Source organism: Helianthus annuus, chromosome 1 (assembly GCF_002127325.2).
Source record: "Helianthus annuus cultivar XRQ/B chromosome 1, HanXRQr2.0-SUNRISE, whole genome shotgun sequence".
Taxonomy (NCBI): Eukaryota; Viridiplantae; Streptophyta; class Magnoliopsida; order Asterales; family Asteraceae; genus Helianthus; species Helianthus annuus.
The window spans coordinates 125049040-125121128 of NC_035433.2; the positions used below are offsets into that span (position 1 = coordinate 125049040).

The 72089-nt window shown below is 38.1% G+C and overlaps 4 protein-coding genes across 5 annotated transcripts; 1 reads left to right on the forward strand and 3 right to left on the reverse strand.

Annotated features, from left to right (window-relative positions):
- Positions 1-9872: 9872 nt before the first annotated feature.
- Positions 9873-13041, reverse strand: LOC110876849. 2 transcript variants are annotated; one of them, XM_035974497.1, is made up of 4 exons: positions 12909-13041; positions 12668-12814; positions 11010-11599; positions 9873-10952 (listed from the first exon to the last, which is right to left on the reverse strand). In XM_035974497.1, the coding sequence occupies exons 3-4, from the start codon at positions 11592-11594 to the stop codon at positions 10689-10691; spliced, it is 849 nt and encodes a 282-aa protein (XP_035830390.1). In that variant the 5' UTR covers positions 11595-11599; positions 12668-12814; positions 12909-13041; the 3' UTR covers positions 9873-10688. The 2 variants fall into 2 exon arrangements, with proteins under 2 accessions (XP_035830390.1, XP_021980703.1); XM_022125011.2 differs by having other exon boundaries at positions 9873-11599.
- A 1178-nt stretch (positions 13042-14219) lies between these two features.
- On the reverse strand, positions 14220-18464 carry LOC110876862 (glucan endo-1,3-beta-glucosidase 4). The gene is made up of 5 exons (XM_022125023.2): positions 18225-18464; positions 17553-17679; positions 15376-16599; positions 14556-14583; positions 14220-14468 (listed from the first exon to the last, which is right to left on the reverse strand). The coding sequence occupies exons 2-5, from the start codon at positions 17635-17637 to the stop codon at positions 14324-14326; spliced, it is 1482 nt and encodes a 493-aa protein (XP_021980715.1). The 5' UTR covers positions 17638-17679; positions 18225-18464; the 3' UTR covers positions 14220-14323.
- Positions 18465-19424: 960 nt separating this feature from the next.
- Positions 19425-24539, reverse strand: LOC110876868 (serine/arginine-rich SC35-like splicing factor SCL30A). The gene is made up of 6 exons (XM_022125030.2): positions 24404-24539; positions 23383-23563; positions 22956-23033; positions 22042-22203; positions 19987-20142; positions 19425-19897 (listed from the first exon to the last, which is right to left on the reverse strand). Exons 2-6 carry the CDS (start codon positions 23544-23546, stop codon positions 19603-19605), a joined length of 855 nt encoding a protein of 284 aa, XP_021980722.1. The 5' UTR covers positions 23547-23563; positions 24404-24539; the 3' UTR covers positions 19425-19602.
- Positions 24540-30751: 6212 nt separating this feature from the next.
- Positions 30752-34856, forward strand: LOC110876874 (transcription initiation factor TFIID subunit 7). The gene is made up of 6 exons (XM_022125036.2): positions 30752-30850; positions 32557-32687; positions 32761-32894; positions 32964-33083; positions 33914-33983; positions 34533-34856. The coding sequence occupies exons 2-6, from the start codon at positions 32579-32581 to the stop codon at positions 34694-34696; spliced, it is 597 nt and encodes a 198-aa protein (XP_021980728.1). The 5' UTR covers positions 30752-30850; positions 32557-32578; the 3' UTR covers positions 34697-34856.
- Positions 34857-72089: the final 37233 nt, after the last annotated feature.

The following is a 72089-nucleotide window of genomic DNA, read 5'->3' on the forward strand; positions in this document are numbered from 1 at the left end:
TTGGATGAAGAAGATGAAGGTGGGTTAGTGATGGTGATGGTGATTTCGGTTGGGGGAGCCGAATGGGGAGGGGAGAGGGTGAGTTTGAGTGTGGTTTTGTAGATATGATGAGGTTCCTTGGAAATCATGAGCACCCTACTCCCTAATGCCATCATTAGTTAGATTTTTGGCCAATCAAGTAAAGATTACAATAACCAAAATCTAAACAAAATATTTTACAATCATGGGCTGCAAATTCGGTTGGGTGGGGGGGGGTGGGGTAAAATGAAAATTTTTGGTAACTAATAGGTATTTAATTAGAAGGTTAAGGGTATTTTCAAGAATAGTGGGTGTATGCCATGTTTCTATAGTGTGTGGGGATTTTTGTGACCGTAAATAATTAAAAATGAGAAAATAATATTTCTGGCAATATTTTGGTGTCCCGGGTAACGTCTGGTTGTTCGGTTACATATCGTTTCGTTAAAGCGTTTAATTGTACCACGTAGTGTCTTTTGTGCATCTTTTTGTAACGAAATTAATTCCAACACTTAGGAAAGCGTTCATGACCATTTAGTCAATACTCTGTATAATATGAGTGTGTTAAAAGCTGAATTGTTACAGAAATTGCGGAATTCTGTATTTAAAATGAGTTTTAGGCACTTTCCGGCACTCAAACTATCACCTAGTGACATAGTCTTATGGTCCTCACTTCCCTACACCCATATTGGTGTAGTACCCTATCCCTAGCTCATACTGGCCTCAATATAATGTCTGTCTATGTGCTGGCATCGTCAGCATGTGTCTGAGTTATCCGCTCACTGTGCTAATTGTGTTTTGTGCATCAGGTTTGTCACTAAGAGTCTGTATGAAATAATGGAGTGATTGTATGTAAAGGATGCACATGTGTGTATGTAAAGTGTCAGATGTAATCAAGCACAGTCGTTAAGCACATAATTAAGGTTAATTAATTTGTACAGTACCTGTAATTATGCAGGTTGTCACATTCTCCCCCTGTTAAGAAAATTTCGTCCCGAAATTTTAAGTTCTACTTCTAGTTGCAGGGGTCTTGGGGAATAAATGTGGGTACTTAGCCTTCATACGGTCCTCACGTTCCCACGTGAACTCTGGGCCGTGTCGTGCATTCCACCGAACTATGACGAGTTTGACACTACTCCGGCGTGTCTTATTAACCTTCCAATCCGTAACCTCAACCGGTTCCTCAACAAAGTGGAGTGTGTCGTCGATATGAACCTCGTCAGCAAGAATGATAACTGTCTCCTGAGTTGGACTCTTTTTCAGGTTCGATACATGGAATGTATCATGAACGCCATTAAGTTCAGCAGGTAAGTCCAATTTGTATGCCACAAGCCCAATCCTTTGCAGGATTCTGAAAGGGCCGGTGTAACGCGGATTCAACTTCCCACGCTTCCAAAGCATGCCACACCCTTCCAGGGTGAAACCTTTAACAAAACCATATCCCCAACTTGAAACTCTAAAGGTTTCCTCCTTTGGTTTGCATAGCCTTTCTGTCTGTCGCGAGCCGCCTCGATGTGTTTTCGAATCTGCGCAATCTTGTCTGTCGTCTCTTGGACGATTTCGGGTCCAACAAGCTGCCTATCACCCGCATCAGCCCAGCATAGGGGTGATCGATACTTGCGTCCGTAAAGAGCTTCAAATGGTGCTGCTCCAATGCTTGTGTGGTAGCTGTTGTTGTACGAGAATTCGACCAATGGCAAGTGATTGTCCCAGCTACCACCCAGGTCCATTACACATGCTCTCAGCATATCTTCTAATGCTTGAATCGTTCTTTCACTCTGGCCATCCGTTTGTGGATGAAACGCTGTACTCAGGTTTAACTGAGAACCAAATGCTTCTTGGAAGGACTGCCAAATCCTCGATACGAAGCGTCCATCTCTATCAGAGATAATCGAGAGAGGCACTCCATGACGTGCAACAATCTCCCTCATGTATATTTCAGCAAGTTTACTCGTGTTGTCCTTTTCCTTGATTGGCAGGAAGTGCGCAGATTTTGTTAGACGGTCTACTATTACCCAAATTGTATCATGACCCTTGGGCGTCTTTGGCAATTTTGTGATGAAGTCTATGGAAATCTGTTCCCATTTCCATTTGGGTATTTCAGGTTGCTGTAGAAGACCTGAGGGTTTTTGGTATTCAACCTTTACCTTGGCGCAAGTTAAACATTTGCTAACGTATACTGCGACATCGCCTTTCATCCTGGGCCACCAATAGAAATCCTTAAGATCTTGGTACATTTTATCCGCTCCTGGATGAATCGAGTACCGTGACTTGTGAGCCTCATCGAATATAACCTTTCTCAATCCTCCAAACAGAGGAACCCAAATTCGTCTCATGAAACACAAGGTTCCCTCCTCATTTGGTACCAACTGCTTCTCCATCCCACGGAGGTATTCATTCTCGATATTGCTTTCCTTTAAAGCTTCTCTCTGCGCGGCACGAATGCGCAAAGAGAGGTCCGTCTGGACAATCATTTCCAAAGCGCTAACCCTTATGGGCTTTATCCTTTACTTTCGACTTAGGGCGTCAGCAACTAAATTCGCCTTTCCTGGGTGATACTTAATTTCACAGTCGTAATCGTTCAACAGCTCAACCCAGCGTCTCTGCCTCATATTGAGCTCCTTTTGATCAAAAATGTGCTGTAAACTCTTGTGATCAGTGAAGATTGTACATCTTGTCCCATACAAATTGTAACACCCCAAATTTCGTATGATATAAAATAATATTATATTTGTTTTTGTGATGATAAATAACAGAAAAACGGTAACTATTAAACGGTACCGTAAGAAAATGATAGTAAGTTTAAAATATATGTATCTAACTAAGTTAACCAAAGGAAAGGTAACCTAGTTAATGTGAAAAGAAAGAATGTGACATGTATTAAAAGATAAGGGACTAAAAGTGTAAAGGTGTAATGAAAAATTAATAAAAAAAGAGAGGCCAGTGTGTTCCTGGCTGTGTGCGTACGAACGAGAGAGGGAGAGAGACCCAGAAGAAAACTAAACCCTAACCTTCTAAATCCATCAAATTGAAAGGGAAAATAGAGGTTAATCGAATGCATGAGCCAGGAACTTCGATTATCTAAGTGTTCTTGATCTCAAGTAAGTGAAATTTCTTGATTTGATGATGTTTGGTTATGTGGGTATAGTGTAATTCGTGAATGTAATACAAAATCTAGTATGATTTATGGTTGCTATGAATGTTTAGACATCAATAGATGCTAAATTTCGAATGTGAGTATGATTAGGGCAAAAACCCACTTGCATGTCAAGTGATGGTTAGAAATTGTGAAGTTCTACATGTTAATTTGATTGTTGATTGATGAAATTGTTATGAATAATTGATTAAGAACTAGGTATTCATGTTTAGGATGATAAATTTCCAAGTTAGAGATGTTTATGTTAATCAATGAGTAAAACTATGGAAATTGTGTTTAGAATGCTTGTACATTGTGCTAGATTAGTAATACGCACACAATGTGTTCGATGAAATGCCTAAGTGAGCTTAGTTATGGTTTTTACATGAATACTTGTTAGGGAGATGCAATTTCTTTATGATAATGATGTATGTGATTAGTAGACGCTATAACGTACTAAAAAGGATTGTGTAAGTAATGTTTATGAAAGCTAAAGTATGAGATTATGACTTATAGGCGCGAAGAAGGAAGAAGGCGCAAGTCACTCGAAGGCACAAGCATCTCAAGAATCGCGGTAAGTTCATATGAACTTAATTCTCCTTTCGTGTAGATTTACGAATGATGGTTTGCTAATTAAATTTTAGTGTTGAGTTGTATGATCATTCGCATACAAAAACTTACTTAATCTTTGTTAATATTCATGTAAACAATCCTTGTTAAAATGTTTATGGTGATTAGTAAGTAGTTAGTAAATCCCTTGCGGATTTGGTTATGATAATGAAAGTTATGGTAAGCTATGCAAGTCGACAGGTTCTAGTTGAACAAGTCGAGTAAGAATAAGCTACTACCCGTTTTGAATGGGTGGTCATGAATGCTATGACAAATGCTTGAAGTTTAATCCGTTATAGGGATGGAAAGAAAGATTTATGTTGAAAGCAATTAACCCGATGTTACTGGGTCGTAAGTGATAAGCTTGAACCTCATTATGAGGGTATATGCCATTACCCATGTAATTGGGTAAATCGAATGCGTAAGAATAATGAAAGCATATAAACGAATGAAGCTAACATGTTGTTACATTGAGTTAAATGAGAATTACGACTAACTTTTGAAGTCTTGCCATTGAATGTAGGTAAATCCTCAACTTAGGCGACTCGGCAAAATGGAGCGAGCACATGATCAAAATATGTCTTACCAAGCGCTTCCGCTAGCTTATGTTAATGTTTTGGGTCAAAATACTTTTTGTACAAATTGTTGGTAAAACGCCTTTAAGTACTTGATTGTTTTAGTTTTTAGTAGTATCTTGTAGAATGATATTGTTTTGATTGTGGTTAAAACAGGGGCATACTCGTTTTACGGACGGGTCATGCCCAAATTTTATTAAAATCATGTGTTATTGTTACTAGCGTTTTTACCTTTTAGGTTGTGAAAGATTCGTACATTTTAAAAGTTTATGTTTTCTAGTGTCTTTTGGATGTCATTTCTTCTAGACGCAAATACGGACGTACAAGTTGGTATCAGAGCCAAGGTTTGAGGGATTCGAGCATATGAGGTGATGCTTGAACTCAAACCGACGGCTCGTTCAAAAGTGTGTTCGCTCCAAGGTCGCCAATGAGGTAAAATTTTAAGTTTTTGTTTAGTACAAGTATGTGTAGTGTGTTTATGTTAAATATTTAAGTTAAAGTATGTGGAGTAGTAATAATGGAAGTTAAACATTAGGTTATATCAGATCTGGCGCAGCACACAGTTGTGTCGTTAAGTGACACAGTTGTGTGGACCATTGATGCCTATTGCTGATATCAGGGTGTGTGGCCAGGCTGACACAGCTGTGTAACAATGTACTCAGATAATCAACACAGCTGTGTCTGGGCGAAATTTCCACAAACTTCTTATTTTTCTTGAAGGGCCGTCGCCGACGCCCTCATGCTTGCCGACGGCCTATCTTTCTGTTTACGGACATTGTGGGCAACGCCCATTTACGAAGCCCGTCGCCGACGGGGTATGATGCCGTCGCCGACGGCTAGTGGAAACCGAGTCCGCTGGGGGTTTTTGTTTTGTTTTGCTTTTCGTATTTTGAGTTTCCAAACCGCCCGAAGGTCTATTAAATGTTCGTTTAGAGGCTATATAAGGCCTAAAAGATGTATGTAACCACGACTAGTGATTACGATAGAAGGAAATGTATAAAAGTCGAAAGTAATATGTCGAAAGGCACGAATGAATGATGAAAGTTTAAGAGATGAGTAAAGTTTAAAATGTAAGAATGCGAATGAAGTAAATACGGATTAATGAATTATGAAGTATTGAAAGCTTGTGAAATATAATTTAAGTTTCCATACTTCTCAGAAATGCCCGTCTTATGTTCCTGCCAAGTTATTAGAAGATATAATAAGTTATGTAGATCGTTGGCGATAAAGTAAAATTTATAAAAGTCGAATGTAACGTATGGGATGGCATGAAATGAATGACGAACGTATAAAGTGGAGTTGGAAACGTATGATAATGAATAATAAAGGAAGTAAATATAGACTGAAGTACTTAGATATGCGAAGGAACCGGAATTGTAAATAAATGAATATAAAAAAATGATGATGAGAATAGTGGTGAAAATAATTTGAAGAATGTGAGTTAGATGGAATTCGTATGAAAATTCGGATGAATGTATGCTTTGATAGAATTATGCATTAGAGGCTTGTACCTTGTACATGAATGGTGTGATGCTTATGTGTATTTAATGATTTGCCTTGTTATCATTAAGAGGAGAATATGAGCCAAATGCAAATCATACGAGCTTATTAGTAAAGAATGTGTTAGAATTATGTTATATAGTTAACTTGAATGATATTTATTATTTGTAGAATCGTGAAGCATTAGCATGAGAAGGTACGCGAAGGTGAATTTATACATGTGTATTGTTTGGAGGATTACGTAAATTGTATGTATGAGATACGTAGAGCATTAATATCACGGTCTATCATATTTAAATGACCACATGTTCAAAAGTTTGAAGTGTGTAAGCAAAACAGTGACTAACTAAAAGTCAACAATATAGGAATATCATGGAATGACCCTTTAGACGCAAATGTTAAAGTAAAAAGTTAATGTGTTATGTATTAAGTAATATATGTATTATGCTTGACGATAAGTTTAGTGGTATGGATTGGAAATGAGATAACTGATAATCAATGTCTCGTTTATACAAGTCAAATTTCGTATAACCAAAAAGAAAATGAATAATAGTATGTATGCTCACATAAACTAACAATATTATGAATGTAATAATAATATGAAAGGTATGGAAAGAATATTAGTTGGGATGTTAGCTAAAGACATTATGTAATGTGTTCGAATTGAAAGTAAGTACAACGCGTACAACAATAAGTACTAAGTGTGATTAACTTTAAAAGGTCAAATCGTAGAAGTCAGTAAATAATAATTATTTACAAATTTTTGGAAACATTACGTAAGAATGCAACGTGTAATGTAGGATACTCATTAGTAAGAGACATGTTAGAGAACGTAGGTGAATTAACACCAAATACGGTGAACGAACAAATGGAAATGGTATGCAAGGGATGGTCATATATTGACCGAAGCTCGAGAAAAACACGAGAATCATCTCACTTATGTCCAGTCAAGCTAGTAATAAGGGGTCTAACGATTCTTAAAGGATCGGATCAATAAAAGAAAGAAAGATAAGAATGAAAAGTATAAGCATGCGATTGAATGTAAAACAAACTTAAGAAAGAAGGGTGAGAACACCACTAGAAATAGGATGTAGAGTGTCGCGTTGAAACGCGCTACATGAATTAGGACATGGAATTAAGTGTTAAGACCCAACACATGAAGTTGAATGTAGAAGATTAATACGGAAACGATTCATAAGAAATTACATGGTAAATGATATGGCAGAAGAAAGAAAGGTTCGGAGGAAAATGTTTGAATCTGAGAAATTGATTCAACCATGTTTGAATCTGAGAAATTGATTCAACCATCTGAGAAATTACATGGTAAATGATATGGCAGAAGAAAGAAAGGTTCGTGGGATCCACATGGATTCCATTTCCATTAACCACATGTCCAAGAAACTGGACTGCGCGTAACCAAAACTCACATTTCGAAAACTTAGCGTACAACTTCTCCTTTTTAAGTAGCTCTAGAATATCTCTCAAGTGTTGCTCGTGTTCTTCCTTCGTCTTCGAGTAGATCAAAATATCATCAATGAATACGATTACGAACTTGTCGAGGTACGGCTTGCAGACTTTGTTCATCAAGTCCATGAAAACTGCCGGAGCGTTTGTCAACCCAAACGGCATCATCAGAAACTCGTAATGTCCATATCGAGTTCTAAAAGCAGTTTTGGGAATACTTTCCTCTTGTATTCTCAACTGGTGATAACCTGATCGTAGATCGATCTTCGAGTAGAAACTTGAACCTTGTAGTTGATCGAACAGGTCATCGATCCTTGGCAAAGGATATCTATTCTTGACGGTCAACTTGTTAAGCTCGCGGTAGTCTATACACATGCGAAAACTACCATCCTTCTTCTTAACGAACAAAACTGGAGCTCCCCAAGGTGAGAAGCTTGGTCTGATGAATTCCTTGTCTAACAATTCTTGGAGTTGTGTTGACAGCTCTTGCATCTCTGAAGGTGCCTTAGCCACAGGCGCGGCGCCTGGAACTAAGTCAATGTGGAATTCGACTTGTCTTGGAAGTGGCAATCCTGGCAAGTCTTCTGGAAAGACTTCAGGATATTCCTTCACGACTGGAATGTCTTCGATCTTTGGCTCAGCGGCTTCCTTATCAACGATATGTGCCAAGAAGGCAACACATCCTTTCTTCAAACACTTCCTAGCTTTCAAACAGCTAATGATTCTCAATGGCGTATCGCGCTTTTCTCCATGAACTACAATCGTCTCTTCATTGGCCATTGGGATGCGGATGGTCTTCTCGTGACAAACCACCTCGGCTTTGTTGCTAGACAGCCAATCCATCCCTATTACTACGTCGAAGCTTCCCAACTCGACTGGCAAAAGGTCTAGCGTAAATAAGTGTCCTCCCAGTTCTATCATGCATCCCCTGATGACTTCACCCGTTTCAACTAGTTTCCCATTCGCCAATTCAATAGAGTACGGAACGTCTAACTTACTAGCAGTTAACCCAAGCACATTCTTAAATTCTAATGATACAAAGCTATAATCGGCACCAGTATCAAAAAGAACAGACGGATAGCGTTGATTTATAGGGAACGTACCAGTGACAACATTCAGATCTTGGCGCGCTTCCCTCGCACCAATGTTGAAAACTCTGCCTTGCGCTTGATTTATCTTTGGGCATTCCCTTTTGAAGTGCCCAACGTCCCCGCAGTTGAAGCATCCTGGCCCTCGGCCATTCCCATTTCCATTTCCATTTCGATTTCCGTTTGTTCCCCGGTTACCAGCTTGATTCGGGTCATTTCCATGATTTCCGTTTCCCCCATTATTTTCTTGCGGCCTGTTTCCATTACCACGGTTGTTGTTATTGTACCCCCTTTGGCCACCCTGGCCTGATCCAACCCAACACGTCTCCTTTGAATGGCCCGTCTTCCCGCAAGATTCGCATTTTCTGAGTCGGCATGGGCCGGGATGATGGAACTGACATGTACCACACTTGGGCAAAGTGCCCATGTAACCCTTTCCTCTGTTTTCATCACCAGTCTTGGCCCTAGTCGGTGTGTTTGATTCACTTCTCTTGCTACCGCTGCTGGTTCCTTGCTTGAAGTTGAAAAACTTGCGTTTGTTTTCTCCTGACGACTCCACATGAGTCTCTTTCTTTTTCTGATCATCCTTTGAAAATTTGTTTAGCCTGGTGGCTTCTTAAGTCAGCGAGATGCTCAAGTCGATGGCTTCAGTAATGGTTGCCGGTTTAGACGTTGTGACCATGCTCATAATCTGAGGTGCTAACCCCCAGATGAAACGTTCCACGCGCTTGAATTCAGGCGTGACCATGTACGGCACTACATGGGACAGATCATGAAACCTTTGAACATACTCAGCGATTTTTGGACCTTCCATCCTTAAGTTCCAAAATTCGGCTTCCAATCTCTGGATCTCAGCCCTGGAGCAATACTTCTTGCGCATCAGCTCTTTCAATTCAGCTCAAGTCATGGCGTATGCTGCAGCCTCTCCTAGTGTTTGAACTTGGAGATTCCACCATGATAGGGCACCATCAGTAAAAAGCCCAGTGATGTACGTAACTTGTTGTCCCGGCGCACATTTGCTCATTCTTATTGTCGTCTCCGTCTTTTCAGTCCAACGGGTAAACGCTACGGCACCTCCAGTGCCATCAAAGTTTTACGGCTTGCAATTTAAGAATTGCTTGAAAGTACACCCTGTACAAGCAATGTCATTTAGGAGTTATTAGCAGTCGCACAAGAATCATCCAAATATAGTGTAATGTGTCTCCTATGACTGATCATTACCATTCGGAGGGTTGTTGTTGTTCGAAATGTTTCCGCTTGTTTCTCCTTGAGAAACAGCATATTGCGCAATAGCGGCAGCGATGATTCCTTGCAGTTCTGCCTGGTTAGTCGGCATGCGTGCGTCGCGTCGTGGAGGCATTTTCTAGAGGATGTTCCATATTAGTCAGGTCATACTAAGTATAATAATCATACGTATACATTGTAACATTCATCATCCACATAACATCTCATGTCATAATCATAACAAATAATCAACAATGCATGGAATTTAAAGTCTTGTGATTTAAGTTTCATAAACAAACCACCAATACAGTTTCACAATTTTATCATATGTCAATATATACTAAGGGCTACATCACCCTTGTCTGAGTACAATAACAAATAAATCAAAAACCAAAATCGTGGTCTCAAAAAAAGGGTCTTCATAATCATGGCTTGAGCGATGTCTTCTCACTAAGAGTAGCCTGTCTGTAGAAGATCTGGAATCCCTATTGCCCCGAATATCCCTAGGCTGATGGTGAAGGGGGGGTGGAAAGCGAGAGAAAAGCAATCGGCGCAAATGCACCAAGTTCTCCTCAAGAGCATAAGCGAAACGCAATACGTGTGCAACCTGTTGGTCGAGAAGGAGGAAGCGAACATCTGAATCCTGGGATGATAGAAAAGAAGTGTGAGATGCTGTAGACAGGGTCTGGCAGGGGCATGGAGGATGTGGAGCTCTCCCCAACTCCTGGACATATCGTCTAAAGGCGTCCTGCTGTAACTGCAATGACGTGAGCGTGTCCTCTATAGAGTATCCAACATGGAATGGATGATAAGGGTCGGATACTGGCATAACATGGGGTGATGACCATAGAAATGGGTCACCCATCGGGGCTGAAACAGAATGTGTAGTGTGTGGGGTAAATACAACCTGTGAAGTGGTATGGGGAAACTGAGACATGAAAGGTGCAGTAGATGACACGGGTGGACAAAACTATGGTTAGGAGTCGATGGTATAAACTGGTTATCTCCTGTCATAAATGAAGTGTGGCCGAAGGGCTGTCTCGATGATCCCTCCCCAGGTTGGGGCGGAGGAATGTCCTAAAGGAAAGTGATCGGAAGGTCGGTACGATGGGTACCAGATGTGGGTGGAGGAAACAACGAGATGTCGAGTGGTACAGCAATAGATGCGGTGGGGGGAGTGACTGGGACTACATACGGAGGGTAGTCATCCTCCTCAATCCACCCATTGCTGGTGTTAGCGTATCTCGGGTCAATGTAGGTAGCAAACGGTGCAAGGTCATCAAAAATCATCATGGGATCGGGTATGGGTGCTACATCTGGGATCTCAACGACTGTTGGTGCAACGACGGGTGCATCAATGACAGGAACAGGGTCAATGGCGAGAACGGGCTCGGAAACGACTGGAGCGGGCTGATGATCAGCAAGCCTAACAGGAATCAGATCATCTGGAAGAACAGGAGCCTCAGCAGGCTGCTCCAACTCCATCTCCTCATCATCGTCAATACGAGGAATGTAACCGAATCCCAACAGTGGGATAAAGGATGATATCGACTCAAAAGAACCTGAAGCGGACGAATCAGAATGAACCTCCATATCAGGAAGCTCGACCATGGGAACAATGGGATCAACAAGCTGGACACCGTCCTCCATCGGGGCCCCACCATCCTGGTCTCCCTCCGGGGGACCCTCGATGAGTAGGTCGATGTCACCATCGGGTAACGCGTCGAGAGGTTGTTCCTCAAAGGGAACTGCAGCGAAGGGGAGAGGGGCAGGGATTGGAACAAGGGGTAGGTCCTCTCCTTGTGGGCCATCAGCTAGGAGTACGTCGTCTCCGAAGATCGGTAGGGCAAACGGCTGGAAATCGTCTTCATCGGTGCTCGTGGTGTCTGAGGTGTACACTCCCGAGTCGGTGGTCATCTCGTCATCAGAGGTAAAGGCCATTGGGTCGCTCGCATTGGATACTCCACTACCAGATGATGCCATGGTGTCTGTAACACAATCACAACATATGCACACAAATAAGGTAAGTATGTAAACAAATAACAATGAAATCATGTATGTATCCTAGTCTTCCCAGACTATCCCTTCCAATCTCTAAGACCGAACTTCCTGGTCTCTCAGACTACATCCCTGGTCTCTAAGACCAAACCTTTCCCAGTCTTTAAGACTCAAACTTTCCCCAGCCTCTAAGGCTAAACTTCCCCAATCTCTAAGATTGAACCCCTCAGTCTCTAAAACTGAAACCTCACTCAGTCTCTAAGACTGATACAAAAATTTTAAAAAGTGTATTTATGCCCTTTTTGTTTATAGAAAATGTTTGTGGCATGGATCTGGACGTTTAGTGTATGCAAATGTAAAGAAATTTGTAAAACACCTCAACCACATGGACGCAAATTGTAATTATTATTTATTATTTATAAATAACACTATAAATATAAGGGTAAATTACTTTTTGAGTCCCTGTGTTTTAGTAGTTTTAACTAGCTGAGTCCAAAAGCAAAAAGTTTAACGACCTGAGTCCGTATAAGCATTTTCTCTAACCATTTGAGTCCTTTTGAGTCCAGATTTTAACATTTTGAGTCCAATTTTTTGGACTCAAATCGTTATAAAATGAACAAAATTGGACTCAATACGTTATAAAATAAATGGCTAGGGACTCAAGGCGTTAAACTTTTTAATTTTGGACTCAAGTGGTTAAAACCACTAAAACACAGGAACTCAAAAAGTAATTTACTCTAAATATAAAACACACGGTAAACCAATTAGGGTTTTTATATGTAACAACACGATAATCTTGTGTATTATGCTAGATAATAATATATGTAATAACACCATAATCTTGTGTATTATACTAAATAATAATATTTCAAGCATATTGGAAAATACTGGATATAAGAAAATAATCGGATTATCACTGATCTTTGTTTCAGAAAGTGGTAATACATCTTTATGCATTTTAATATGTTATGCTAGACTTTAGGTAACTTAATTAATATTAATTAAGTCTAATACATGTAATTAAAATAAAGCATTTCATTTAGTTATACGGATTTAACCTTGAAATTTGCCGGGGTGTCCAATTTTTTAAACAGAGAAATCACGACCGAAGCATCTGGTAATTCATCAACTAGATCCATTTCAAAGCACGAATTCATATGATATTCCACCACAAAATCAACATGAACAAAGATCGATGACATAGACTGAAAATGAAAAGAAAAGAAAAGGTGAGAAAGATTATAAAAAATGAGAAAAAAGAATTTGAATCATTAGATAAAATCAAATCAGACAAGATACCTTTTGATTGAACAACCGACTCACGCTCAAGTGTGAGAAGTGATGACGGCTACATCTACATCGGTATATAAAGCGAACGATTAGGGTTTACAGCGAAATTACTAGATTACCCTTGTCATGTGATTCGTGATGGCAACAATTGTGCTAATAAATACACTTTAATAATTAATAATAATAAATATACACTCTAATCGTACAGGATTCATTAATAGTAAATATTGACGTGTAAACATATACACTACGATATAAAATCTAAGGCTCCTTGTCAATGAGCTAATGGTGGAGTGGTAAGGGAGAGACCTTGTGTTCCAAGTGACCCAAGTTCAATTCCTGCCCCTAGCATTTAGTTTCTGCGGCACCTGGTGATGATGGGAGACTAGGCGAGTAGGCGGCGATCGCTAGTTCGATCCTTGAACTGAGCGGGTTTTACCTCACCGCACTGTCGTGCCTTCAGGCGAGTGTTCACGGGCTTCGGCCCTAGGTGAGGGTTTTCCCCGTTTCGGAAGGCGAGTGTATCCCGATGTGGTGAATTTCGCCAGTAGCCCATTTGGAGGATTCGTTGGCCGTTCAAAAAAAAAATCTAAGGCTCCTCACAGCGGTGCCCCTCTGTTTTTTTTTTCGCTTCACAATGTAAATTTATTTCATCGGAAAATTTTTTCATCGGAAAATTTTATACGTATTGAGTCCAGCCCCCTATTTTTTAAAACTTTCGGCCCCCTATTTAATACGTCAAGTTCCGCCACTGAACACGGGAGCTCCGCTAAGTGTTCCGGTCGGTGGAGCGACTCTCGGACAAATTTTCAACGTGCTTGGGGAGCCTATTGATAATTTAGGTCCTGTAGATAATAGCACAACATTTCCTATTCATAGATCCGCGCCTGCCTTTATACAGTTAGATACAAAATTATGACACAAAAATAAGCAAGCTTCAGGTCGGCGTATCTAACTCGTTTTGTAAACGGGTCCCATTCCTGACTTAGTTTCATCTTGTTTAATTAAACCTTTTGTATTCGAGTTTACATACATGTTTAAATAAAAAGATCGACCCGGCGGCCCGCTAACATGTTGACTCAAATTTAACCCATTTATCACATGCCAACCAAATTAACACGTTTACAACATTATTACTTCCAGTTAACCCATATGGCACGTTTAGATATGGGTTAAATGATTTGGTTTGGTTTACACTATTTTAAGCGCGTTCATGTTAGATTTATTTGCTTTGACACAAATCAGTATGAGTCATGTTTGGATTGAATAATTCAACCCGCCAACCTGAAACTCGTCAATCCAATATGCTTTAACACCCTTAAAAAATTTCCATATTCATATCCAAAACAAAATAAGCTTAACAAATGTCTTGCATTGGAAATTTTGAGACCAAAAAGAATCAACTATACAAGTTTACACAAAATCTACACATCTAACAACCAGCAAGTCAAAACCGTTGCTAAGATCAGGTACCCGGTTTTAGGAACCCGATGTGGCGGTGATAAACTCCCCGAGGGGCCCGCTGGTACAAATGCTGGCGGACTGACCCCACCGGCACTCGAATTTGAACTGTTCAAAAGCAATTTGTACGCATTAAGATCAAAGTAAGACGGTTGTAAGGATCAAATAACGGTTTATAGGTTCGTGTTTGCTCACCTTCCTGTATATATGCAAGATCCATAACCTGCATGAGAAAGAATAATGAATTAGTCGATTTGGGTTATGTTTTGTCTTAAACGGGTCAACCAAAGAAATTTAAACCAAAGGAAGAACGGGTCAAACACGTTCAAAGGGGCTCAACGTCTACTTCTAATGCATGCAACCTCTTAAATTGTTCTTATTCATAATCAATATGAAAATAGGGGTCAAGTTATTCTACAAAGTCTTCTAATTGTAAGAAGTGTAAGAAGGATTTATAGAGTGACAAGTGTCTAATAACCTAAAACTAAACCCACTACATCACCACCAAAAACCTAAACACCCACCCCCACCCCCCCCCCCCCCACCACCACCCAAAAACCTAACCCCCCCCCCCCCCGGGCAAAAAAAAAACTATACCTCACAAAAAAACCCCCAAAAAACCTAAACCCCCCCCCCCACCCCCACCCTCCAAAAACCTAAAAAAAACCTAACCCCCCCCCCCCCCCAAAAAAAAAAAAATCTAAAAAAAAACTAAACACCCACACCCACCCCCCACCCCCACCCAAAAACCTAAACCCCCACCCCCCCCCCTCGGCAAAATTTTTTTTTTTTTTTTTTTAGGGTGGGTGATGTGAGGGGGGGGGTAGGTTTTTGGTGGTGGTGGATGTTTAAGGTTTTTTTTTTTTTTTTTGTAGTGGGTTTTTTTGTGTAGTGGGTTTTTTTAGGTTATTGGACACTTGTCACTCTATAAATCCTTCTTACACTTCTTACAATTAGGATCCTTTGTATTTGATCCTAATCCATGAAAATAGTATGAAGAGTTGAGGGAACATACTCGGATTAACGTTAGTTATTACAGCCGTCCCACCAAAATCGCAGGTTCCACCTACCGTACGCTTTCGTTGGTAATAATCATTATACGCATAAGAAGCATGGTTTTGTACCGTATTGGGCAGGTAACATGGCTGCCCGGACTGAATGGCGGTGCAGTTCGCCTGCCCGGGCCCACACGCCCAATTCAACCCACCTTGTAAACTTGTGGGGTCCACCCCTTTTCTCGCTACACAAAATCCACCCGAAAGATTACCAGTGGGCCCACCAAGATCAAGATCATAAACCGAACTCCCATTTCTAAAGAACACACCATAGCTCGGCTTCTTGTCATCATTAAACATCTCGTAAATATATGATTTTAATAACAATGTGGGTTGGCTCGGCGGGCCCGACCCAGTCAAAACCCGTTGAATCAAGTTATTGTTGAAAGTGTCTGCGCTTTCCACCGTGGCATCACTTTCATTGGCCTCACCAGACCACGGCCAGCCCGTTTCAGTCACAATAATCGGGATGACCGAAGAATTATAAGCGAATATCGAATAATAGGTGGCATCCACCATAGCATCAAACATGCTTTCATAATGGAAAAGTGTGTTCGGATCAACGATTTGTTTGACCACCGGAAGTGGCTGAAAAAGAGCATATTGTATCGGAAAAACCCCGTTGCTTTGTACGTAAGTATCATAAGGAAATGCGTTTAACATGTAAAAAGAATTACTATTCTTCAAAAAATCAAGAATCCGATGAATAGTTGAATTCAAAGACGCGTTAAAAGTGGCAGTAGATGGCGGGAAAGGCTTCGGAATCATATCCATTGATAAAGGGGTCGAAACTTTAATCTGATCGTTCAAATTCGACGCAACTAAAGCGTTATAAAGATTTTCCATCGCCGGGACAAGAACAGTGGCGGCGGCAATCGGGTTTGAAGAAACGAACTCGCTACCGACAGCAATGGCGGTGATATTGGTGGCGGGTTTGAAGGCCGCCACGTGCGTGTTAACCCATGTGGCGGCAAATGATGGCGATTCTCCGATCTCTGAGACTTCATCGTTCGTAACGCTAATCATAACTTCGATTCCAGTGTCCGATAGTGCGGTAAGCAAGCGAGCATTGGTGTCGAAAAGGCGAACATGTGTTATGTGATGGGTTCTAAGGGTCCCGACTATTTGCTCCGGCGAAGGTAGGTTTGACTGATTAGTGCCAATGTTTATTCCTACAAAGGGATCTGCAAATTCAAGAATATTATAAATTAGAGGAACCTTTTGCATCGCGTTTTCGAAGTGATCGTGTGATATAGAATAGATAAAACCAGATAAAGTGCTGTAAGTGTAACAAAACAGGCTGCAATAGTTGGTGTTTGGAAGTGCTTATGTTGTTTCAAGATGTCATAATCAAACAATTAGACGGGGTGTAAACGAGCCGAGCCGAGCCCGAGCTTGACCAGGCTTGAGCTCGAGCTCGAGCTCGATTAACTTATGAGAGCTCGGGCTCGAGCTCGGCTCGATTCGACCTTTGTTTTCAAGGCTCGAGCTCGGCTCGTTTGTATTTTCTCAAGCTCGAGCTCGGCTCGGGCTCGGTTCGTTTATTATCTATTAATTAATATATTAAATAAAAATAATATAAATAATAGACATTTTAGGCTCACGAGCTCGATAAGTGAAGCTCCGGCTCGGGCTCGTTTACTAAATTAACTTATTTTTAGGTTCGATGTCGGCTTGTAAACAAATTTGAATAAGCTCGGCTCGACTCGGCTCATTTACACTAAGGCTCGACGAGCCTAACGAGCTTCACATGCGAGGCTCGAGCTCGGGCTCGATAAACAAACGAGCTTTGTTTTAGGCTCAAGCTCGGCTCGGGCTCGATAAGGCTTGGCTCGTTTCGAGCTTTTTCTCGAGCCGATCTCGAGTAGCTCGCGAGCCGCTCGGCTCGTTTGCACCCCTGAATTAGTTGTGTGAGTGTTTGCCAAATTCTAATTAAAACCGTTTTTATAAGACTTAAGAACGCGATGATCAGCTGAACAGGTTCAATACTCAATGCCAAACACACCTTTAATCAACATTGAACTACAAAGTTTATAAATTTGTGATCACCAAGGTATCAAAGTCAAACAGAAAGTAACAAGTTTGACCAAAAAGTCAACTTGCCATTATTTTTGTCAGTGAGAGAAATGACTATTACCTATAGCATTGGACAAACTGGCAAATATAACTAACATAGATCCAAGCCACAATTCAAGCCTCATTGTTTCAAACATCCAATGCATATTTGGAAATCAACTTTCTTTACACATAAACTTCATTGTTACCTGTCAAGTATGAACAATCAACCGAAAAACACGAAATAATCAGTTAATCACACACAAAGACAGCCAAATAAACACACTTTTAGGTTCTTGAATGGTAAGAAATGAATGAAGAACATCACACCATATATAAAGAAAAGAATTTTACTCAACAAAAATCTAAAAGTAAATAACTTTTTGAGTTCTAAGCCCATTAAACAACTTTAGGTAAATCTTTAACACAAAACAATAGAAACCCAAATCAAAAAAAGGGTTCTTTTCATCATATAGGTTTTTTTATTTTCTTAACAAAATTCAAGAAACCAAAATAAAAACCTGTTTTTTTTTACTTAAAGCCATCACATTTCAGAACTCCCACATAAGTTTCTTGATTTTCTTAACAAAATTCAAGAAACCCAAATTAAAAAAGGTTATTTTTTTTATAAAACCATCACAATTTACAACACCCAGATAAGATTTCTTGATTTTCTCAACAAAATTCAAGAAACCCACATGTAGAAATAAGAAACTCTTGCAAGAACAGAGGAAATACAGAAAGAATCAAATACCAGGAGTTTAACTAGATATGGTGTTGCATAAGAGAGTTGTACTGTACAAGTTCTTCAGTGGAAAAAGCTTCTGGCTGTTGAAGTTCAACAGAGAATCTAAAGCATCATGTAACTGATTCACAAATTTAAAGAGAAAGCTGGAAGCTTTAAAGTTTAAAAAGAGAGAAAAGAATGTCCTTTTGGAACCCTATATCCATCCAATTTTCAAAAATCCATATCACTTATTACATAATTATTGTGCACACAGTCATACCCCACAACCCAAAAAATATAACTCATTTAATCATTTATATAATATAATACACATATAAAAAATATATAATAGATTAGCACTTAGCAGAATATAAGCACCAACTACAGGAATCTTGAATGGCAAAGACCAAAATGTAGTCATATATTGACCTGTGAAGTCAACTATATTATTGGTTTTTGTTCATAAAAAAAATAATGCTATTTAAAACAAAATTTAATCTCTCTGTGTTTGGTAATTTTTCCTAAATTCAATAATGTGTTTGTATGAGGTTATGGACTCTAAAGTAGATGGGACAGATGGAGTTGGTAAAGCTTCACTGATTTATTACGCAATTATTCTTTGTATGATGGTCTTTAAGATTTATATTAACTTAACAAGCTAACAAGATTTAGGTGTCTTATATCTAAATCTCATTAAATTATCTGCAGTCGGGAGTCGCCCGTTTATTCAGGACCATAAATAGTAAAGAGAAGTCGTAGAAAAAAGTAGTGCGCTCTATTGGAAGAGAGAAGTTGTTGGTTCACGAGGACAAAAGAGCGAACATGGTGAGGTTAAGGCGTCCTTGACCTCTCTTTCTGATGACCAAAGTAGAACTAAAAAGATAATGTTTTTTCCTGAAAATTAGAATTTTTATCAATAAAAGTTGCATATTTCAAATCATCACAGTACATTGCTTAAAAAGTTTAGATTCCAAAATTAATTATTGCATACTAATATATAAAAAAAAAAAAAACAAATTCACTTGACAATACACAACATGCATGACATGATAATGTGAGGTGCACCTTTTATGATTTTATTATTCTCTGCTTTACTTTTTCTATAATAAGTAAAAGGTTGGCAGCAATTATGTGTATGTAAAAGATATTCCCGCCAAGCTGGGATTTTTTTTGTATCAAAGTAGGACCAGGGCTTTGTTTTCTACTTTTTCAATTGAAACATGAATCAAAACTCCAAACAAACATGCTGATTCATAGTCAAAAACATTAGCAGTTGCACAACCATAATATTCAAGTTAATAGTCTCAAAACAACCGTCCACTACCAACACCAAAACAAGAGTCAAAACATGCAAATTCTAAAAACACAAGAGCCCTTTTGGCAACTAAATCACTCGGATACCGACTCAAGGGCTAACTGAACCATCCCTGTCTGGTTTGCCTCTCGGGTAATCGCGTGGATCAGGGCTTCGGCTACGGCTTCGACTTCTGCTTGGGCTTCGGCTTGTTGGCGGCAGTCTCGCTCTTTCAGGACCCGGGCTTGGACTCCTTGAGCCATTATAGGGTGGAGGAGACCTGTCCTTAACAGGACTTTGACTACGACTCCTGGACCCACCGTTGTAAGGTGGAGAACCCTGTCTCGCTGGCGAGGGTGAATATGACCTTTCTCGACTGTACCTTTTTCCGCGAGGTGAAACAGACCTAAACAATTCATAAATATGGATAATAAATAAATCGTATGTTTTTTCAGAGCCACAAGAAAGACTGATAGAAGAGAATTGAACGCCTACCTCGAGTGATGCTTTCTCTTGGGAGCAGGCGAGTAATCATGGCTGCGGGACCGTGATCTGCCATGACGAGGAGGTGGAGAGCGCGAATAGCGACGAGGTGAGCGAGAGTAGCGACGTGGAGGTGATCGTCTGCGGTCATTATATCTGCCACCGCCTCTGCAACAACATTAAGCATGTCAATTTTTAGTGAATTAGCATATATTAATGGCTTTCTACCAATATATACAAGAAAGTCATGAATACATAAACCTACGCAGTTAATATCAGTAATATATCGGTTATCGATCTCCATGTAAAATATCGGTCAGAATATCGGTACCGATATTATCAGCGATATTGACCAATATAAAATATGTAACTGGTATAACCGATATATCACCGATATTTGACCGATACCAGTACCTATCTTCTTAGTTCTACAATTCCTCTTTCTTTTTAGTTCTACAATTCGTCTTTCTTCTTATTGCTGCTATTAGTGTTTTAGGTCTTGATAGTTGATTATTAGTGTTAAATGCTAGTGTTTTAAGTCTTAATCAATTCATACTTGCTACAATTGTTAATGTTGAATTGCTACATATATATAAATTCTGCATGATATTAAAACTAGTGTTATGCCCCGCCCGCGTTGCGGGTCGCTAAGCCGAATATTTCTTAGTTTCATAACATATACACATGTATTTTGGTTACTTGTACATGCTACTTATAACACGATCTCAATAAAAATTAAAATAAATAAATAAATCGAGTCAACCAATAAACCAAAACACTATCATAGTTTTGCTAAAAAAACCAAAACGATGGCAAGCCTGTACTTTTGAGCTGAGGGGCAAAATAGTAATTTGTCAGGACCAATGAGCGAGTGCTAGACAACTGCTTGACACAAAAGGTACATTGAGTCAACCAAGTAAAATAAAGCACTACTATAGTTTTGAAATTAAAAAACTAAAAAGATGACAAGGCTACAATTTTTAGCTTGGGCCAAAATCATAATTTCTGAAATGTGGCAAAATCATAATAATTTTAAGCTGAGGGCAAATTCGTAATTTTTAGCTAGGGGCAAAACCATAATTTTGTTTTGAACTGGTAGCAAAATCATAATTTTGAGTTGGGGGCAAAAGCATAATTTTATTTTGAACTTGGGGCAAAAACGTACTTTTGAACTCGGGGCGAAATCATAATTTTTAAAAAATGGGGGCAAAATCATATTTTTGAACTGAGGGTAAATTCGTAATTTTAAGCCGGGGGGCAAAAACATGATTTTATTTTGAACTGAGGGGAAAATGTAATTTTAAATTGGAGGGGCGAAATCGTAATTTTAAAATGGAGATAAAATCGTAAATTAAAAGGACGAATGGAGAAGTGCCAGGCAGCTGCACTATTCCCCCAACTACCTTTTGTATGTATAGTAAATTACCGATATCTCACCGTGATAACCTATATCGCAAATATCGGTCCTTGACCGATATCCGATATTTTACCGCATTAACGACAGACTTAAACCAGTGTTGTAAGAATCGCTAGGCGCTAGTCGGTCAATGGGCACCGACTAGCGATTGATCGAAATTAAACGGAATTAATCGGATTTGACTCTTTATATGTATTTTTTAGTTATATATGTACACAAACATTTTTATATGTAGTTTTTTAAAGTAGACATGTTTTAACCCCTCATTGACCCATCTTGTAAGTAATTAGCGGGAATTTATAAGGTTTAGTCGAGATTTGGCCAGGATCTAGCCAAAATTTGGCCACAGAATAGGACCGCCATTGACCGCCTAGCGTTTAATCGGCCATTAATCGGTGAACCTCCGATTATAGTGATTAATCGGCGACTAGTCGGGATTTTTACAACAATGAATAAACAAAAATAAAAGGCTACTTCGACCAACTTATGAATAGGTCAGTCCGGTCAAAAGGTTGAAAATTGTACCCAAGTTCAACTTACGCATGAACTATTTATAAAAATAAAATGAAAAATATGTTAACATGTCAAGCCAACCTGACCCGTTACATAAATAAATAAATAAAACTTGTTTTGCCAAGTCAATAACTTACCTCCGCTCTCTCATTCTCATATCAGTTGGTTTCTTTCGATTTTCCTCAGCAAAAACAACTGTCAATTCTCTCCCTTGAAAAACCTGACCATCCATCTGGTATTTTGCTTCTGCAGCATCAGCGGGATCTACAAACTGCACAAATCCAAACCCCCTTGGCTCCCTGCACAAACATTCAAGATAAAAACTATTCAACATAAAATCAAAAACAAGTTATGTTAACCTGTTTTTACCAGAACTGCTTGTAAAACTGATTTGGGTACAGAGAAACTTTTGCTTCAATGTGAGTTATCACAATGCAAATGAAAAATGAAGACTTTCCAATATTATGGAAGGTCATGGTCATAAGCAGAACTGCTGACCTTGCAGGTATCAGTATTAATATGACTTGAAATTCTTCAAGACTTGAAATCTTGATATCTTGATATCTTCAAGACTACCAAACACACCACCTTCAACAGATATTTTACTACTTGATTGGTACTTAGTTCATTATATCAGAGAAACCTTAATACTCTTTTCACGTCTTCAAACTTTTACACTTCACTTCACTGTTAAACGTCAACAACTTTAATTGATAACCCAATGGTTAAAACTAAAAATCTAAGAAACATAGATGGAGGATGAAGCCTGACACTCAGATGATTTAAAAACGTTTAAAACAAGCGAAAATATCTGGAAAGCATAACATCAGTCGCAACTGTATAGCATGATCAAAAAACAACACGGCTACACATGTTCAAAAGCACTAACAAAGTTGAGAAAGAAAATTGAATATGGTGTGACGTGCATGGTTTGTATGATTAATGAAGTGGATTTTCATTACAAATTATGACTTTACTACAAAGTAGAACCTTGTGCGAAAATGACGATACAACTAATATTATAGAAATTAAGGTTACACCACCAGCTTACCCGCTATAATAATCCCTTGGCAAGTAAATGTCCTTTAAAGGACCAAAGTGTCCAAATGGCCTCCGAAGATCCTCAGGCCTGCATTAAAAAGCACATCAGATGTCATTAACACTTGTAGCTACGCTAAGAAAAGCAAACCCAAATTCAATGTAAAAAAATTATTAACATATCCATGCAGAGATCAGCACAGTACTAATATCCACATGTATAAAAAGACACCAAATAAAGTAAAAAAAAAAAACTGTCTAATACTTCAAAGTTGTTGGAAAATTAAAGAAAACTGAGAAATGAATCAAATTCAAAGCCTCACCCGATACCCATCAAGAGATATAATGTCGAAATTGTCACAATATATTACTAAATCAATACAATGCACAAAATGAACTAAGTAGATATTTTCAGCAAAAAGATGCTAACTAGAACATACCGACAATCAAGACGAAGATTCCGAACCAAAAGACTTGTTGGGAGATCTCTTCCACGACTACCACCACCATAGCGTCCCCTGGGACTTGGACTCCTTCCCCTTCTCCCATAACCACCACCACCACCCCTAGGAGGCGGTGAAGGAGAATAGCTTCTTCCACCCATGTTTTATCTCTGTCCGCCTAATTTATCAAAACAAAAAGAAAAACACGTATCAATAATAGAGAAATCCTCAACAAAAACAATATGAAAGACATAGTGTAAACTATAACCATTCCTATCTTATAATATCGCATAACCTGTGCAGAATCTCACAAACTTAGATGTAAATGCACATCAATATATTATTTTTTGAAATATCTATACACCAACATTTCTGTTAAACATCCAAATCAGGTCTAAATCACACAAATTAACTCACAGATATAATATTAACAATATGTGAATCAAACTTCAAGCAAAATTTTTCACAATTTAGCATAAACAAGTAAACCTCAAATGTTAATAGAACTATTTATAACTTATAACAATTGAAATAGTGTGATTAACCATTAACCAAGTTACATTAACGATTAACCACAAAACCCTAACATTATGTATCCATAAACTTTGGTTACAATCACTCAAAACTAGATGTAATGTTTCTATCAAACTGCAATCAGTGAGCAAACTCAGAATAAATAACAAGAACAAGTGAACAAGCATCATAACTATAGTTAAAAAACCCTAATTCAAGATCCAGCGAGAAGAATACTTTAACTATACGTCTATACGCATAGGAAAGCACAAGTACATGCGTAAATCCATCAAAAATACGAATAAACAACATAGCTAGCTACAGTGTTGAAATCAGGGTAAATATATAGTGTAAAACAAGCACACACAATACGAGAAACGTAATTAACGGTTACGAGTGTAGTGTGCATGAAAATACAGATGAAATTGAGTACATAATGATTCGAAATCTATGATCAGTGTGGAATTATTTGAATGAATGAATGAATGAATGAATGAAAGAGTACCTGAAGTTTCGAAACGAAATTAGGGCTAAACAGGGGATGAGCAGATTATATGAGAAAGAGACGCCGCAGTTGTGTTACTTTATATCCAACATCTTTCAGTGGTCACGTGCGATGCGTGTTCCACTTTTTCTTTTTCTTTTTTTTTTTTTTTGGGTCTTAACATATGAGTTTTACTTTTACATGAAGAAATGGACTTTACAGCAAGTATAAATTATTATTATTATTATTATATATATCAAACTAGTAAGATTACCCGCGCTTCGCAGCGGGGTTTAAGTCGATATCTATTTTGGTTCTATATAAAAACCAAAAGAAACATGCTTAAAAGAATATAAAACATGTCTTACATCGACAAAAAAAAAAAACATAAAAATAAATTTAAATTGAATAGCGAGACAAATTGATTTAAATTCATTAATATAAACTCTATCTTAAATATAACTTTAATGAAAAAGGAACCTTAAATTAAAACACTAAATATAAAGAAAAGTAAAAAAAAATAAAGTCGAAAAAATCAAGAAAGCACAAAAAAAAAACAAATAGGATGAAAACTATTCACACAACTTGCTAATTGTAATGTACGTCAATACGTAGACCAACTTGACTTTATACTAACACGTGCATAAAAATAAGCACATAAGAAAACATTTACGACGTGGTGCCGGACGTAAAGTGACTCGAATTTATACCGTCTAGTGAAAACGTATTATATTTGACCCAACTCGTTTCCGAATAAAATTCACGTCAAAACGTAGAATAACGGAAAACATACATAAAAATAAGCAAGAAAATATATTATATTTGACCCGACTCATTTTCAGAAGAAAAAAAAATTGCATCAAAACATAGAACAATTGAAAAACGTATATAATAATAAGTATAAAAACATATTATATTTGATATAACTCATTTCTGAGAAAAATTTATGTCTAAACGTAAAATAATTTGAATTTATGCCAACACATACATAAAATAAGCACGTAAAACTCGATTACAAAGTTCTTAAAAATTTAACGGGTTGTAAGTGTTAACGCTGAAAATTGAAAGGTATAAGTATATAAAAATACAAAAATACAAAAATAAAAAAGGCAAAAAAATCAAAAGGTAAAACAAAAAGACAAAAAAAAAAAAACTAAAAAGCAAGTTACTGTACAACACATTTGTAAATGTAAGGATATAAAATACTAACGTTAGGTTGCGCCAGCATAGTATATCGTTATTGGGTGTTATTGGGTTTTGACACCAAAGTTTAGTTTGGTATACATTGGCCCCTGCTTGGTTTATGTGATTAAATTATTGCCGTTGCTTTTCAAATGGTTGACTGTGATTCAAGTTGGTGGACAACTCATAGTTCTCTCTATCAGCTCACAGTTCTCTACTTCTCTTCCTTCTTGCGTTGTGGTTTTGATTTATCGGAAGTTACGAGAACTTAGAAGGTGCTGATTTCTTCATCTTTTGTGTACTTTAGCCGGTCAACTTTGGAGCCATGACGATAACGAGTGTTCACCTGAGTTTTCCCTTGGATCTTGAACTGGGATATATGTTTTGCTTGGATAGCCGATATGTTTCTTAAAATCGATTTTAAGACTACCGGTGTTCTTTACTGGTGAAATTTATTTGTTTCTTGATTAAAAATTTGTACCCTTTTTATTTCATTTGAGACAATTGAAACTTGATTTTAAAGCAACCGAGGGTCTTTACCGGTATGTTTCCTGATTTTAAATCTGTCCACCAAATAGTTGAAGCTATTATGCGTATCTGAGCTTCAAATCTATTGACCTACACACCAGGTGTATGATGAAATGCTTTGATCATTAGAATTTGTTCTTTAACCTGGATTGTTGGTTTTATTTGTCATTCCGATTATAACGGTTATTATACGACATGTGTTTGGTGAAAAGCTTTGTTGCTTTGATGGCTATGATGTTCGTACTTTGATATTCTTGAAGCTTCAAAGGCTATGATGGTTAACAGAGCCTTGGTTGTTGACGTCTGTTAACCTAGAAAATGTACACATCAGGTGTTATATGAAATGGTTTCAGCGATGTCATTGAGGACATGGGCTTATCAATGAAAATCTATATTCTTTGTTAATCAGCTGCATAAAACCTTATCTTTAGTGATTATGATGTTTGTCTAAGTGCTCCTTAACAATAAGAATAAAGAACAGTTCAACAGTAGGTGTTTTACTCATTTATGTTTTTTGATAACCCAAACCGATAACAAACAAACTCATGTCACGTTGTGTGGGGAAGAAACAACCAACTCCCGCAGCGAAGCGCGGGGAACAAACTAGTTATTAATCAAACCGTAACACTTTTCATATATAGAATAGAATCATTGAGAGGCTAGATTGAGCAATTGGAAATGTTGGTAAGAGACTCACGCTTAAAAAAAGGGTCATTGACGCCTTACCCCATACTTTCTTTCGAAGTTCAAGGCGTCTAAGTTCATTATCGACGCCTTGGAAAGAATTAGGACCAGGTTTCGTTATGGATGTGTAGGGGATGAGAACAAGATAAATTGGGTGGTTTGGCCAAATGTCGTTAAGCCGATGAAGTTTAGGGGTTAAGAGTGAGTTGCCTTCGTTTAAAAAACCTTGCCCTTTTATGGAAATGGTGGTAGTGTTGGAAAGTGGAGGGATGGGGAATTGTGGAACAAATGTATTTGGACCATTCACATTCTGGTATGATAGTTGGATGGGTAGAAAAATCAAAAACCTTTATGTCGTGGACCTGGAGGATATCTCATTTTTTTTCCTTTCACTTTGGGTCGAGGCAAGACGATTGGAACTGAGTTGTGGATGTAAAGGGGAGGTTTTTGATCCAGTCGGCGAAAACTTGCTTTCTAGAGGGATTGCCAACATCTTTGGGGGATGTAAAGATTGCCCGGAAAGCCTGAATCAGTGGCACACGTCTTTCTTGAATACCCGTTGGCCAAGACTATCTGAAGAAAGATTTTTGTTTGGTGCAATAGGGATATTACGGTGTTGTGTTCTATGTAACAACTTATTTTAGAGTCTTCAGACAGATTCGAGGACTCATAATAGTGTTCAGATAGGGATTATATATACAGTCATTTGGTGCATTTGGAAGGAAAGGAACAACATATTGTTTCGTATGGTCTACAGCAACCCGTGAAGTGTTGTTGAGTAGTTGGGCCTTTTTTTATATGTGGTTGTGCCCAACCTTTATTTTTTTCTTTGTTTTCGTTTCGTATGTTTTGTTTTTCCAACCTCTCGCTGTAGGCTTAGGCCCTTTTTCTAATGATTTGCTCGCTCATCTCTCTTTGTCTGCAATTCTACAATTGACGTATCACATGTACTTTTTATCATTGAATGAGTTTATTCTTGTTTGATTTTACGTGTCTCATACAAGACCCATGAATTATGGCCGAGGCATTTCAGTGATGACATGACCAGTAAAAGCCATCCAACATACAACTTGTTGGATGGCGGTGGCACATTGTAGATCGAGTAAATACATAGTTGAGTTTGACAAGTAGCTGAAAAGCAACGGGAAAATCTGAGCAACGGGCTTACCCTATCAGTTTTAGTTTATAAGAGTTGTTGGTGCTTGCACCATAGTTATTAGTGCAAATGTGGTACACGTAGGTGGTTTCCCGGCTTGGGTGTGTGATGTCCTAAAAAGGTTGAGGTTTAAGACACTCCTTATGTGGCCATGGTATCTTTAAAACCTAAAGTTTTTTTTTTATTTAAATTTAAGTGTTTTGATGTCAACTTTAGTGTTTAAATTAAACTGTTAGAACTCATTCAATATAATTGACTTTTGTATGTAGATTAAATTGTCTTGGAAGTATGTGATTCAGGCCGATAATACCTTTGACCATCAGATATGATTACTCGTGATTGTAGCGAAGGCATTCATTTTTGTTTAAGTTAGACATAAATAACTTTGACTTTTTGAATTATGAACAATCGGTAGTATTTCTATTTGATTTTCTGCTACATGTTTTTAAGAAAAGGAAAATTATTTTTAAATAGTACACTGTGATGTGACCCGCTCGTAAGATTAGATGCTCGGTGTAGGGACAAGGGGTGAACAATAACCGAATCGTTAACCGAAACGAAAATCGACGAAACTGAACCGAAATTAACCGAAACCAAATTAACCTAATTGAACCGAACCGAATCATTAATATTTTTATATATTTATATCTTTTATACCCCCATTTCATGTATGCCATGTTTTATACCTTCATTTCATTTATTTATACCTCCATTTCATGTATTTATACATATATATCATGTATTTATACCTCTATTACTTGTATTTTTTTAAGCAAAAAATTGAACACTTGTTTAATTTGGGTATTAACCAAACTGAAAACCAACAAATTAATCGAACCGATTAACCAATGACTTCAATTACGATTAACGCTAATGACTGAACTGAACTGATTCAACTGAATTGTGCACACAGCATGTAGAGGAAGAAATAAAGAAAACAATAAAAACCACTACATTGGAATCTTTGTAAAAGAGAAAGTTTTATAGATATTAAAGTAAACTTATATATTTAGAGGCTCCTATCCTTGCCTTTATATTTTTTATTGTGAGTGTGTAAAAATAATAATAAATTAAGTGACTATAAGTATGATAAAGAAACAGAGAGTTAGATAGGAATGTCCAAAAAGCTCGTGGCTCGGAGTTCGCTCGAAACTCACCCGATATGGCTAGGTTTGAAAGTGAGCCGAGCCGACTCGAATCGGTTAGAAAGTGAGTCTAGCTAGGCTCGGCTCGTGACGAGCCAAATTGGCTCGGTTAGACTCGCTTGGTAGCTCGGCTCGGCTTAGCTCGAATTATTTTACTTATAATATCTTTTATTTTTTTATACATATAATATATTACAAAAAAAGTGATTATTGTTTACATGTATTTAGGCTTGTAGTTTGATATCTATGACATATTTAAAGGTTGATTGTCGTGTAATCTAATCTAATCTAAATATTAATAAAAGACTACAAATAATGGCACATGGCATTATCTCCTTCAACCTCATAAATTTTATTTATATTTATTTTAATATTAATAACCAATATATAATATTACTTATCTTTATCTTTATCCTTATCTTTATTTTAATATTAATAAATTCAATTAATATTTAATAATAATTATAGATATCTAAATCTAATATCTAATAAATTATTAACATCTCTTAAACTAATATGAAAATAATTAATTCATAAATATTAAACTAATTAAAGAATAATAAATAATTTGAAATCATATCGTGTATTATGCAGATAATAAATAAGTATTTAACCGTTAACTAAAGTTTACTCTATTAATATAATAGTTTATTCAAGTTGTACAAAAATAAAATTTTTATTTTTTATTTTTGTAATTTATGGTGTTTTACCTCATGTATAGGGTTTTTTCTTTTCTTTTTTCATTTCTAACCCAAAACTTTTACTTTTTTTGCAATTTAGAATCTTTGTTTTTTACTTTTAACCTAAAGTTTTTCATCTTTTGCAATTTAACCCCAACTCTTTTTATTTTTCAATTTTGGTCCACTTTTCATCATTCCCAAGTTTTCGTTTCGTTCTAAATTTTGTGAGTTAACGCACCGCAACGTGCATGTAGGGTTCAACATTTTTTCGTATATTTTTTCCTCTTTGGCCCGTCGCAACACATCAATATTTCTCCATTTGACAAGTTTCTCGCAACACACGAGTCCTGGATTGACTTAGCTATTTTTTCTATGTTTTACGTTTCGGTTTAACTTCTCCGCAACGAGCGTGCGTGATTCAAATATTTTATGTCTGCTTTTTGCTCGCCTTTATTTTTTTCCGTTTTTATTTATTGTGTATTTACGAGCTTTTCCGATATTGGTGATCGCTGATAGTGGTATAACATTGGTATTATTTGACACAGTTTTACGACAACCACTGTAACGCGGGAGCATAATACTAGTGAACAAATATTGTATTTACTTGAAATATAAAACTTATTTTGCGTTGTTGAACGTGATTTTGACTTGTAATGTATTAGGTTGAACTTATTTTGAATATGTTCTTTTGAAGTATTGAATAATATTTTAGAATACTGAATTTTGAAAACTATGTATTAATTTTTATTTTTAAACTCGAGTCAAACCAAGTCGAGCTGAGCCAACTCGGTTTAAACCAAGCCAAGCCCGAGCTTAGATTTTAAGCTTGGTTTAAAATCCGAGCCGAGCCAGTTCGATTTATAATCAAGCCAAGCCCAAGCTTGCCGTAGCTCGGCTCAGCTAATGAATAGCCCTAGAGTTAGCTTTTTTAAAAACTAAATTAATTTAGAGAAAAACATGTTTTTTGATTAAAGAGAAAATATATATAGACCGAGATAATATATAAAATTGAACAAATCCTATCCTCTTCAAATTACCCCAAAATCGTCATTGATTTCATCCGAAGTTCGTACCCCCTCCAATTACGAAACAGGTAGGTTTTTGTGTTCTTAATTTCGAGTAGAACTATACAGATTTGTAATCAAATCGAATTTAAAGTGTAGAAATACAAGATTTGTTCTTCACCTTTAACCAATTTTATTTTGTCGGTTATCACCTGATCAGGGCTTCTTGTCTACCAGCACACCTTTTGTAATTGTTTACTGATTTTGTGTTATTTAGTAATCGTATCACTTATCTACAGTCTCATCTCTATCATATTATTTATTCATAATTATTTCTCGTTTTTTTTTTATCATATTATATGTTACCATTCTTTATATTTCTGTTTCTGAGCTTTAACCCTCATATTATGCTTAGTTGCTTACATAAGTTAGGGTTATCATTGTAACTTTTGGGTTTAACTGTGGAGGCTAGATTGGTTTGGGCAGGTTTCGCCCGTTTTAATTAATTTTAGCGCGTAGAGGAATAAGTTTGAAATCCTAAATCTTTATTATAAATATATGTGCTTGTACTTGTAAATGCTCAGCTGAAGACACCAAACCACATGTAACATTCGACGATCGTACCAATCAATATTGTTTGCTTTGCCCACTGGTTTGCTTGTGTTTATCTGAGTGGACATTCCCAAGAATCCACGCGTCCGGCATTGCTCCCATCTAAGCATGTTTAACTGTGGAGTTCTTTTATCCACCACCAATGAGCCACACACCCGTTAGTGGTATTTGAGGTCGGACATTTGTTATCACCCGCTATATCTCATTTGGACGAGACGATGTGGGATTTTTGCCTACGGTGTCATACCAAATGATATGATATGTTATGATTACTGCTTCATAAGTTTTAACTCTTTGATGGCTTAAGATTGCCATGGATGATATTAAAGCTTTAAATCAAATATACCCGTGAAAAGAAACTATATTAAAAGTACACATGTTTGTATATGGCACTTAGTTCCGAGCACTATCAAAATTTGTAGTCGTTAGTCGTTACTTAATCTGTTACCTTTAAAGTGTTTATCTTATTCTGTATCTGAGTTGTGAGCTGCATTATACTTAACGATCACTACAAATAAACTGCAACGGTTTAAAAAGATCACTTTTTGCACCCAATAGTTACAAGGTTTAGCACGGAAAATTAAATGATAAAAATTCTTTCAACAAGGGGGTGATTAATAAACGGGCCATATGATTTTATAGAGTATGTTTTTTCATATTCTTAAACGACTGAATTTAATGGATATTGTCATATCTTGGTGATAATTAATTTTAGGGCTGGCAAATCGTGTCTTATCGGGTTTAACAGGTCTCTGACGACGCGTATAACACAAGTATTAAACATGAATACAAGTCATTTAACTACTTTATATCTCATGTCCATAACACAGTTTTATGTTTTATGTACCAAGAAGAAGAAATGATGGATCCTAACCTCCTAATTTTGTTTATTTTTAAAAAGTAAAAAATCATGTTGTGTACTTTTTAAGCAAACAAGTCTAATCGTGTCTTATACAGATATCTATTACCAGCCCTAATTAATTTAGTGTATGCTTCCTCTTTGCATCAACGAAAAAATAAAATTCAAAGAAGCCAGATCGCATGTTATTGACATTCCTAATTAATAATTTGATATCATCATGAAGGCGATGCCTGCAGATATACGATGATACCGAGTTTCAGGCTTCACTTTATAAACATTTCTTTCGAAACACTTATCTTGGTCACATTTGACTATGTACAGATTTTATCATTTCGATAAACGAATGGAGGAACAGTTTATACTGAGGGTGCCACCCTCTGTCGCCGAGCGTATAGATCGCCTTTTAGACGAGAATGCTTCAGACGACAAGTCACTGGATTTATCATTCTCCGGTAAGATGACATCAGTTTCATAATTAAACCTCTTTCTTTTACTAACTATTTATTTATCCTTTTTTAAATGCAGATGATGGGAGGAACGGCACGTTTGTTATAGGCGATGACCATTTTCCCGCATCCTTATTGGACCTTCCAGGCATTGTAGAGTCTTACAAGACTTATGATGACAGTGTTCTGATAAAAACTGCAGATGTTGGCCAAGTAGGTTGTTTTTCTTATGCATATTGTAATTTATTCGAATACGGTGATGTTTGTATATTATTATGACAGATTATTATGGTGAGAGATGAGGGTGATCCTGCTCCAGATGTGGTGGAGTACCGCCATGGTCTTACACCGCCAATGAGAGACGCTAGAAGGCGTAGGTTTCGCAGGGAGCCTGATTTAAATGTATGGTTTCTCCTCGTCATTAACTGTTTTTGGTTAAATATTATTCTATAGGTGGCGAAACGGGCGGGTTGGGATGTTGGGTAACGGGTCACAACGGATAATTATATGCACAAGTTGAAACTAGGGGTTTGCTCAGGTTAGGTTGGGTTGAATGGAAACACTTTATGTGTCTTTAACTTTTATTTTTTATAAATGCTTCGTGTGTCAAATATGGTCACTAATATATTGTTACTTTAATAGTAATCTCGGTTTTTTATTTAGGAAGTTTTATGCATTAAAAATAGGGTGGTTTAGAGTAAAATGCCATTTTCGTCCCTGAGGTTTGGCCAGTGTTGCGACTTTCGTCCAAACGTTTGTTTTTCCGCATCTGCATCCAAAAGGTTTGAAATCTTGTCATTTTCATCCAGCTCGTTAACTCCATCCATTTTTCTCCGTTAAGTCAAGGGTATTTCCGTCTTTTTTGTTAAGTTAAAGGGCTATTCAGTCTTTTTCACTTTATGTACAAGCATTTAGCATGATGTGCAGGTATCCAAAAGACTGCATTGCCCTTTAGGTTAATAAAAAGGACCAAAATACCCCTGACTAAATTTCTTTAACTACAAGAAAAATGAATGGAGTTAACGAGCTGGATGAAAATGGCAAGATTTCAAATCTTTTGGATCCAGACGCGGAAAACAAACCTTTGGACGAAAGTTGCAAAACTGGCCAAACCTCAGGGACGAAAATGGCATTTTACTCTAGTTTTTATCAACTTAATTTCACGTTTTGGTCATTATATGTAACAAACTATTTTTTTGACCGCTTGATTATGATATTGATAACAATTGCAGCCTGAACTTGTCCGGCGGGTAGAGAAAGATTTGCTAAACATCATGAATGGTGGTACAGCTGAAGTTGTCGATATCCTTTCATGTTTGGTTATTTGCTTACTTTTCCACACAGACATGATAAAATAAAATGTGTCAGTGAATTGTTTAAAGTTTTGGTTTTGAAACTAAATGGAATTTAGGTGTTAGTTTAGGGGTATTTTTGTCATCAAACATGTTTTTGAAACTAAATGGAACTCAAATGTTAGTTTAGGGGTATTTTCGTCACGAAACATGTTTTCTTTTTTTTAATATGCTATATATGAAATTTGATACATTATACATACCTTGTGTTAAATATGATTAAGAAGTTATATTTTTTCTAAATCCGTGTAGGGTAGGAAATGGTTTTGGGTCGGGTCCGGAACCGGGTTTTTTGTGCATTTCTAGGCTTGATGAGTTGATGTGTTGTAAAAACACTTTTGTGATTTCAATTCGTTGCGCCTGCTTTCTTTTTAGTTATTATTATCTTCTAACTAACCCGTTTGACCCATTAGAGATATGTATAACCTGAATTGACTCAATTCATAAATGATTCTGTGAAACTCTCGGGGTCTGTTTATTCCTTGACGTACACTTTCACATACGGAAATGGGTGAGCAAGAGGAAGTCGGTGATGGGAGTGCTCGTAACGCTAGGAAAAAAGCAGCACCCGCACCCCCTTCAAAACCGAGTGTTTCAGGGGCTGGAGCAAATGCAGGAGAGCCTGAAAGAAGTGATTCTGATGAGTCTGATGACTCAATGTAATATTCCAAAGTACAAAATATATGTAAGAAGTAACACAAATGAAAGAAGATAACGTCGTGTACTATTTTGTGATAACTTTTAGTAATTAATGCAGTTTCTTGTAAATGTTTGGGATTTGAACGGTTAAAACAAATGTGTTCGGGTAGAGACTTTGCTTAAATCGGATCCCTACAAAGGATGTCTTACTTAGAAGGGACATCGTTCTCCATTGTGTGTTTTCTGTAATTCGTGTGAAGAGTCGGCTGAACATGTCTTCATTTCATGCTATGCGGCTGCCATTGTTTGGCAAGACATTCAGTGGCGAAGCTTGAACGAAAACTCAAGGGGAGCAGACTCTCAAAATCCAAATCAACGGATGCCGGATTCTTAAAAATCCAATATTTTACGCTACAAAAAAATCAGAAATTTTCGATAAAATAAATGCTACAAGCAAAAAACCCCCTTAAGGCATTAGCTCTCGGTGCAAAATTCAGCCGCTATAGATGTTCTCGTTGCTTGATTTGTTTACTTTGCACAAAGTATCCCGGGTTAGATCTTGAAAGAAGATTCATTCAAACTATTATTTTTGTGGCGTGTTGGGTTATGTGGAAAGCTAGAAATAATTGGATCTTCAACAAAGTGCCGATCAAGATAGACGAGTTGTGGTGATACTAAATCCTTTAGTTTTCCTTGGATAAAAAAATATTCAAAGGTCGGATCTTTAGGGGTTATTTGTTTACCTCTTAATGAGACTCTTAATAGTTCAAACCTCTTACTGGTTCAACACTTAATGGTTCAGACTGTTTGTTTCATGAGCAGATATCTAAATGGTTCAGACATTTGTCTCTGAATGGTTAAGCATTATACAAAGTCTGAATGGTTAAGACCTCTAATCTGAATTGGTCAGGCATTTGCCTTTGAACAGTTAAGCATTATACAGGCTCTTAATGGTTACTGGTTCAACACTTAATGGTTCAGACCTTTTACTGGTTGAGCACTTAACCATTCAGATGTTGCCAAACAGCCCTGTAGACTGGTATAGGCGGAAACATTTTGATGTTTAAGTTGTTCTTGTTTGTTTTAGGCCGGGTCGTCTTTGTTAATAAAAGTTGCCGATCAAAAAGAGTTGTTAATGAAGTTTCTTGTGGTTGAAGAAATTTAGTAGAAAAGGGGATGAAATTTACGAAGAATACTAGCTTCTTTGACAAGTTCCTAAATTACTAAATCTAAAACTTGCTCTACAAGCTCTTAACGCGGATAGCACAAGTCAACGGGTCTGTTTAGACCCACCAGCATTGTGATTACTGCCGTCACGTGTTATGACCTATGATACGAGATGTGTATTTTACGGTTGTTTACTTGCTTTTATGTTTTTAAGTTGACCATATTATATGAATATAAATATTAACGACCTGGTATTATGTGAAAACTTATTGGATACGATACCTATTGTAATAATAAATTATGTGTTATGGTTGGTTTGTAATATAATAATGTATGTGATGTTTCCTGATGTTTGGTTTCATAAAAAATAGAGTTAATTAAATAGTTAGTCCCTGTGGTTTACACAAAATAAAATACTTAGGTACTAATAGTTTAAAATCACCTTTTAGGGTATTAAATTTTCATTTTGTAACGTTTGTAGGTATTAACTTCTAGGGTATTAACATAGATAGTCCCTGTGGTTTGCACAAAATAACATACTTAGTTACTGATAGAATCTGATTTTAAACCTACAAATAACGTTAATACCTCCAAACGTTACAAAGTGAAAAGTTAATACCCTAGATAGTGATTTTAAACTATTAGTACCAAAGTATGTTACTTTGTGCAAACCACGGGGACTAACTATGCAATTAACTCTAAAAAATATATGTAATGTTTGGTTTATAAAGTAATTATATTGATTATTGAAAAAAAAAAGCAGAGGAAAAAAAAACTCACCTTGTGTTTCATTGGTTTATGTCATTATTTACAGAGATCTATTCTAATCTAACTTATAATAAAAAACTCCAAATAATGTTACATGACATTCTCTCCTTCAACCTCATAAATTTAATTTATATTTGTTTAATAAATTTCTTTTATTATTAATATTAATTAATAACCGATATATAGATATTACGTATTTTTATCTTTATCTTTATCTAGAATTAATAAATAACTTTAATTTTGTAATTTAGACCCTTTGTTTTTTTTACTTTTAACCCAAAGTTTTTTATCTTTTGCAATTTAATCCCAACTCTTTTTTTATTTTCAATTTGGTCCACCATACTTTTCATCTCTCCTAAGTTTTTCGTTTCGTTCTAAATTTGTGAGTTAACGCACCGCAACGTGTGTGTGGGGTTCAACATTTTTTCGTATATTTTTTTCCCGTTTGACTGGCCCATCGCGTCACATCTATCTTTATGCGCTTGACAAGTTCGTCCAACACGCGGGTCCTGGATGGACTTAGTTATTTTATTCTCTATTTTACGTTTCGGTTTAGTTTCTCAGCAACGAGCGTGCATGATTCAAAGATTTTACATCTGCTTTTCGCTCGGCGTTATTTTTTTCCCGTTTTTATTTATTTTGTTTTTACGAGCTTTTCCGGTGTTGGAGGTCGCTGACAATGGTATAGTATTGCTACTACTTAACACAGTTTTATGATAACCGCTGCAACACAGGGGCTTAATCTAGTGTTAATTAATATTAGTACAAACATTATGCACACATGTGACATGTGAAAGGTTAAAGAGTTTTTAGACTTTTGATAGTTATGATAAAAGCCTATTTATAACACACTCCTAGTATCCAACACTAACAAGGAATATGTTTTTATCAAAATATTATTATATTTTAGATTGTTAATATCATGCTACATTACAAATAGAGTAAATTACGTTTTTGGCCCCTGTGGTTATATTGTTTTTACTATATTAGCCCAAAATAAGAATTTTTAACATATCTGCCCCTATGGTCTCTATAACTAACCATTTTGGCCCCTAAGTCTAGAGATCATGGGGGCCAAAATGGTTAGTTATAGAGACCATGGGGGCTAAAATGGTTATACTTAGGGGCCAAAATGGTTAGTTATAGAGACCATGGGGGCAGATATGTTAAAAATTCTTATTTTGGGCTAATATAGTAAAAGTGATATAACCACAGGGGCCAAAAACGTAATTTACTCTTACAAATATTTATTTGATATTTCATAACCAGTTTTGAATCACCTCCTATTTGTTAAGTTATTTTGCCTTGTTGAAAAACTTGATAAGAATAAATCTATTTTAGAGAACTTAGTGAAGGGTAGGGAAATAAAGTGTAATATGTACATTACTAGTTTTTGACCGTATCGCGTTGCGGGCCACTAGACTGAATATTTCTCTCTTAACATGTATGTCTGTGTTTTTGGTTACTTGTATATACTACTCATAACCAATTAAACTAAAAAACTATCATACTTTTGCTTAAAAGAAAAACTAAAACGATGGAAAAACTATAATTTTAAACTGGGAGCAAAATTATAATTTTTCAGGACAAATGAACGTGTATCGGGCAACCGCCTGACACTAATAAAAATTACACCGAGTCAACCAATTAAAACAAAACACTACTATAGTTTTGTCAAAAAAAAATTAAAACGATGACATGACTATAAGAGGCAAAATCGTAATTTGATATAAAAAACAAAAATAATGGCAAAACTTTAAATTTGAACTGAGGGCAAAATTGTAATTTGGCTGGGAGAAAAAAAAACAAAACAGATAGCAGAACTGTAAATTTAAACGAGACAAAATCGTAATTTTGGTTAAACCAATAAGGAAGTGCCAGACAACTGCTTGACACTATTCCCTACCATGTAGTTTGTAGTATATATTAATTAATGTAAGAGAAAAATGCAATGTGCGTCCCTGTGGTATGTCCCAAACATCAACTTGAGCCCCTAAAAATAATTTTTTGCATTTTGAGCCCCTGTGGTATTAATTTAATAACAGTATGAGTCCCTGCCGTCAGTCTTCCGTCAGTTTGACCGTTTGCCAGTTGTGAAAAGTCCATAATACCCCCCCACCCTTTAATATCTATACTTAAAGCAGACCAGTTTCATTATCATCATCAACAGTCGCTCCCAACTCCCAATATCATCATCATCAACAGCTCTCCTCTCCCAACTCCCCAGATCATCATCATCATCTTCATCGAAGAGATCAACTTCATCGATCAGGTCATCTTCATCATCTTCATCGAACATCGAACGGATCATCTTCATCTTCATCGAACAGATCAGGTTCATCTTCATCCTCATATTGGTCATTCGATGTGTTTATGTGTTTATATTGTGAAAAAACAGAGGGTTGATTCTGGGTTTGATTTTGGGTTACATTCGATGAAAAACAGAGGGTGAAAAACAGATTTTGGGTTTGATTTTGGGTTGATTCTGGGTTTGATTTTGGGTTTGATTTTGAATGTGTTTATATTGTGAAAAAACAGAGGGTTGATTCTGGGTTGATTTTGGGTTACATTCGATGAAAAACAAAGGGTGAAAAACAGATTTTGGGTATGATTTTGGGTTGATTCTGGGTTTGAATATTGGGTTTGATTTTGAATGTGTTTATATTGTGAAAAACAGAGGGTGAAAAACATAGGGTTGATTTTCGGTGAAAAACAGAGGGTTTGATTCGATGATTTGGGTTCCTCATATTAAGAACTGATCAGATCAGTTTCGGATTGAATGTGTTCCTCATTTTGATTTTTGTTTTTTGTTTGATTCGATGATAACAGTTATTTGGGTATTTTGGTTTTGATTTGATGATTTGAATGTGTTATTTGGGGGGTTGAATGTGTTTTTGTTTTGATTCTTGTGGGTTTTGATTCTTGTGGGTTTAGGGTTTAGGGTATCCTCATTTGAATGTGTTTTGGTTTTTGATGCTGGTTTGAATGTTTTTGTTGTATCGAATCAGTTTCGGATTGAATGTGTTCCTCGTTTGAATGTGTTTTGGTTTTGATGCTGGTTTGAATGTTTTTGTTGTATCGGATCAGTTTCGGATTGAATGTGTTCCTCGTTTGAATGTGTTTTGGTTTTGATTCTGGTTTGAATGTTTTTGTTGTATCGGATCAGTTTTGGATTGAATGTGTTCCTCATTTGAATGTGTTTTGTTGTACAGAATGGCTGTGGACGTAAAGATACTACGCAAAACACCAACTACAAAGGCGAGAACACTTGACAACCTCCTAGAAGATGGCGCGGTGCACATAAGGAAGTGATTGATATTAATGAATACAACCCCAGTGGTAGATACGTAATTAGCGAGATCTGGAATTTCATATCTACCACTTGGGTTATATTCATTCATATGAATGAATATAACCCCAGTGGCAGATATGTAATTAGCGAGCTCTGGAATTTCATATCTGCCACTGGGGTTATATTCATTCATATCTGCTACATTCCGAAGTGCACCCGTCAGTAAAGATCCACAATTGCTTGTGGATCTTTGACGTTTTGTCTCTGTATTGTATGTTTCGGTCTTTTGTTATCGAGTCTGTACGTTACGGTCTTTTGTTATCGAGAATTTTATTATGAATGAATATAACCCAATTGCTTGTGGATCTTTGATATATATAGGATACATTTAATTATTATATTGCATTTATTTAAAAAGAGTTAATTATTAGATTGCATTTTTTAAAAAAATAAAAGAGTTAATTTAATTTGAATTATTAGATTTCTTAAGAAAAAAGCAAAAAATGAATTTAGGGGCTCAGGTTGATATTTCACTCATATCATAGGGACGCAAAGTGTTATTAATATATGTCAAAAGACGGTCTTACCCCTGCCTCAAACAGTCAAACTGACGGCAGGGACTCAAAGTGTTATGAATTTATAAGGTCAGGGGCTCAAACATCCAAAAATTTAATTTAGGGGCTCAGGTTGATGTTTAAGACATACCACAGGGACGCAAATTACATTTTTCTCTTAATATAAATTTCCTTCATTATAATGTGAAATCTAATCTTTAAGAGATGAAAACCAATCTGTGCAGGGGGAACCTACCTTTTGGTCAGTGTGAGCGGGGATGCTAGGTCCAAACACCCCGAATCTAATTTCACACCATTAAACACCACCAAACAGCCGTTCGACGTATATTTAAGGGCCGTTGGAAATTTAGTGAGCTATGATTTTACATAAAAAAAACTTAGACGTTTGATTCAACCTCAAACGGTCGTTTGAAAAGGTTGTGAATACAAATTTTAGGGATATGTGTCACAAACTACAAAATGTTAATTAGCCAATTATTTGACGACATTGAACTTAACCTGATGGAGATGTACGGATGAGACAGACGAGTTGTCGTCGGTGCCGTCGTGACCATTTAGTAGGAAACAGTTGGCATCAAATGTTACTACTAAAAGATATATCTATTTATATAAAATAATAACTGTGAATAATAATATTCTCGTTAAATAATAAAACTATGTATACTATAACATTACATTCTCCAGCTTGCAACATAAATGTTTGTCCTTATCAGTTTGGAAGACAAACTTTAACACACCAATCAAGAAAAGGTTTTTTATTCAATTTTATATTTAAGAATCAGTTTCTTTATTATATAAGTTTTATCTAACTTAGGGTGTAAGGAGTGGTTAAACACTTTGGAGTGGCAAACTAAAAAATCAACCAATGAGAGTGTGCCACGTCAATCAGTGAAAAGTGTTTAAACTTTGGTGAAAAATGTTGGTAATGGTTTAAACACTTGGTGAAGTGGTAAACTTTTTTTTTAAAAAAAAGAAAAAGATGTGATTGGTTAAGAGATGGCATGGACCCCACCCCACAAAACCCTCTCTCTCATACACTCACTCTCTCTCTCCTGCTCCCTCTCTCTCTCTCTTCTTTCCCGAATCGGCATCCTGTCCCCGATTTGTTTCCTTTGCCGCGTCCCAAAATCTTCGGCGGCGGTGTTTGCCGATCGGCAAACACGTTTGCCGACCGTTGCCGAGTCCCACACCGTATACCCTTATAATAAAACACTCTAAATAATGCCAAATGACATTTTCTCCTTCAACCTCATAAATTTTATTTATATTTGTTTAATAATTTTTTAATATTAATATTAATTAATAACCAATATATAGATATCACTTATTTGTATCCTTATCTAAAATTAATAAATAATTTCAATTTTGTAATTTAGACCCTTTGTTTTTTTTTTTTTTTTTTTTACTTTTAACACAAAGTTTTTCATCTTTTACAAATAATCACAACTCTGTTATTTTCAAAATTGGTCCACCATACTTTTCATCTTTCCCAAGTTTTTCGTTTCGTTCTAACTTTTGTAAGTTAAGGCACCGCAACACAACGTGCGTTGTGGTTCAACATTTTTTCGTATATTTTTTCCCGTTTGACTGGCCCGTCGCGTCACATCTATTTTTCTGTGTTTGACAAGTTCATCCAACACGCGGGTTCTGGATGGACTTAGTTATTTTTTTCTATGTTTTACGTTTCGGTTTAATTTCTCAGCAACGAGCGTGCGGAATTCAAAGATTTTACGTCTGCTTTTCGCTCGGCGTTATTTTTTTCCGTTTTTATATATGTTGTTATTACGAGTTTTTACGGTGTTGGTGGTCGTTGACAATGGTATAGTATTTCTACTACTTAACATAGTTTTATGACAAACGCTGCAACGCAGGGACTTAATACTAGTTTATTATAATAACAAAATCTATTAATGAAAATGCAGAATTATTTATAATCAATTTCTTATATTACGTTGTTTTATTATCGATTAAGTTATTCATTATTATTATTATAAATATTAAAAAGCAACTTCCATGAATAATAATTCAACCAATAATTTTTTTAATAATGTTTCATTTATTGTTTAATGTGTTTTTCTCTAATAATTTATGTTTGATGAATGTGGTGGTGGTCTATAGACAAAGATAACTTTTAAACATATGTGTTTGAGAGGGAGAACTTTGGTTTAAGTTCCACAGATAACATTGTTAAAAGAAATTCCTCGTTCAATTTTTTTAATGTTTGTTAACGTTTAAAAACGGATAAATTACATGGTTGGTAGTTGTGGTTTACACATTTTGTGATTTTTATACCTGTGTATTGAAAATTATATAATTTGTACTAGAGTAAACTGCCATTTTGGTCCCTGAGAGTTTGTCACTTTTGCCACTTTAGTTCAAACCTTTTGCATCTGGTCCCCTGTGGGTTCAGTTTTATTGTCATTTTGGTTCAAAGTGAAGTAAGGTCATATTTGTGTTATAAAAATCCTGCTATTTTGTTCTTTTTCTCATGGGTAAAATGGTCATTTTACATATACTTCTAAAATTATTATTATTATTATTATTATTATTATTATTATTATTATTATTACAACAACAACAACAACCATACCCAGTAAATCCCACAAATAGCAAAACTACTTATAGGGTCTGGGGAGGGTGGGATGTAGACAGACCTTGTCTCTATCCCTAGGGATAGAGAGGCTGCTTCCAAAGAGACCCTCGGCTCCAAAACGAACAACATGCCAACACACCAAGTCAAACAATATAGAAATAACATACAACATCATTTGGACATAATATAATGTAAACAGGGAGCCACCAATACCAAGAAAGTGATCAGAGTGACATGATATAATGTAAATCATGTATAATAGCATACAACATCATTTGGACATAAACACCAGAAGGCAATTACTGGTAAAGTCAATTTAAGAATAAGAAAGACCTACACCCCTAAAAAACACCTAAGACCTTACTGCAATATCCTCTAGAAGTCCTTAACCCTAATCCTACGCCTCCACGAAGTCCTATCTTGGACCATGTCCTCAGAAAGATGCAACTCTAGTAAATCATGCCTAATCTGCTCATCCCAAGTCAGTTTGGGTCTGCCTCTTCCTCTCCTCCCCTCCATAGTAAGAGTTTCCACTACTCTAACTGGTGTCGTCGTTTGCCTCCGCTTCACATGCCCAAACCATCTCAATCTCCCATCCTTAATCTTGTCCGATATACTTGTGACAACCCGAAATCTAGAACCTTTCGTTGTAACTTGCTTGTACGTTATGTGACTAGTTAAAATGATAACGTGAACCTTTTTATGTGATAAGTGCTTTGTTATGTGTGCATTTGTATATATATGTGTACGTGTTTTATGTGAACCGAGAACCCAACCCGAGAACAAAGAACCCGACTCGAGACCATGAGGTCTCGAGTGGACTTGGGCCGAGAACCTAGTGGCCGGTTGGGCCTTTGGGCCGTGAACCCCCACTCGAAACCCACTAAGGGTGCACACTTGGAACTTGACTATATATACACCACCTTAGTTAGTTTTTACCATTTGTTGAACATTAGAACACACACACACCCTCCTACTTCTCTCTCTAAACCTAAGAACACAAACACTTCATCATTCTTGGATCTTTGGACTTGGATCGGCTCACACACACACACCCGGCTTGGAAGCTTTTCACACACCCTCGAAACCCATAACCGGTTAGTATTTTTATGGTTGATTTTTGTTGTATTTTGTGATGTATGATAAAATGCATAAGATGATGTTTATTGTTAGTATTTCTTGATGATTATTGTTGAATGCTTAGTGATAATATGTTCATGATGAGTTTGTACTTGAATAAATGTATGACAAGATTATGTGATAATATGGTAGTTGAGTTATGCATGATATTTGAAAAGAAATCGGTTCATGAATGATCTTGTTATGTGTGGAACTATGCATAAATGTTGATGTTGAAAATAGATTCATTGTATGTTAAAAATGAATGATGAAATTAGGTTGCACTTGTGATGAAATCGGACCTATAGGGAAACCGAGTTGTATGTTATGCTAAGTGTCTTGATGATTATTCATAGTTGTGGTTGATATAAGTGTTGAAAATGTTATGAACTTGATGAATATGCTTTGAATATGTGAAGAACACTTTGAATGATAGTTGAAGATTGAAAACCCTTGTGATTTTGATCCATCTTTGACTAGTAACCTGATTAGGAAAACTGTTAGTGGAATGCTATTGGTAGTTTCCTGATTTGGGCCTGATTATATTGTACTAATGGGACTGATACACCTGCATCAACACGTGAACTTGAAAACGACAGCTTACCGACTCGCAATCACCCGGTTGCGACTCGCAACCACAGCGTGATGACTCGAGACCACGCGGTTGCGACTCGCAACCATAACAGGACAAGCCGAAACCACAGGTTACGAGTCCCGTTGCGACTCGAGACCTTAGCATGATGAACCGAGACTACGGTTGCGACACCGGTTGCGACTCGCAACCATCCATGATCAACACACAGCATGACTCGAGACCATGCTTGCGAGTCCGGTTGCGACTCGAGACCACACTTTGGGCCTTAGTTAGTGGGCCGGACTTATGAACTTCTGTGCTACTGTTGATGAGTTATTTGGGCCTGTTATCACGAGCCCAACTGTTTGGACTTTGAACATGTGATTAACCGTTACCTATGAACTGCTACTGATTAAACGTGTCTGCCATACGTGTTGAACATTTGTGCACTACTTGGTTCGAATCTGATTATACGTGATAACCGTGATAGGACGTTATTGACTACTTGCGACTTGATTGACTTTCTGTGATTAACTGCCGAGCAAACCGAGGTGAGTTCACACCCTCTACAAAGCATGGGATTCCCTGGGTTGGGAACTGGGTTAAGGAACGTGGGTTCCTCGTCCTCCTTGGGCAGGACGTCAGTGGTTCAGGAATGTGATTCCTCGTCCGGATGGACGGATAAACGTACTAGACTAAAACTCTATCACGAAGTCCCTCCTTTTTGTATCGACTAATCGCCGGGCCAATGGCGAGCGGGTCATTAGTTAGATAGCGCTATTTAGGTCTGACAAGCCTCACACCGTGCCGCAGAGGACGGGCGTGAACTAATGGATCTGGGGCACGTCAATGATGATAGACATTGATGTTTTCAGGGCACATAAACATGACTACAGTCAGCAATCGATACGGTAACGAGTCTAGTATACACATGGGGTAGCCCCCACGGCTGGAGAGCCAGATGATACACATGGGGTAGCCCCCACGGCTGGAGAGCCAGATGATGTACATGGGGTAGCCCCCACGGCCGAAATGCCTGATGACTACATGGGGTAGCCCCCACGGCCGGAGTGCCGGAGTAACTGGGAACGAACTGGTCACGTTTTTAAAACTATGGGGTAACCCCCACGGCAGGATGCCAGATAAAGTAAACTGTTTTCGAAACAACTAAAAAGAACGCCCACCCGTGAACTCACTCAACTAGTTGTTGACTCGTTACTACATGCTTTGCAGGACCATAGGTACTCAGTGGGAGCTTGCATGGAGGAGGATCGTTGTGGGACAGGGATTGCTACAAGACTATGTTAAACTTGAAACTTTTGGAACTTATGTTACAACTTTAAACTTATGCTTCCGCTTACAACTTAAACTTATTTGTTTTGGAACACCAATCGTATTGGTTAAACTTTTATAATTACTTATATGCTTGTTCAGTATGATTGGTGGCTGGATCCTGGTCAGTCACGCCTCCAAGCGGTAGTACTCCGCAGGTGGGATTTTGGGGGTGTGACAGATTGGTATCAGAGCCATTGGTTATAGTGAACTTGGTTTTAATAAAGGAGAAACGTTTTTGTTAAAACCAGACTATAACCGGTTTAGTGCTCAACGGTCCACAACGACACTTCGCTCCTCATGCAAGGCTCGACGTTCTAGGTAATATAATGTATGTATATGGCCTACTTGTTAGTTGCGTAGTACATTGCTCATGGTATGCTTGACTAGTATAACTACTGTTGTTTGAACACATGCGTACTTACTCTGTCCTACTATCATGCTTTCGCGAACCTCTCTCACACGTATTGCTTTTATTATGAAGAACCATGTCTGGACGCGTTAACATGACACAAGCCCAGTTGACGGCTTTGATCAACGAGCGAGTTGCCGCAGCGCTCGCAGCTGCACACGCAGGAGGTATATCCTGCAGTCCGAAATTGTTCTAGGATCATTTGGATCCTACTCTCGTGAACCAACCTTTGTGTTAAACTCTGTCTTTTCTTTCACCTACCTTAGGTCAGTATGCTCAGGCACCGGTGTGCACTTTTAAGACCTTTATGGACTGTCGACCCACTACTTTTAGCGGAACTGAGGGAGCAGTAGGTCTCCTACACTGGTTTGAGAAACTGGAGTCTGTGTTCGAAATGTGTGAATGCCCTGAAGCGCGCAGGGTGAAGTATGCTACTGGTACTCTCGAGGGTTTGGCTCTCACGTGGTGGAATGCTCAAGTGCAGATGTTAGGGTTGGTTGCTGCCAATGCCACCCCATGGGAAACTTTCAAGGAAATGATCAGGGAAGAATACTGCAGTCGTGACGACATTCACAAACTGGAAGATGAGTTCTACAATCTCAAGATGTCGGGGTCGGAGATTGAGGCATACACTAAGAGATCGCATGAGCTTGCCTTGTTGTGTCCTACTATGGTGGATCCTCCCTACAAGCGAATTGAACTCTATCTCAAGGGCTTGGTGCCAGAGATCCAAAGTCATGTGACTTCAGCGAACTTGACTACTATCCAGCAGGTTGTACAGTTGGCTCACCGTCTCACTGACCAAGCGGTGGAGCAGAACAAGTTACCGAAGCGCATAGGTGCTGCAACTACTTCTGGTGCTTCTAGTGGGGATAAACGGAAATGGGATGGAACTTCAAGCAGGGGTTCAACTTCGGTGCAAACTCAGTCTCAGCAGAGAAAGACGGACGATCACAAGAGCCCCAGTCAGCAATCGTCTGGTGGTCAAAGTCATGGTGGGTACAAAGGAAATCACCCCAAGTGCAATCGTTGTAGCCTACACCACAGTGGGCCATGCACCAGGGGCAACTGTCATCGATGCAACAAGCCTGGTCATGTTGCAAAAGATTGCAGGAGCGCATATCCCGTCAATCAGAATCGTCAGCAACCTCAGCAGAACCAGCGACAGCAGCAGGGTAACAACAAAGGGTGTTTTCAGTGTGGAGCTGAAGGTCATTTCAAGAAGGATTGTCCCCAACTGAACCAGAACAACAACAATAATCAGGGGAATGGTAACAATGGGAACAACAACAATGGTGCTAGGGGACGTGTGTTCGTGATTGGCCAAGGTGAAGCAAGGAATGATCCCAACGTGGTGACGGGTAAGTTCCTTCTCGACGACTTTTATGTTACAGTCTTATTTGATTCGGGTGCCGATACTAGTTATGTGTCACTAGAAGTTAGTAAGATGCTTAAGCGTATTCCTACACCCCTGAGCGACAAGCACACTGTAGAGCTAGCTAATGGTAAGAGTTTGGAAGCCTCTCACGTAGTCAAGGGTTGCCAGCTTATTCTCGCTAACCAGACTTTCTCTATCGATCTTATTCCTATTGTCTTGGGTAGTTTCGACGTTGTCATTGGGATGGATTGGTTATCCCAACACCGAGCAGAGATTCTTTGCAACGAGAAGATCGTTCGTATTCCTGGTTTTGGTAGTGAACCTCTCATGATTCGTGGCGACAAGAGAAGTGCTGTTGAGAACATCATCTCTCTTCTTAAGGCCCAGAAATGCTTACGAAAGGGCCACACTGCGATTTTGGCTCTAGTTACTGATACCACAGAGAAGGAGAAGAAGCTAGAGGATTTTCCGGTTGTACGCGACTATCCTGAGGTATTCCCTGAGGAATTACCTGGTCTTCCGCCCCATCGCCAAGTCGAGTTTCAGATTGATCTAGCTCCTGGAGCCGCGCCTGTAGCCCGTGCACCTTATCGTTTAGCGCCATCAGAGTTGGAAGAACTCTCCACGCAACTACAAGAACTCTTGGATAAGGGTTTCATTCGTCCTAGCTCATCGCCTTGGGGAGCTCCAGTGTTATTTGTGAAGAAGAAGGATGGTACCTTCAGAATGTGTATCGACTATCGCGAACTCAACAAAGTGACTGTGAAGAATCGTTATCCTCTACCGCGTATTGACGACTTGTTCGACCAGTTGCAGGGGTCGAGCTACTATTCAAAGATCGATCTGAGATCGGGATATCACCAGCTGAGAGTTCGGGAAGAGGATGTCTCTAAGACGGCCTTTAGGACTCGATATGGGCACTATGAGTTTCTGGTCATGCCGTTTGGGCTGACGAACGCACCGGCAGTTTTTATGGATTTGATGAATCGAGTGTGCAAACCGTATCTGGACAAGTTTGTTATAGTCTTCATCGACGACATCCTGATCTATTCTAAGAGCAAAGAAGAGCACGAACAACATCTACGACTTATTTTGGAACTCCTTCGGAAGGAACAGCTTTACGCAAAATTCTCGAAATGCGACTTCTGGCTTCGTGAAGTCCATTTCCTAGGGCATGTGGTGAACAAGGATGGGATTCACGTTGATCCATCCAAAGTGGAATCTATTAAGAACTGGCCTGCGCCTCGCACACCAAAGGAAATTCGCCAATTTTTGGGATTGGCAGGTTATTACAGGAGATTCATTAAGGATTTTTCTAAGATCGCGCAGCCCCTCACGTTGTTAACACAGAAAGGCGTTGTTTATCATTGGGGAAATGCACAAGAGTTAGCTTTTCAGCATCTAAAGGATAGACTTTGTAGTGCACCTATCCTTTCACTGCCAGAGGGCACAGAAGATTTTGTGGTTTACTGTGATGCATCAATTCAAGGTCTTGGTTGTGTATTGATGCAACGAGATAAAGTCATAGCTTACGCCTCACGACAACTTAAAGTTCACGAGAAGAACTACACTACGCATGATTTAGAGCTGGGAGCTGTTGTTTTTGCACTTAAGTTATGGCGGCATTACCTGTACGGAACCAAGTGCGCCATCTACACCGACCACAGAAGTTTAGAACACATATTCAAGCAGAAGGAACTGAATATGCGGCAGCGACGATGGGTCGAGCTGCTGAATGACTACGAGTGCTCTATCAGGTATCACCCGGGCAAGGCCAATGTTGTGGCAGACGCCCTGAGTCGGAAGGACACTACGCCTAAGCGCGTAAGAGCTTTACAACTCACGATACATTCTAGTCTACCTTCGCAAATACGAGCTGCTCAGATAGAAGCACTGAAACCAGAAAACGTTAGAGCTGAAGCTCTACGCGGGTCAAGGCAACGCTTAGAACAGAAGGAAGACGGTGCTTATTATGTAACAGGACGCATTTGGGTCCCACTCTATGGCGACTTACGAGAACTTGTGATGGATGAAGCGCACAAATCTCGCTACTCGGTACACCCTGGTTCGGACAAGATGTACCACGATATTAAAACTACGTATTGGTGGCCTAGCATGAAGGCCCACATAGCAACCTACGTCAGCAAGTGTTTGACTTGTGCGCGAGTCAAGACAGAATATCAGAAACCTTCAGGCCTACTTCAGCAACCAGAGATACCACAATGGAAATGGGAGCAAATTTCCATGGATTTCGTTACTGGCTTACCTAGATCACAGCGCGGGAACGATACTATCTGGGTGATCGTGGATCGACTCACAAAATCCGCACACTTCTTGGCAATCAAAGAAACAGATAAATTCTCCACTCTAGCGGAAATATACCTCAAGGAAGTTGTTTCGAGGCACGGGGTGCCCACTTCTATTATCTCTGATCGAGATGCACGTTTTACTTCGGAACTGTGGCAGGCAATGCACAAGTCTTTTGGCTCACGTTTAGATATGAGCACAGCGTATCACCCACAGACGGACGGGCAGTCCGAGCGAACTATTCAGACATTAGAAGACATGCTTCGCGCTTGTGTAATCGACTTTGGCAACAGCTGGGAAAGGCATCTGCCACTCGTGGAATTCTCGTATAATAACAGCTACCACACCAGCATTAAAGCTGCTCCGTTTGAGGCATTGTACGGACGTAAATGCCGGTCACCCCTCTGTTGGGCAGAAGTGGGGGATAGTCAGATCACTGGTCCAGAACATGTGGTAGACACTACTGAGCGGATTGCTCAAATACGACAACGCATGGCGGCGGCTCGTGACCGTCAGAAGGCCTACGCCGATAAGGGCAGGAAACCACTTGAGCTCCAGGTTGGGGAGCGGGTATTACTCAAAGTCTCACCCTGGAAGGGTGTGGTTCGTTTTGGTAAACGCGGCAAACTCAACCCACGGTACGTTGGACCTTTTGAAATTCTTGAGAAAATAGGCAAGGTGGCCTACAGACTGAAATTACCAGCAGAACTCGGTGCAGTTCACAACGTTTTCCATGTGTCGAATCTGAAGAAGTGTCTGTCAGATGAGACGCACGTAGTTCCTCTGAAGGAACTTACGATCGACGAACAGTTGAAATTCGTCGAAGAACCTGTCGAGATCACGGACCGGGATGTTAAGGTCCTCAAGAGCACTAGAATACCTCTTGTACGAGTTCGTTGGAACTCACGTCGCGGCCCAGAGTTTACCTGGGAGCGCGAAGATCGGATGAAACAAAAGTATCCCCAACTGTTTGAGAACAGTACAAACGCTACTGAGGCTGAAGCTACGGAATTTCGGGACGAAATTCCAGATCAACGGGGGGTGGATGTGACACCCCAGGAAAACCGGGAAAACCTTGCAACCTAACTAGCTTCCTCAGTGAGTGCCATCAAATTTCGGGACGAAATTTCTTTCAACTTGGGGATGATGTGACAACCCGAAATCTAGAACCTTTCGTTGTAACTTGCTTGTACGTTATGTGACTAGTTAAAATGATAACGTGAACCTTTTTATGTGATAAGTGCTTTGTTATGTGTGCATTTGTATATATATGTGTACGTGTTTTATGTGAACCGAGAACCCAACCCGAGAACAAAGAACCCGACTCGAGACCATGAGGTCTCGAGTGGACTTGGGCCGAGAACCTAGTGGCCGGTTGGGCCTTTGGGCCGTGAACCCCCACTCGAAACCCACTAAGGGTGCACACTTGGAACTTGACTATATATACACCACCTTAGTTAGTTTTTACCATTTGTTGAACATTAGAACACACACACACACCCTCCTACTTCTCTCTCTAAACCTAAGAACACAAACACTTCATCATTCTTGGATCTTTGGACTTGGATCGGCTCACACACACACACCCGGCTTGGAAGCTTTTCACACACCCTCGAAACCCATAACCGGTTAGTATTTTTATGGTTGATTTTTGTTGTATTTTGTGATGTATGATAAAATGCATAAGATGATGTTTATTGTTAGTATTTCTTGATGATTATTGTTGAATGCTTAGTGATAATATGTTCATGATGAGTTTGTACTTGAATAAATGTATGACAAGATTATGTGATAATATGGTAGTTGAGTTATGCATGATATTTGAAAAGAAATCGGTTCATGAATGATCTTGTTATGTGTGGAACTATGCATAAATGTTGATGTTGAAAATAGATTCATTGTATGTTAAAAATGAATGATGAAATTAGGTTGCACTTGTGATGAAATCGGACCTATAGGGAAACCGAGTTGTATGTTATGCTAAGTGTCTTGATGATTATTCATAGTTGTGGTTGATATAAGTGTTGAAAATGTTATGAACTTGATGAATATGCTTTGAATATGTGAAGAACACTTTGAATGATAGTTGAAGATTGAAAACCCTTGTGATTTTGATCCATCTTTGACTAGTAACCTGATTAGGAAAACTGTTAGTGGAATGCTATTGGTAGTTTCCTGATTTGGGCCTGATTATATTGTACTAATGGGACTGATACACCTGCATCAACACGTGAACTTGAAAACGACAGCTTACCGACTCGCAATCACCCGGTTGCGACTCGCAACCACAGCGTGATGACTCGAGACCACGCGGTTGCGACTCGCAACCATAACAGGACAAGCCGAAACCACAGGTTACGAGTCCCGTTGCGACTCGAGACCTTAGCATGATGAACCGAGACTACGGTTGCGACACCGGTTGCGACTCGCAACCATCCATGATCAACACACAGCATGACTCGAGACCATGCTTGCGAGTCCGGTTGCGACTCGAGACCACACTTTGGGCCTTAGTTAGTGGGCCGGACTTATGAACTTCTGTGCTACTGTTGATGAGTTATTTGGGCCTGTTATCACGAGCCCAACTGTTTGGACTTTGAACATGTGATTAACCGTTACCTATGAACTGCTACTGATTAAACGTGTCTGCCATACGTGTTGAACATTTGTGCACTACTTGGTTCGAATCTGATTATACGTGATAACCGTGATAGGACGTTATTGACTACTTGCGACTTGATTGACTTTCTGTGATTAACTGCCGAGCAAACCGAGGTGAGTTCACACCCTCTACAAAGCATGGGATTCCCTGGGTTGGGAACTGGGTTAAGGAACGTGGGTTCCTCGTCCTCCTTGGGCAGGACGTCAGTGGTTCAGGAATGTGATTCCTCGTCCGGATGGACGGATAAACGTACTAGACTAAAACTCTATCACGAAGTCCCTCCTTTTTGTATCGACTAATCGCCGGGCCAATGGCGAGCGGGTCATTAGTTAGATAGCGCTATTTAGGTCTGACAAGCCTCACACCGTGCCGCAGAGGACGGGCGTGAACTAATGGATCTGGGGCACGTCAATGATGATAGACATTGATGTTTTCAGGGCACATAAACATGACTACAGTCAGCAATCGATACGGTAACGAGTCTAGTATACACATGGGGTAGCCCCCACGGCTGGAGAGCCAGATGATACACATGGGGTAGCCCCCACGGCTGGAGAGCCAGATGATGTACATGGGGTAGCCCCCACGGCCGAAATGCCTGATAACTACATGGGGTAGCCCCCACGGCCGGAGTGCCGGAGTAACTGGGAACGAACTGGTCACGTTTTTAAAACTATGGGGTAACCCCCACGGCAGGATGCCAGATAAAGTAAACTGTTTTCGAAACAACTAAAAAGAACGCCCACCCGTGAACTCACTCAACTAGTTGTTGACTCGTTACTACATGCTTTGCAGGACCATAGGTACTCAGTGGGAGCTTGCATGGAGGAGGATCGTTGTGGGACAGGGATTGCTACAAGACTATGTTAAACTTGAAACTTTTGGAACTTATGTTACAACTTTAAACTTATGCTTCCGCTTACAACTTAAACTTATTTGTTTTGGAACACCAATCGTATTGGTTAAACTTTTATAATTACTTATATGCTTGTTCAGTATGATTGGTGGCTGGATCCTGGTCAGTCACGCCTCCAAGCGGTAGTACTCCGCAGGTGGGATTTTGGGGGTGTGACAATACTAGCCACTCCTAATCTTTCCCTAAAAACCTCATTTCTTATCCGATCTAACCTCATTTCTTATCCGATCTGACTGCTACCCTGTAAAATTTCCCCTTTAGTTTTGTTGGGAACCTCCTATCACACAATACCCCACTGGCTGCCCTCTATCATCATCATTATTATTATTATTATTATTATTATTATTATTATTATTATTATTATTATTATTATTATTATTATTATTATTATTATATAGCTTTCTCAGGGACCCTCCTCTCTACAACCCCCCCCCCTCTCTCTCATCAGTCCTCTACCCCCACCGGCCACCATCAACAACCATTGCCCGCACCCGTCACCACCCCCAGCCTCCCTCACCAACCACTATCAATACCTCTGTCTTTCTAGCTTCACCATCCTCCACCATTTTTACCCATAAATATGAAAAAAAAAAAAAAAAAGTAACCTGATTCACAATTATGATGCCCTAAATTCCCACCTTTATTATTGGTTCCATCATCCCCAACTATTCCAAATTCTAATTCGGTTTGGTTGAAGGTCATGATGGTCGCTGATTTTTTATTTATTTAACATTCCCCTAAATAGATGCAAAATTGAGCATACAAATCAAGAAAGAAACATGTTTATTCATCATATTAGAATCGGATTCTTCATCTTCGTCATGTTTATTTTCATCAGATTGGCATCATGTTCTTAATGCACACACTACTACGTGTTTTAGAGATCGAGTAGAGAGAGAAACAGTGGAACGAGCTTCAGGGATGAAAATAACATTTTTCGAGTGATTAATTCCATGGAGCAATTAGTTGGATCTTCAAGCGATTACTTCGTCGAGTAATTTGCGTTTATTATTCTCCGAGCTTGAAGATGAAGACTGAAAGTCTTTTAGGGTTTTGTGTTTACAAGTAAATTATAGTGGTGAGTAAAGTGTGGTGGTGGGTGAAGAGTAGTTGTGGCAGTGGGTTAGGGAGCAGTGGGTGAAAGGTGGTGGTGGTAGGTGAAGGGGTGATGATAGTGGAAGGTGGTAGTGGTAGAGATAGAAATAGAGGGAGAGTGGTAAAGAGAGAAAGCTATATAATAATAATAAGAGTTAATTACTATTTTCGTCCCTATGGTTTGTCAAAAATCACCATTTTAGTCCATTAGTTTAAAAATTGCGATTCCAGTCCCTGTGGTTTCACTTTCGTAACCATTTCAGTCCACCTCCGTTAACCCCATCCATTTATTCTGTTAAGTACACGTGAATTGACCATAATGCCCTTATTAATAAAAAACAAAAAGACATCAATGAGTTAATTACTGTTTTCGTCCCTATGGTTTGTCAAAACTCACTATTTCAGTCCCTGTGGTTTCACTTTCGTAACCGTTTCGGTCCAGTCTCCTAACACCGTGTATTTTGTCGTTAAGTTTTTAATGAAATACCTAAATTTCCCTTGTGTTAATTAAATAAAAAAACCATGAAAATTTAAAAGAATGTATTCTAGGACCCACTTGTTAAAACACAACCCCACGCTACCCCACCCAACTCCATCCCTGCTCTCATTTCCGACAAAAGTTTCCGGTCATCTTCTCCGGCATCACAACCCCACCCTCTTAATGTCTGGTGACCCCCCACCCCAATAATATCTTACTAGCAGCATCAATTAACATAATAACTTTGAAAAATAATGCTTACCTGTATATTTTCTCATTCTAAAATCCAAAATTAAAATTTTAGAACCACATATGTAAAAATAGTGCCAGAATTCTACTTCTACTGAAGCCATGATGGGTCGAACCCTACAATCCAATTTAAGTCCATATGTCATATGATGTGCGTGAAGTGTGTTATATTTTAGATGTATATTTAAGCCCTTTTTACACTTTTAGCCAAGTTTTAAATTTATAAAACACGATATTTACTAACACTAAACACACATATGGGCAAGTGCACCCATCGTGGACGTAGTATAGTGTTGGTAAGATACCGAGGTCGTCCAAGGACATAAGACCTTTTAGTACCGGTTTATCCTCAACGTCTAACAAAATCAAAATGTTAGAAAAGATTTTTAAACTAAGAAAATAAAAACTAACTAAATGCTGAAAAATAAAATAAAAATAAAAACAGATAGACAAGATGAATCACTTGGATCCGACTCGTGTATTAGTATAACCTTTGATTATTTTCGCACTTTTGCACTTGTTTAAGAGATTATCTTAGTTATTGTAGTAGGCCCCTCTTTTGAAGGCGACGTTACCCTCAACCCAGTAGTTTGAGTCAGCAAGGATACAATCCTAAAGGGTCGGATTATTGAAAGATAATGGATTAAGTTATTAATGCAAATTATGGTAGGCCCCTCTTTTGGAGGTGAAGTTACCCTCGACTAAGTAGTCTGAGTCAGCAGGGATACAGTCCTAAATAGCCGGGTTATAGTATTAATAGTAGTTAACTTATGAGGGGGTCAAAGAGTTTGGATCCCCGCCATCCAATACCTATGGGTATTGAAGGAGATCCTACTAAATTTGACCCAGGTCCCTTGCAGGACCTCTAAACGCTGAACAAGGGCAAGACCCTTACCAAACCGTTCCCTTAACCCCCGACCAGGTAGCCAACATACCTCCATATAGACCGTGGAGATATGAATGGTGAAAATATTTTATTTTATATAGACAGTAAAATAATGCCAAGACACCATGGACAAACGATAAGGAAAGATCACCTTCAACATAAGCTACTAGTTATTAAAGTCATTAATACAAAACCAAATAAAAAGTGCAAAATATAAAAAATAAAAAGTATTATACTAAACACTTGTCTTCACCAAGTGATGTAAGAGACTTAGGCAAACATGGTCTTGATTGTCAAGAACTCTTACGATCAATCTTGGATCCCGAGACGACTCATACACTCTATGATGGACAATGGATGATGGTGGTGGATGATGTGTTGTGATGGTGGTGGGTGGTGGATGAAGTGTGAGAGAGGTGGTGTGCCAAGGAATGAGTTGCAATGAAACCAAGCACTCCTATTTATAGGCTGAACAGAAGGCTGGGCACGGCCTCGTGTCCGCTGGACACGGCCCCGTGCTTGTCTGACACTCTCTCTCTTCATTAATTGTAATTCGCAATTACAATTAATGCGCCTGCTGTACTTTCGCCACGCCCCCGTGTTCACTGGGCACGGCCCCGTGGTGGGCAATAGAAGCTTCTATAGGTTTGTCTTTTCTGCTGCTTCTTGGGCACGGCCCCGTGCTGGTTGAGCACGGGGCGTGTTCAGTCTTCTGCCTTCTCTATTTTGCTTGGGAGGATGCTGTTGAGGGGTCGGGCAATCCACTTATGTTCCTTTTCTTGTATTTATGTTAGATTTAGCTGTCTTTTTGCTTCTTTTGTGAATTTGAGCTCATTTAATCCTGAAAATACAAAAGGAAGACAAAAACACTCTTTTTCCAACATTAGCACTTAAAAAGGGTTAGTTTTATGCCTCATTTGATGTAATTTATATGTTGCATTTTACACACATCATCATACAACAATAAAATCATATAAATCCAATAATAAAATCATATAAGTCCATATTTAATTAACACAAGTGTAGTTTAGGTATTTCATTAAAAACTTAACAGTAAAATAGACGGTGTTAGGAGACTGGACTAAAATGGTTACGAAAGTGAAACCATAGGGACTGAAATCGCAATTTTTAAACTAATGGATTGAAATAGTGATTTTTGACAAACCATAGGGACGAAAACATTAATTAACTCATTTAGATATCTTTTTTGTTTTTTTATTAATAAGGACATTATGGTCAATTCATGTGTACTTAACAGAATAAATGGATGGGGTTAACGAAGGTGGACTGAAATGGTTACGAAAGTGAAACTACAGGGACTGAAATCGCAATTTTTAAACTAATGAACTGAAATAGTGATTTTTGACAAACCACAGGGACGAAAACAATAATTAACTCTAATAATAATAATAATAATAATAATAATAATAATAATAATAATAATAATAATAATAATAATAAGTTTAAAAGTATTTTGTTTTATTTTGGTCCTGAGAAAGCTATAATAATAATAATAATAATAATAATAGTGATGATAATAATAATAATAATTTTAAAATTATATGTAAAATGACCATTCTGTCAATGAGAAAAGGGACAAAATAGCATGATTTTATAAGAGAAATATGACATGACTTCACTTTTGGACTAAAAGGACAATAAAACTGAAACCACAGGGATCCAGATGCAAAAGGTTTAAGTTTTGGACAAAAATGACAAAAATGACCAAACCTGAGAGACCAAAATGGCAGTTTACCCTTGGTACCCACTTTTACAAAATCATTTCACTATAAGTACTAGGGTCGGCCGGCCAACCCGTGCCATCGCTCGAGGCCCAAATTATCAAAGGTCCCGAAAGGTTTTTATAAGCTTATATATATATATATATATATACCAAATTATATATATTTAATATATACATTCATTTATTATACATAAAAGTGTTAGTGGTGGAGTAGAAAAAACTATCTCAAGATAATGTTAAGATCTCAAGTTCAAGGCTTGGCTCCACCACCAAGTTCTTTTTTTTTAATTCATTTTCCCTTGCCACAATTTTGGGCTCAATTTTTTATTTCGTCCGACCCCTAAATTATTTTGAGAGTTATCGGAGACGTCTCTGATAAGTATATTATAGATACTACAACTACAGGTACTAATGATGAAACAAATTTACTAATGATGAAACAAATTATAAAAGTTGATACTAATGTTGCAATTTCTAAAAATAAGTAAACCTCATGTATTATATGTAACCAATTCTTAAAAAAAAAATACATAGTTTGTTTATTTATTGATAACATGTGGATATTTTTTTTATTGAAAATGGGATTAACATTTTTTATTGTACCAAATCAAATTGAAACCAAACAAACAACATTGCAATGGGTATTATTCTTATAATTCTAATTTTTTTAGAAATTTTGAACTGTCAGTGTTGACTAGTATTGCACCTCATAATTAGTACGAAATTTGGTTTGTGTTTTTATTCATTTTCGGTATGCGTACGGCACCTTCAACTATCCGAAGACAATAAAGAGCAGATATGTTTTTTTCTATTTTAACTTATGTTTAGTAAATACTTTTTTCTTGGTAACTTATTTAAAATTGTTAATATTGTTTGTAAAATGAAATTAAAACAAAAGTGTATTTTTTGTATCATAAGTTTGGGTTAAGCATTTTTACCATGTACTGCTAATATAACGGTGTTGTACCAGACCGATACCAATCGAACAACAGTTCCATTACCAATATTCAATTTTATGGTTTTAGGTTTCGTAATGAGTTGCTGATATTATTTCACTATTGGTACCATACTGCCATGTTCCGTATGGTATCCCATTTGTTTTTTTATTCATTGTTTATGTACTTCGACTATCCAATGACAATCATAACTAAATATTTATTTTTTATCTGTATTTTACATTTATTTTTAGGTGATTGTTTTAATTTTTTTAGTATTATTTATATTTAAAAATAAATAAATAAATAATTGGTTGAGTGAAAAGTAGTGATGAGTATTATTTCCATGGTTGCTTTTTAGCAATAATTTAACATCTTATAAATTCGTGTTTTCATATTATATATGTTTAAAAAAACCCCTATACATGTGACGGATCTAGATTTTTTTATGGCGTTTCATTACCTAGAATAATATTGTTGTATACATATATAATAAAAATTGGGTTTGTTCGGGTTAGGTCAAGCCCAACCCTAAGTCTCTAACACATAATCAAGCATACGCTAACTCTTTTTTTAATAAACTAAAATAAATCAAACATTCAAAAAGTAATAGAAAACCCACTAAATCAAATTGGAACTTAGAACAATCAACAAAAAGTAATCCCGTTAAGTCAAACTAAAACTTAGAACTTGAATACTTGATTAGGGATCAATCAACAAAAAGTAAACCTGTTAAGTCAATTTGGAACTTAGAACTTGAATACTTGATTAGGGATTACATAAGAGGAAATTAGCACTTACCTGAAAATAGGGATGGTAAAAAAATCCAAGCCCGGCGGGTATACCCGAAACCCGAAACATATGGGCCGGGTATACCCGAAGCCCAATGGATATGGGTTTAAAAAAGAAAAAAAATCGGGTACGGGTATGGGTACGGGTATGGGATTTAGTGATACCGACCCATTTACTCGAATAATATCTGAAAGTATCATATTATAGATTTCCATATATATAAACTTAGTACATGTACTTATTACATTCTCTATAGTCACATGTAAATATGTATTTGGCAGGTAATTAGTGAACAAATAACTTATTTTTGAGCATGTATATTGGATATGGAAGCTATCACCCTTTATTATGTGGATGTTTATGCAACTAGGTGGTCCTAATACAATTACTTAATTAAGTAATCGTTTTGATTTAGTTTGGTATATGTGGTCTGAATATGATATGTAAGTTATTAATCATATTTTCAGTTGTTATAGTCACTAAAATAGTAAATTATATAAACATCAAAGTAAAAATTGCACATTTGTCCCAACATGTATTTTTATAAAATCAATGGGTATACCCGATACCCGCGGGTATGCCCGATACCTGACGGGTAATTACCCGACAAATACCCGACGGGTAACGAGCCGGGTATGAGACAAAGAATTACAACCGGGTACATGCCTGGAATTACCAATACCCAACACAAGCCCGGCCCATTGCCATTCCTACCTGAAAAGGGGGAGGGTTCACTGGTTCTGTGGTGGTGGAACTTGAGATTTATTTTACTTAAGTTTAAATTTTAAACAACTTAACAATTTAACAATTCCAATAAGCTTAAAGCCTTATACAGTTATACAATTTAACTTTTGGACAACTAGGCTTAAACCATTTAACTATTAACATCACAACTTGTGGGCTTAAATATTTACATTAAATGTCTATGTAATTATGTTAGTGTTTAGTTGGACATACTTTTTTTATACTAGATTTATATTGGTAAGTGTACAAACTTCTAATTTGGTTTTTCTTAGGAGTCTGTCTAAATTTCACTAGGGTCAATGTCAAAATTTCACATAATCAATCAGATTTTAACTTATATATAGTAGTAAAAAGTACATATCCATGGGGCGGGTAACCCCATGCCACCCACCTAGGTCCGCAATTATGTTTACGTGTCAATATGCATGTGATTTTTTGTGTAGTAAGGCTATGGGGTACGGGGCTTGAGTTGGGGCGTGAGTTGGGGGAAAATGCCTAAGCCATCACCCCGGGTGGGCTTGGGTTGGGGCGTGACCCTTGGGGCTTGGGTTTCAAGCCAGACATGGGGCGGGGGAGCAAGCTGACATGGCGGGCTGTGAATGGCCAATTCAAACTAGCCGTTGGCCTAGCCGTTGGGGGCTAGTTTAAAAAAAAAAATTTCCTTTATAAATACCTTACCATATTTAACTTTTTTCTCACACAATATCAAACACATAAAACACAATCTTGCCATGAGTTCTTCAAGTTATAGTGAATCGTCATCATCATCTGACGTTGGGGCGGAAATATTTCTACAAACGATCGCGACGGTGGTGAAAGCTATCGTGGAAGATGAAGACGATGAGGAAGAGACTCAACAACCTAAACGGAGGAGAAGGTACATCGCTCGTGAACGACACACCGCTAACAATTTGTTGGTAATCGATTACTTCTCAGCCGAACCTAAGTATGATGAAAAAATGTTTAGGCGTCGTTTTCGTATGAGTAGAAACTTATTTTTAAGGATATCTAGAGATCTTGAGGAGAAGTATGTTTATTTCCAACAAAAACCCAATGTAACCGGGCAATTAGGATTTAGTACGTGGCAAAAGGTCGCGGCCGCACTTAGGCAGTTAGCGTACGGAAATAGTTCAGACATTATGGATGACTATTTAAAAATGTCTGCACGTGTAGCTAGAGAAAGTCTTCACAACTTTTGTTCGTGTATTCTAGAACTTTATAAGAAAAGATATTTGAGAAAGCCCTCCTTCAGTGACATGCAACAAATATTGGAACATCACGCAGATTATCATGGGCTACCCGGGATGCTAGGTAGTTTAGATTGTATGAAATGGCCTTGGGAACTTTGTCCTACCCAATGGCAAGGCGCTCACACTAGTGGATTTCCTGGGATGCCAGCCATCATGCTTGAAGCGGTTGCGTCCCAAGATCTTTGGATATGGCATGCGTTCTTCGGTATGCCAGGTTCACAAAATGATATTACCATCATAAACCACTCGCCCCTTTTCAATGATCGGGTAAATGGTATAAGACCCAAAGGAACTTTCTTTGTAAACGGGGTTGACTACGTGTACGGGTACTACCTAACTGATGGGATTTACCCAGAGTGAGGGGTTTTCGTAAAATCGTTCACAAGACACGGTACCACAGATCCAAAGAGATTAAAGTTTAACAGGGTCCAGATGGCTGCACGTAAAGACGTCGAGCGAGCATTCGGTGTTTTGAAGAAAAGGTGGCGAATATTGGCAAACGAAAGTTTACTGTGAAAAATTATAATTTTCATATAGTAGCGAGGTGCTGCCACAGCACCGGGTAATAACTCGATCGCTATTACGATTCGATATCCGATCGATTGAAACTATCCAACGAGTGTTTAAGTGCTGCTCAATCTGGGTTTATACTTTGTTATTCGTCGTGATTCCAACAGGATATTTGAGTTATGCTCTGTTATTCGTTGTGAATCCGCTGGATATTAAGTATCGCACTTTGTCATTTGTTGTGAGGGTTGTATCTCGTGAATTATCGTAACTGCTGTATTAGTTACTAACCTGGTTGTGTGCATTATTGTTAAACTAGGTTATTCGGCTTACCAGTAGGCTAAGTACTGCCCGTCTAAACTTGCAATGTGAGTCATTCTCTTTTTATCAACTGTTTTACAATACTCCAAATTATTTTCCAAAGTTATAATTACAGGGATTAAGTTTATGTGATCACCAAATTACAGCCGGTATGTGGGGTATTGTGCACATTACTATTTTTATCACTTTAGGTGGGCGAGCCTAAAATTGTTGATACTCGTCACTATTGGGGCGACGGGACCCAATAGTGGTATGACCACAGTCACAGATATGGTCGAGTGACAAATACCTATTCTTGATAATTGGTTGATAAAAACATTGTAATCTCCCTTAATACTGTAAATTATAACAACATGTCTTTTTAGTTAAAATGAATGATTCACTCAGTATTTCCCCGCTGACAAAATATTTTTACAACATGTTTCAGGTGACCTACTTTGAATCAAGTATAAGTGCTCAGGAGCACTCTGAAGCTTAAAGTAGTGGCTCGAATAAATAAATAAACATGTTTGTAAAATAAAGAAATTATGAAATTTCTCTACTGTAAATTACAAGGTTTATCCCGAATTATAAATAAATAAAACTCGGGTATTTTCAAGTTTAAAACGATCATGATAAGACTTCCGCTGTGAAAATGAATACCACGGGATTTTCTGTCCCGCGGCTCCTGGACCGGGTCAAACCGGGCACAGGGGCCGTGACAGAAAAAGGTGGTATCAGAGCCACTGATTTAAGCCAATTAAGTATTTAGAAAATACTTAATCTATCTAATTGCCATTCTGTGATTTTGTGAAATTTTAGTTTACAAAATTTTAACTTAGGATTATGTGCGTCTTCATGTGTGTTAACAGCATGAATGAAATATCAGAAGCCCTACAAAATATGTCAATCCATAGTACAGATATGGATATGATCGGTATTACTACTGGATACCAGGCGGACGTAGAGGAGCCCATGGTATTTAAAGCCCAGCCTCAGGAAAAACCTAAAGTAGTGAAAAAGAGACATAGGTGGGCGGGTTGGAGGCGTGTGTGTAGGAAGAAGCCAGCAACCCAGAAAACCATGAAAAAGGACGACCCAAAAGACAAAGGAAAAGGCATAGAAATTAAAGAGAGTTCTAGACAAAACCAGGAACCCCTATCTTGGGAAAAAGAGCTGGACCATAAACTGTCACTAGGTGATATCATCGGACCTGCTGATGAAACTCCCTTTAGTTACCCAGCAGAAGCCCTGTTACCTGTTAACCTAGAACCTGCTATTCCAGACCCTATTATGCACCCTATACCTTTTCCAGGAACCCTAGAAGAATGGTGGTCTGCCGACTGGCAATTTCAGAATATTATAAATAGCCCTAACACTTTTCTCCCTCAATTCGACCCGGAACCTATACCCAATCCACCTATGAGTAACGAAAATTTAGCTGAACTCCGCCACTACGGCGAGGAATTGGTGGATGCAGGAAATAGAATTCGGGAGGTAGGGGAGCAGATCTCCTGGAAATATGACGAGAGGGAGCGTCATTTCTGAAAAAGCTAGTTAACAGGGATTGCAGGGGGAGGTGTGGTTGTAATGTATAATAGTAAAATATAACTCTTGTAAGATAAATTAAAATAAAACCTTGTAAGATAAGCTGTGTGTACGGAAGCATAATATTAAAAATATATAAATCGGATAGTCGCAAAGTCGACAATTTTGGCTGTACATGTTTTTGTGATAATCTGTTTTCTTAATTATTTTTATTAAGTATTAATTGCCTATTTGTTAATGTACAGAATGGGTAAACAAAAGCTCTCAGATATTTACCAACAATTAGACAGTACCCAAAAGACTAAGAAAATCTCACCCCAACCAAAGCCCTCAAGATATTCAGTGAATACCAATGAAGGAATATTTATTCGTAAAACATCTTATGAAAACCCACTTACCCCCGAGAAAAGAGACTGGATTATTAGAAAAAACCAAGAAAAAGTAGGAACATCCAATTCCAAAGAAATAGTGATTAATAAGAAAATTGGTAAAAACCCACCATGGGAAGACAGGTTAGATGAAAAATGGCCAGACCTTTATATGTTAGCTACTACTGCTGTGAACCTTGATCCGTAATCAAGATAAGTAGTCAAACCAAAACCAATCCTGGTAAATAAATAAGTACGATGGAATAAATGCAGGATGTAATTGTTAAATAGTAGTATGTTTTATCAGTTGTAATAGATCTATAAGATTGTGTGTTGTTTTCTTAAAATAAAGTTTGATTGTATAATGGACTAAAGTATTTGTGCTAAATAATAGTTTATAAACATTCAGATGGAGCACGCTGTAAATGAACCAGTTAACGAAGTTAACCAGTCAGAACATAATAACGAGGATCACTTCCTAAATCGGCAAGATATAGAAAATATCGTTGCTCAAGGAATAGTTAATGCTATCCCAGCTATCGTCGCTGCGGTAAAAAGTCCTGTCGAGCCTTCGCAAGCTCACCCTAGTAAACGTACGCACGACGATACTGCAAGTAATAGTATCAACGGAGGTGGTAATAATAATAACAATGGAATTCAGGCCCCGCTACACAAAAGGATGAAAGCTGCAACACCTGGTTGCACTTACAAAGAATTCCTTGCCTGTAAACCTGTGGAATTTGCAGGCAACGAAGGGGCAACTGCGGCATTGCGTTGGTTGGAGAAAACCGAAGCCATAATTAAAATAAGCAAATGTACCGAAGAAGACAGGGTCATGTATACTTCGCACCTTTTCAAGGAAGAAGCGTTGGAATGGTGGAACACAGTATTACAAGCCAAAGGAAGTGACATGGCTTATCTCATGAGTTGGGAGGAATTTAAGCAACTGATAGAAAGGAAGTTCTGCCCTGAGTACGAGAAAGAGCAGATGGCAAATAAATTCCTAAGCCACCGAATGGTGGATGTAGATTGTCGAGGGTATACCTCAAAATTCTTTGAGTATGCCAGAATTGTACCTACTCTGGCTTCGCCAGAACCGGTACTTATTTCTCGCTATATTTGGGGTTTAATTAGCTAGATTCGTGATATTGTCAAAGCTGCGAGACCACGCACAATTGACGATGCAGTGGAGTTAGCCAATACTTTAACTGACGGACTGGTACGCACTCGAGAAGAAAATAGAAAGAAGGATTTGGCTCAGAAAATTACCCAAGGATTTCGTGTGGGTAATAGTAGTAATTTCAAGAGAAGGGGAACAGGACAATCTTCTGTTCTGCCATATTGCAAAAACTGTAAAAGGAAGCATTTCGGAAAATGTAGGGAAACCTGTAACTTTTGCAAAATGGTAGGCCATAGGGAAGAGAATTGCAGAAAGAAAACCACAGTCTGCTACAACTGCGGAGAAACTGGGCATTTCAAGCCAGATTGCCCTAAATTAGTCAAACCAGCAGACAACAAGGCTAAACTGGCTGAAGGAACTACCAAGAGGAACGCTAGAGCCTTCCAATTGACTACTCAGGAAGCCGAACTAATTCCTGATGTCATAGCTGGTACGTTTTTAGTCCACAACGTTTATGCAAAAGTATTATTTGACTCTGGTGCAAACAAAAGTTTTATAAATACTTCATTCTGCCAAGCCCTTAACTTACCTTTAGCCAACCTTAGGCAAGTTTTTACAGTCGAAACGGCAGATGGAAATTTTGTTAAAATAGACAAAATTTTGCAAGAAGAAAATATAGAACTATTAGGCCATAAATTTTCTGCAAACCTGTTACCAATGAACTTAGCCGAATTCGATGTCGTATTAGGAATGGATTGGTTAGTAGCCAACCATGCTCGAATTCTCTGTGATAAAAATTCCATAGAAATTCATACACCCACAGGAGAATTAGTAACAATTACCGGAGACAAACCACAAAAGCCACTGAAATTTATTTCAGTAATGAAGTTAGCCAGTTATTCAAGAAAACAAGGAATAGCATATATGGTTTCAGTAGTTGTCAATACCAAAAGTAAGAAACTGGAGGATATTCCAATAGTATCCGAATACCCAGATGTCTTTCCAGAAGACTTACCCGGATTACCACCTGATAGGGAGGTAGAATTTAGAATTCATCTAATTCCAGGAACGATACCGATAGCCAAGACACCTTATTGGTTAGCGCCAACTGAAATGTTAGAGTTAAAGAAACAATTAGATGAATTACTAAGTAAAGGATTTATACGACCAAGTGTCTCTCCATGGGGAGCCCCAGTGTTGTTTGTAAAGAAGAAAGATGGATCAATGAGAATGTGTATCGATTATAGGGAATTAAACAAGGTTACAATTAAGAATCGATATCCATTACCTAGGATTGATGATCTTTTTGATCAATTGCATGGAGCTAGATATTTCTCTAAGATAGATTTGCGCTCCGGATATCATCAATTAAAGGTACAAGAAGAAGACATACCTAAAACTGCTTTCAGAACTAGGTATGGACATTACGAGTTTACAGTCATGCCCTTCGGGTTAACAAATGCTCCAGCAGCATTTATGGACATGATGAATAGAATCTGTAAACCGTATTTGGATAAATTTATAATCGTTTTTATTGACGACATACTTATTTACTCCAAAAGTCAGGAGGAACATTGTGAGCATCTACTTGCACTCTTAACTTTGTTAAGAAAAGAAAAGCTTTATGCCAAATTCTCGAAATGTGAATTTTGGCTCAAGGAAGTGCAATTCTTAGGACACATGGTGAATCATGAAGGTATTCACGTAGATCCCTCCAAGATTGAAGCCATCACCAAATGGAAATCCCCGCAATCAGCAACGGAAGTTAGAAGTTTTCTAGGATTAGCTGGTTATTATAGACGCTTTATTAAAGATTTTTCTAAGATAGCCGTGCCATTAACCAAGCTAACCTGTAAAGCTGTAAAATTTGAGTGGGGACCAAAACAGGAAGAGGCTTTTAGGATTTTAAAGCAAAGATTAACAAATACCCCAATCTTAGCATTACCAGATGGAACAGAAGATTTTGAAGTTTACTGTGATGCTTCTATGCTAGGATTAGGATGTGTGTTAATGCAACGCAAAAAGGTAATTGCGTACGCCTCAAGACAATTGAAAAAGCACGGAGAAAATTACACAACTCATGACTTAGAATTAGGAGTAGTAATTTTTGCCCTTAAGATTTGGAGAAACTATCTGTATGGGAGTAAGTTTACTGTCTATACGGACCATAAAAGTTTAAGGTACATATTTGGGCAAAAAGAATTAAACATGAGATAAAGAAGATGGATGGAAATCCTAAGCGATTACGACTGTGATATTCAATATCACGAAGGAAAGGCAAACGTAGTCGTAGATGCCTTAAGTCGTAAATATCACGAAAAGCAAAGGCGAATTCGTGCTCTTAGATTAAATCTTCAGATAGATTTAATGGAACAATTAAAGAATGCTCAAACGACAGCAATCAAAGACGATGCTGAAGGAATGAAAGGTTACATAAAAGAACTAGAACAAGGAAGTGATGGAATTTGGAGATTCCACAAGAAAAGGATTTGGGTACCTAAACAGGGAAATTTAAGGAATAAAATTTTAGAAGAAGCCCATAAATCTAAGTATACCATGCACCCTGGAAATAATAAAATGTACCAAGATTTAAGAAATAATTTCTGGTGGATAGGTATGAAAAAGGATATAGCTAGTTATGTATCTAAGTGTCTTACTTGTTCCCAAGTTAAGGCTGAACACCAGAAACCTTCAGGGTTACTCCAACAATTAGAAATGCCTGTTTGGAAATGGGAACTGATAACCATGGATTTCGTTACTAAGTTACCCAAAACCAGAAAAGGTAATGATGCGATTTGGGTAATCGTGGACCGATTAACCAAATCAGCTCATTTTCTACCCATGAAAGAAACTTTCAGCATGGCAAGATTAGCAAAATTATACGTAGATGAAGTAGTGTCCCTACATGGAGTTCCACTCTCGATTGTATCGGATAGGGATAGTCGTTTTACTTCACACTTCTGGACAAGTTTCCAAGAAGCTATGGGTACTCAATTAAACTAAAGTATGGTTTATCATCCCCAAACTGACGGACAAAGTGAAAGAACCATTCAAACTTTGGAAGACATGCTTAGGGCATGTGTAATAGATTTCGGTGGAAACTGGGATGACCATTTGCCCTTAATTGAATTCTCCTATAACAATAGTTATCATACAAGCATTGAAGCTGCCCCGTTCGAAGCATTGTATGGACGCAATTGTAGAACTCCAGTTTGTTGGGCAGAGATAGGAGAAAGTCAATTATCAGGACCTGAGATCGTGCAAGAAACTACCGACAAGATCATTCAAATTAAGGAAAGACTAAAGACCGCTAGGGATCGCCAGAAAAGCTATGCAGATAACCGTCGTAAGCCGTTAGAATTCCAAGTAGGAGATAAGGTACTTTTAAAGGTTTCTCCTTGGAAAGGAATAGTGCGATTTGGAAAGAAAGGAAAGCTAAGTCCAAGATACGTAGGACCATTCCAAGTAGTCCAACGAATAGGACCAGTCGCTTATCGTTTACAACTACCAGAAGAATTATCTGGAGTACATGATGTATTTCATGTATCCAATCTAAAGAAATGTCTATCTGACGAATCTTTGGTAGTACCTCTCCAAGATGTATAAGTAAATGAAAAGTTGAAGTTTGTTGAGAAACCTTTCCAAATAGAAGATAGAAAGATTAAGTTTCTCAAACATAAACGACTAGTGCTAGTCAAGGTCAAGTGGGATTCAAAGAGAGGACCTGAATATACTTGGGAGCTGGAATCGGAGATGAAACGCAAGTATCCACACTTATTTCAGTAAATCTCGAGGACGAGATTTTTATTAAGGTAGGGAGGATGTAAGGACCTTCAAAAATATTTTTAGTATATCCGTATACGAAAAACCCGGACCCTAATACCCTAATCTACATGAAAAATCAAGAAAAATCAGATTTTTGGGTTTTAGGCGGGCCGCGTAAGATATAACTCAATCTCACGCGGGCCGCTTCAACTTAATAACTAAACCGGATAAGTATTAAGAGACCGGGCGGGTCGCATAGGAACTAAACATCAGTTAACGCGGGCCGCGACAGCTCAAAGTTATCCGGAAACCTAAACGGGCCACGTTTGGGCCACCTGTTAAACCTAGCCCATGACTAATCAGGCCTACGCCTAGATTAGGCGGCAATGCGGGCCGCGTAAAGGCTATGCGTGATCCTACGCGGGCCGCGTCAGGGTCATTTTCAGGCTATAAATAGCCTAGCCCAGGGGCTTTCATTCCGTGTCGTTCAAATTCGTTTCCAAACGAAAGTTTACTGTGAAAAATTATAATTTTCATATAGTAGCGAGGTGCTGCCACAATACCGGGTAATAACTCGATCGCTATTACGATTCGATATCCGATCGATTGAAACTATCCAACGAGTGTTTAAGTGCTGCTCAATCTGGGTTTATACTTTGTTATTCGTCGTGATTCCAACAGGATATTTGAGTTATGCTCTGTTATTCGTTGTGAATCCGCTGGATATTAAGTATCGCACTTTGTCATTTGTTGTGAGGGTTGTATCTCGTGAATTATCGTAACTGCTGTATTAGTTACTAACCTGGTTGTGTGCATTATTGTTAAACTAGGTTATTCGGCTTACCAGTAGGCTAAGTACTGCCCGTCTAAACTTGCAATGTGAGTCATTCTCTTTTTATCAACTGTTTTACAATACTCCAAATTATTTTCCAAAGTTATAATTACAGGGATTAAGTTTATGTGATCACCAAATTACAGCCGGTATGTGGGGTATTGTGCGCATTACTATTTTTATCACTTTAGGTGGGCGAGCCTAAAATTGTTGATACTCATCACTATTGGGGCGACGGGACCCAATAGTGGTATGACCACAGTCACAGATATGGTCGAGTGACAAATACCTATTCTTGATAATTGGTTGATAAAAACATTGTAATCTCCCTTAATACTGTAAATTATAAGAACATGTCTTTTTAGTTAAAATGAATGATTCACTCAGTATTTCCCCGCTGACAAAATATTTTTACAACATGTTTCAGGTGACCTACTTTGAATCAAGTATAAGTGCTCAGGAGCACTCTGAAGCTTAAAGTAGTGGCTCGAATAAATAAATAAACATGTTTGTAAAATAAAGAAATTATGAAATTTCTCTACTGTAAATTACAAGGTTTATCCCGAATTATAAATAAATAAAACTCGGGTATTTTCAAGTTTAAAACGATCATGATAAGACTTCCGCTGTGAAAATGAATACCACGGGATTTTCTGTCCCGCGGCTCCTGGACCGGGTCAAACCGGGCATAGGGGCCGTGACAGAAAAAGGTGGTATCAGAGCCACTGATTTAAGCCAATTAAGTATTTAGAAAATACTTAATCTATCTAATTGCCATTCTGTGATTTTGTGAAATTTTAGTTTACAAAATTTTAACTTAGGATTATGTGCGTCTTCATGTGTGTTAACAGCGTGAATGAAATATCAGAAGCCCTACAAAATATGTCAATCCATAGTACAGATATGGATATGATCGGTATTACTACTGGATACCAGGCGGACGTAGAGGAGCCCATGGTATTTAAAGCCCAGCCTCAGGAAAAACCTAAAGTAGTGAAAAAGAGACATAGGTGGGCGGGTTGGAGGCGTGTGCGTAGGAAGAAGCCAGCAACCCAGAAAACCATGAAAAAGGACGACCCAAAAGACAAAGGAAAAGGCATAGAAATTAAAGAGAGTTCTAGACAAAACCAGGAACCCCTATCTTGGGAAAAAGAGCTGGACCATAAACTGTCACTAGGTGATATCATCGGACCTGTTGATGAAACTCCCTTTAGTTACCCAGCAGAAGCCCTGTTACCTGTTAACCTAGAACCTGCTATTCCAGACCCTATTATGCACCCTATACCTTTTCCAGGAACCCTAGAAGAATGGTGGTCTGCCGACTGGCAATTTCAGAATATTATAAATAGCCCTAACACTTTTCTCCCTCAATTCGACCCGGAACCTATACCCAATCCACCTATGAGTAACGAAAATTTAGCTGAACTCCGCCACTACGGCGAGGAATTGGTGGATGCAGGAAATAGAATTCGGGAGGTAGGAGAGCAGATCTCCTGGAAATATGACGAGAGGGAGCGTCATTTCTGAAAAAGCTAGTTAACAGGGATTGCAGGGGGAGGTGTGGTTGTAATGTATAATAGTAAAATATAACTCTTGTAAGATAAATTAAAATAAAACCTTGTAAGATAAGCTGTGTGTACGGAAGCATAATATTAAAAATATATAAATCGGATAGTCGCAAAGTCGACAATTTTGGCTGTACATGTTTT

Excerpts from the sequence above, each read along its gene's own strand:
- LOC110876849 (XM_022125011.2), bottom strand. The coding sequence starts at position 11,594 with ATGGCATCATCTGGTAGTGGAGTATCCAATGCGAGCGACCCAATGGCC.
- LOC110876862 (XM_022125023.2), bottom strand. The coding sequence starts at position 17,637 with ATGCATTGGATGTTTGAAACAATGAGGCTTGAATTGTGGCTTGGATCT. Across the intron at positions 16,600-17,552 it reads CAGTTTGTCCAATGCTATAG|ATCCCTTTGTAGGAATAAAC; the intron begins GTAATAGTCATT and ends TTGAATTTGCAG. Across the intron at positions 14,469-14,555 it reads TCTTGCATATATACAGGAAG|TTCAAATTCGAGTGCCGGTG; the intron begins GTGAGCAAACAC and ends GCTTTTGAACAG.
- LOC110876868 (XM_022125030.2), bottom strand. The coding sequence starts at position 23,546 with ATGGGTGGAAGAAGCTATTCTCCTTCACCGCCTCCTAGGGGTGGTGGT. Across the intron at positions 23,034-23,382 it reads AATCTTCGTCTTGATTGTCG|GCCTGAGGATCTTCGGAGGC; the intron begins GTATGTTCTAGT and ends TTTTTAATGCAG. Across the intron at positions 20,143-22,041 it reads ATGAGAATGAGAGAGCGGAG|AGGCGGTGGCAGATATAATG; the intron begins GTAAGTTATTGA and ends ATGTTGTTGCAG.
- LOC110876874 (XM_022125036.2), top strand. The coding sequence starts at position 32,579 with ATGGAGGAACAGTTTATACTGAGGGTGCCACCCTCTGTCGCCGAGCGT. Across the intron at positions 32,688-32,760 it reads ACTGGATTTATCATTCTCCG|ATGATGGGAGGAACGGCACG; the intron begins GTAAGATGACAT and ends TTTTAAATGCAG. Across the intron at positions 33,984-34,532 it reads TGGTACAGCTGAAGTTGTCG|ATACGGAAATGGGTGAGCAA; the intron begins ATATCCTTTCAT and ends GTACACTTTCAC.